The sequence below is a fragment of the Vigna umbellata genome, chromosome 6 (assembly GCF_029865625.1).
Source record: "Vigna umbellata cultivar VRB3 chromosome 6, Vumbellata_1.0, whole genome shotgun sequence".
Classification (NCBI taxonomy): domain Eukaryota; kingdom Viridiplantae; phylum Streptophyta; class Magnoliopsida; order Fabales; family Fabaceae; genus Vigna; species Vigna umbellata.
In genome coordinates, this window is record NC_142170.1 from 21,721,107 (window position 1) to 21,793,195 (window position 72,089).

General features: G+C 34.6%; 6 protein-coding genes and 1 long non-coding RNA gene across 15 annotated transcripts; 5 read left to right on the plus strand and 2 right to left on the minus strand.

The window, feature by feature from the left end:
- Positions 1–9,987: 9,987 nt before the first annotated feature.
- LOC124847097 (uncharacterized) lies at positions 9,988–11,416 on the plus strand. Of its 2 annotated transcripts, none has more exons than XM_088092591.1 (3): positions 9,988–10,195; positions 10,315–10,397; positions 10,800–11,416. In XM_088092591.1, exons 1-3 carry the CDS (start codon positions 10,061–10,063, stop codon positions 11,332–11,334), a joined length of 753 nt encoding a protein of 250 aa, XP_087948717.1. In that variant the 5' UTR covers positions 9,988–10,060; the 3' UTR covers positions 11,335–11,416. The 2 variants fall into 2 exon arrangements, with proteins under 2 accessions (XP_087948717.1, XP_047180446.1); XM_047324490.2 differs by having other exon boundaries at positions 9,989–10,195; positions 10,318–10,397.
- Positions 11,417–13,931: 2,515 nt separating this feature from the next.
- Positions 13,932–16,193, plus strand: LOC124847098 (large ribosomal subunit protein uL5). Its single transcript, XM_047324492.2, has 5 exons — positions 13,932–14,067; positions 14,208–14,315; positions 14,406–14,448; positions 15,015–15,210; positions 15,745–16,193. Exons 1-5 carry the CDS (start codon positions 14,065–14,067, stop codon positions 15,938–15,940), a joined length of 546 nt encoding a protein of 181 aa, XP_047180448.2. The 5' UTR covers positions 13,932–14,064; the 3' UTR covers positions 15,941–16,193.
- A 1,514-nt stretch (positions 16,194–17,707) lies between these two features.
- LOC148196974 (uncharacterized) lies at positions 17,708–19,587 on the plus strand. Its single transcript, XM_088092649.1, has one exon. The coding sequence runs from the start codon at positions 17,983–17,985 to the stop codon at positions 19,585–19,587; it is 1,605 nt and encodes a 534-aa protein (XP_087948775.1). The 5' UTR covers positions 17,708–17,982.
- Positions 19,588–21,108: 1,521 nt separating this feature from the next.
- On the plus strand, positions 21,109–22,988 carry LOC148196975 (uncharacterized). Its single transcript, XM_088092648.1, has one exon. It carries the CDS (start codon positions 21,384–21,386, stop codon positions 22,986–22,988), a length of 1,605 nt encoding a protein of 534 aa, XP_087948774.1. The 5' UTR covers positions 21,109–21,383.
- A 3,769-nt stretch (positions 22,989–26,757) lies between these two features.
- On the minus strand, positions 26,758–28,509 carry LOC124847102 (glutathione S-transferase U19-like). The gene is made up of 2 exons (XM_047324494.2): positions 28,088–28,509; positions 26,758–27,258 (listed from the first exon to the last, which is right to left on the minus strand). The coding sequence occupies exons 1-2, from the start codon at positions 28,400–28,402 to the stop codon at positions 26,923–26,925; spliced, it is 651 nt and encodes a 216-aa protein (XP_047180450.2). The 5' UTR covers positions 28,403–28,509; the 3' UTR covers positions 26,758–26,922.
- A 3,365-nt stretch (positions 28,510–31,874) lies between these two features.
- On the minus strand, positions 31,875–34,954 carry LOC148196976 (uncharacterized). 8 transcript variants are annotated; one of them, XR_015780086.1, is made up of 7 exons: positions 34,355–34,952; positions 34,072–34,180; positions 33,880–33,930; positions 33,704–33,791; positions 33,340–33,421; positions 32,930–33,048; positions 31,875–32,843 (listed from the first exon to the last, which is right to left on the minus strand). It is a non-coding gene; the product is annotated as an uncharacterized LOC148196976 (long non-coding RNA). The 8 variants fall into 8 exon arrangements; XR_015780084.1 differs by having other exon boundaries at positions 32,930–33,421; positions 34,355–34,954; XR_015780089.1 differs by having other exon boundaries at positions 31,875–33,079; positions 34,355–34,953.
- Positions 34,955–47,287: 12,333 nt separating this feature from the next.
- LOC148196977 (senescence-specific cysteine protease SAG39-like) lies at positions 47,288–48,492 on the plus strand. The gene is made up of 2 exons (XM_088092866.1): positions 47,288–47,714; positions 47,845–48,492. Exons 1-2 carry the CDS (start codon positions 47,288–47,290, stop codon positions 48,426–48,428), a joined length of 1,011 nt encoding a protein of 336 aa, XP_087948992.1. The 3' UTR covers positions 48,429–48,492.
- The last annotated feature ends 23,597 nt before the right edge of the window (positions 48,493–72,089 follow it).

Genomic DNA, 72,089 nt, shown 5'->3' on the forward strand with positions numbered 1-72,089 from the left:
AACCAACCAACTTCTTTGTCGATCATCAGAAGATGGATCCATCAACTCAATTGCACCATGAAGTTTGACATCCTTAACTATGAAAGGCATAGACCACTTGGATTTCAATTTCCAAGGGAAGAGCTTGAGGCGAGAGTTGAACAATAACACTTTTTGACCTGGATGAAAGACCTTCTTCACCAACTTCCTATCATGATAGAACTTAACTTTTTATTTGTAATTCTTAGAAGAGTCATAAGCATGCAAGTGCATCTCTTCAAGCTCCAGAAGTTGTCTTCTCCTCTTTCAGTGGTCTCAAAGGGATCAAAATTCAAGAACCTTAAAGTCCAATAAGCCTGATGCTCCATCTCTATTGGTAGATGACATGCTTTCCCATAGACTAACCAGAAAGGAGATAGCCCTATAGTTGTCTTTATTGCAGTCCTGTATGCCCAACGAGCATCATCTAACTTTTGAGACCAATCCTTCCTTGATGAAGCAACTGTCTTCTCAAGAATCTTTTTTATCTCCTTATTAGAAACTTCAGCTTGCCCATTTGTCTGTGGATGATAAGGTGAAGCCACCTTATGCCTCACTCCATAATGCTTGAGAACTTTTGCAAGTTGAGCATTACAAAAATGAGATCCTCCATCTCTAATAAGAACTCTAGGAACTCCAAACAGGGCAAAGATTTGCCTTTTCAGAAATTTAATAACCGTATTAGCATCATTTTTGGGACAAACAACTACTTCTACCCATTTACTCACATAATCCACCATCACCAAAATATACTCATTGTTAAAAGAAGGTGGAAAAGGACCAACAAAGTCTATACCCCAACAATCAAAGACTTCAATTTCCAGAACGGCCTGCAATGGCATTTCATGTCTTCTTGAGATGCTCCCAGTTCTCTAACACTTATCACATTTTCTAGCATGATTGTGAGCATCCTTAAACAAGGTAGGCCAATAAAATTCAGACTGAAGAACTTTTGCAATTGTTCTTTCTCCATTAAAGTGTCTCCCATAAGGTGAATTATGATAATGCCAAAGAATTTCTGCTGCTTCTTCATTAGTAACACAACGCCTCAAGAGGTTGTCAGCTCCAATCTTGAACAAGAAGGGATCATCCCAGATAAACTGTTTTGCATCATGCAAAAACTTCTTCTGTTGACATTTAAAATCTTCTGGGATTAGTCCTACAACTTTAAAATTAGTCATGTCAGCAAACCATGGCCTCTGCTGAATATGCAAAAATGTTTCATCTGAAAAGGATTCCTGGATCTCTTTTTCCTTGCTTGTGACTTTATCATTGATGAGCCTTGATAAATGATCAACAATTAAGTTCTCACCACCCTTCTTGTCACAGATTTCCACATCGAACTGTTGTAACAAAAGTAGCCATCTAATTAAGCACGATTTAGAATCAGGCTTGGTTAACAAATACTTGATGGCCGCATGATCCGTGTATATGATCACCTTAGACCCAATGAGATAGGGCCTAAACTTCTCTAAGGCGTACACTATGGCAAGGAATTCCTTGTTTGTGGTGGCATAGTTCAATTGGGCCCCATTCAAAACTTTGCTTGCACAGAAGATAATATGGAAAACATTCTCTCTTCTTTGGCAAGTACAACACCTATAACATAATCACTTGCATCACACATCAACTCAAAGTCCTTATTCCAATTTGGCGCTATAATTATCGAGGCAGAAATCATTTTATTCTTCAAGAAGTCAAAGGCCTTAAGACATTCATCATTCATCTCAAAAGGTGTGTCTTTGACAAGGAGATTGCTTAAAGGTTTGGCAATCTTGGAGAAATCTTTGATGAATCTTCTATAAAAACCAGCATGCCCCCAAAAGCTTCTGATTCCTTTCACATTTGTTGGTGGTGGAAGTTTTTCAATGATTTCCACTTTAGCTTTGTCAACCTCAATTCCCTTTGAAGAGACCTTGTGACCCAGAACAATACCTTTAGTTACCATGAAGTGGCATTTTTCCCAGTTGAGAATAAGGTTTGTCTGAATGCATATTTTGAGAACAATATCCAAGTTAGTATGGTTCTGAGACAACAATAGAGTCTGGGGTTTGTGCTTTTGAGATATTGTTGGAAGATGAACAACAGGTAGAGCTTGCAACTGCTTATAATATTGTGGATCTCCTTATGAGAGAAAGGGAAGTGAAAACGAGAACGAAGAGTTAAGACCTAGCGAGCTTCATGGTGAAAGAGTCAAAATCGGAGTTTCATGAGTGTTGAACTCAAGGAATGGCGCCAAGAAGGAGTTATTGATGAAGTTGAGGAGTTATTGATGAAGTTGAGGGTTATGAGGTAACAAACAAAACATACATATAACTAAAAGTGCACTGTATCTCTATATACAAAAGATAAATTTTATTTTCTTAATTACATACTTAAAAAATATTACAATTCAACTTTTTATTTCATTTGTACATATATTTTTTAGATAATTCACCATGATATACTTAGCATTTTGATAATATAATATAACGATAGTTTTGTGAAATAGATAATTATGATACAATTACATTAATAATTATATTTAAGGTACGTCTTTTTAAAATAATTAAGGGATATTATTTTATTTAATTATTAAAGAGAGAATGTATTTGAATACATACATGATAAATTAAATTATATACTACAAAATTAAATTAAATTATATACTACAATATATATATATATATATATATATATATATATATATAATATGGTAATGGAAGATTTTTATTTATACTTTTTTTATCTATAATTAACTCTTCCGATTTGTAGACTTAATTATATGTTTCATAAATGAGATCTTATTTTATTCTAAGAGAAAATGATATCAAAACCAATAATAATATTTCTTAATAGGTAAAATCTCAATTTTTTACATGGACAAGATTGTATTAATATGATCTTACTTTTATGTATAAATATACATCTAATAATTTTTATTTTAATATATATAAAGTTTTAATTTTAAGATAATATTGTTATTTCAAGTATAGTTCATAATAAGATATGTATACAATTTTTTTTATTCATTAGAGAAGTCCTTTTTTTAATTTTTTTATAATCATAGTAATGAATATAATCGTACTCTATTAATTTTGTTAAAATAGAATATACAACATTCATATAATTTTTTCTGGTATAATTATTTTGATGTCTAAACAACCACTAGTAAAAAAATGGGATAAGAAAGCGCAGTATATGCTTCGGTTTAAGCGAACCCGAAGCGTATAATAGTGCGGTGGCAGAGTTGTAATAATAGCTTAAATATATGCTTCGGTTGTCCTATAACCGGTGCCTAAAGCATGCTACTAACTCGGTTCTACATAAAACCGAGGCATAAAACTATGTCCAAACCTGCTCCGCTGACAACTGTTGGGTCTGACAAGAGCTACTAACTCGGTTTGCCCAGCAACCGATGCCTAATGCGCACTACTAACTCGGTTTTAGACGAACCGAGGCATACAACTCTTGCCACCTAACTCGGTTCTCACGTTGACTCTTCATTTTCACTTCTTCTCTCTGTCCGTGGTCTCGGTTCTCACATTTCATTTTCACTTCTTCTCTCTGTCTGGTCTCCCATTCTTCTTCTCTTCTTCCTACTCACTCCGCTCGTGCTCTCACTCCCCTCGTGCTCTCACTCCCCTCGTTCCTCCGCCGCTGTACGTCCTCCGCCGCTGCCTCCGCCGCTGCCTCCGCCGTTGCCTCCGCTGTTGCCTCCGCTGTTGCCTCCGCCGCTCTAGATCCACAGCTCCAGATCGCCATCGCCAAGTCGTTCCAGATCGGCGAGCCCTCCGTCGTTGCTGCGTCCGCCGCCGCTGCCTCCGCCTCTCTAGATCCACCGCTCCAGATCGCCGTCGTCAAGCCGCTCCAGATCGGCGAGCCCTCCGTCGTTGCTGCCTGCCTCCACCGCTCCAGATCGCTGTCGCCAAGCCGCTCCAGATCGTGTTGCCGAGAGGGAGGCTTCGTCTGGAACGAGGCTTGCCGTTGCAGCGGCGGTTGACGCCATGGCCGAGGCCGACCAGGAGACGAAAGCGTTCGTGGCGGATTGCGATTCTCTGATTTCGATTGTGTTTTTTGTTTGATTGATTCTCTGGGTTCTCTGATTTCGATTGTGGCTATGCCTTGGTGGAGTTAGAAGTTCAGGGTTCCATCAATTGTTTTCTCATTTGATATTCAACGTTGTTCTTCAAATGGTTTTGGGAAAGCGATATTTTAGTTTAGGAACCGTGGATGATGAGAAGGCAGGGAGATGTGTGAAGGCTGTGAAGGAGTTCATGCGTCTTTTCGGGGTGTTCACAGTGGGAGATGATGTTCCTTGGTTGAGATGGTTTGATTTTGGAGGCCATGAGAAGGCCATGAAACTGCCAAGAAAATGCATAGACAAAACAAGACTTTGGGTGGAAAGGTTGATGGATTTCAAGATGTATATATGTTCATACATGAATTTCGATTTTCTGCTGTAACTTTTGTATAACTGTTGATGATGACGAAAAAGAAAAAGTCACTTTACTGCCTCGGTTAGATTTAAACCGAGGCATAAGCACTCATCATACTACCTCGGGTGAAGTGAACCGAGGCATAAGCACACATTTTTTTGACTCGGTTCACAACCGAGGCATAAAGGTTATATTTTTTACCTCGTCTGGATATACCTCGGTTACATAACCGATGCGTATAAGCGAAATCAACCGGTGTCATTTCCCTTCATTGTACTAGTGAACATAAATCAATAAAAAAAAACTACATTTATTTCTACATAACTATTAAAATTTTACAAAATTAAAAATAAAATATGTAATTAATCTATATGATCCAATTGTTAAAAAAAGAATTAGATCTTCTAAAACTTTTAATATAGAAGGAAATATATTCTTGATTAAAATGATAAAACAATGACTAGTGACTTTATTTTACAGTTCAATTTATAAAATACTGTCACATTAAATTAACACCATTTATGTATGTACACGACACAGACAATGGACAAAAACATGTTACAATATAAAAAAAATTCTTTTTCATCACATACTTGAAAATAAGACATTCAACAATCTATGTAAGAAGATATGAAAGTAGGACATTCAAACATTTATGAATGTAAACCAAATTTTGTTGTTACATACAAGAAAGCATTACATCCAATTATTTGTGTCAAAATTAAAAACAATTGACATTACAAATTCCTAAAGTTAACATATATATGAACATCTATACAACATGATTATTATTGTTCCAAAACCCTAAAATAAATGAAATCGACAATGTTAATAATAAAATAAGTGTTTTCTATTCCAATTTTCACTCATGATCTAATATTTCTGATTTGCAGACGAGACAAACAGTTTTTTCATGTAATCATCTCTTTATGCAATCTCCATGAAATTTATGTTGGCATGGCAGAATTCCTATCTCCTCATTGTTTTTAAATTCCTCATGTGAAATAATTCATAGTAGTGCAAATCGGAGATATGAAAACGGGTTATACGTCTCGCTTTTTAGAAAACCGAGGCATATATAGAGGCGGTGTCATTTTTGAAATTTTTGACAAATTTATACGCCTCGGTTACAAAAGAACCGAAGCATAAAAGCAAAATTAACTCGGTTAAAAGTAAAACCGAAACCTAATGTTCCTGTAATTTTTTGAAATTGTCCAACTACCTTGGTCCTCTCACCAACCGAGGCATATTCAGAAATCAAAAGGGTAATTTACCCTAATTTCGACTTGGGTATATCTCCATTCTTTTCTCTCCTCTACGAAACCCAGAAGCAGCATCCTCTACGAAACCCAGAAGCAGCATCCTCTACGAAACCCAAAAGCAGCATAAAGCTTCTTCACCACGGCAGACGAGTGTGGCGAGTGCTGCGAGTACGGCGACTGCAGCGAGTACGGCGAGTGTGGCGAGGCATGGCGAGGTGGCGGTGAGGTCTCAACAAGGTGGTGGTGAGGTGGCGGTGAGGTCTCAACAAGGTGGTGGCGAGGTCGCAGCAAGGTGGCGGCGAGATCGCAGTGAGGTCGTGGCGTGGTCGTAGCGAGACCGTAGTGAGGCCGCGGCGAGGTGGCGACATGGTGGCGGCGAGGTCGCGGCGAGGGGATCCTGGACCGATGGCGTTTCTGCAGCGGTAGGGTTTCTGAAAGGGTTTAAATTCCATCTTCTTTCTTCTCTCTTTCTTCACCACGACAGACTCAATGTTGGTGGCAAGCGCGACGAGGTGGTGGCGAGGTCGTGGCGCGGTCGCGGCGAGGACGTCCTGCAGCGGTGGCGTTTCTGCGAGAAGGGGAGGCATCAACCTTCAGGCGGTGCGATTGTTTGCCAGGGTTCGAACCGAGGTCCAAGAGGGAGTGGTTTCTTCGAGACGGGTCGGGTGGTTGCATGCGGAAGAGCAATTTGTCCAGGTGTGGAAGCAGAGAGGGGTTTGTGGAGGTGGCACATGTGAAGGTTCTGGACACTTTGAAGGTGCGTGTAGTGGCGATGATCGGAATGAGAGAGTGCAGAGAAGATGCTTGAATTGGGTATGTAGAGAAGATGTAGAGAAGATGCAGAGAAGATGTGCGGCTTACATGAGTGCGAAGAGAGCTCGGAGAGTGGATGCTCTTGAATTGGGTATGTTAAAACCAGTTATCTGTTTAATTGGGTATGTTAATTTTGAATTGGGTATGTTAAAATCAGCTATCTGTTCTGGATTGCTCCTTATGATCTTGAATTGAATTGGGTATGTTAAAATTGCTCCTTCTGATGTTGAATTGGGTGTATGTAATTTTGAAATCAGTTATATGTTCTCTGTTCTGGATTGCTCCTGATCAATTACAAAAGAAGATGGAGCGGCTAGAAGAAGATGGAGCGGCTGATTGATGATGTTTTTGAACCAAGTGTACAAAAGAAGAAAATGAATAAAAAAAAGAACCTACGGCCTCGGTTAACTTTCAACCGAGTCAAAATGTGTCTTTTTATGCATCGGCCGAGAGCCGAGGCAAATAGGCTATCACTTTTTACCTCGCCTAGATATGCCTCGGTTCAGAAACCGCTGTCTATGGCCCAAAAGAATCGGTGTGTTTCCCCTTTCTGCACTAGTGTCATAAGTAATCCAATTATAGGCCAAAAAGAAAAATTAACATGCTTTTGAATATGAACATACCCAAATGAAGAATCACATCAAGTAAATTAAAAAGATGAATGAATATTACCAAAAAAAAATAAGACACGTTTAATAGATCACAAAGTATTGAATTATTCATCGTGCTAAAATTCGAACCTGGCATATTACGTTGTCGCAACCGGAATCGCGACGGGACGGCGATCCAAAAAAGAAAATGGGTTTTAGAAAAAGAGATTTGGAGTCGCCACCATAGTTTATTATGGAAAACTACAGAAAAACCATAAAATAATAAGACACGGTCCACGAAAACCATATTCTGGGTTCGGAAATCGGTTACGCGTAGGGAAGGTGTTAGCACCCTACAACGCCTGCCCTAAGGTTTTCAAAATGTTTCACTATCGCCTAAAATAAAATGCTAAATAAACAAAACATATTTTTTAGTTTTTTGGGCCCGAGAAGGATTGACCTTACTCCTACGTATTCTCATTCAAAATGAGAAATCAGGGTTACGTAATTCTTTTTGAAACTGTTGAGAAGTTTGTTGGAAATTGTTTGAAAATTTGTTTGAAATGATTTTGGATTTTTGGGAAGTGAACCTGACAAGGACTAGCCTTGCTCCTACGTATCTCCACTCTTGAGGGAGAATCAAGGATCACGTAGTTCTGGGTTCAAAAGATTCTTCGTTGCTTGAAAAAGAAGATGTTTTTAATTTCCTGAAGATTTTATGCTTTTTTTTAATATTTCGAGAAAAGAAGGTAAAGAGCACTAGGCCGACGTGGACGGTCACACGAGCACTCATACCATTATTTAAATTATGTAAATAGGAGAGAAAGGTATCGAACACTAGGACGATGCGGATGATCTCACGAGTGTTCGACCTTTAAAACATATTTTTGTAAAATATTTAAGAAAGAAGAAAAGGTTTTTACACAAGGAGGACGCGAGCGTCACACGTGTGCTTAACCCTCAAACATATTTTTTGTAATTTATTTTAAAAAAGAAGAAAAGGTTTTAGCACAAGGACGACGCGAGCGGTCACACGTGTGCGTTAACCTTTAAAACGTATTTTTTGTAAATTTTATATAAAGAAGAAGGGAAGGTTTAGCACAAGGACGACGCGAGCGGTCTCACGTGTGCTAACCTTTAAAGCGTATTTTTGTGAAATTCTTTTATTTAAGCTATAAATATTGTATTATTAAACATATATTTTAGGATAAGTAGATATCTAGAANATGACCAACCAAGCACACTTAAGCTACCATTAAAGCGAGATTAAAATAGAAAAATGAAATGGAATTAAATCTCATAAATGTAACAGCAGCAGCAAAACGAATCGAAAACGCATATGAATTGGGCAAAACAAAATTGCATGGAAAACAAAAATTGGAAACGTAAATGGAAGCAAGAAAAGAAATTAAATTTACACTTGGAAACGTAAATGATTCATTACAAAGAAAGGGAAAGAGAGAACCTAAACCCCCAAAGGGGGGAGGGCTAGAAAACGAACCAAAGCTCCAAAACCTAAAGGAGAAAAACGAAAATGAGGGGAGAGAACCTTTCCCAAATCTCATTTGGGATTTTTAAAAGGGAAAAAGACGAAAAAGCCCTTTATATGGGCTTCTTACAAAATGTTCACCAAAAATGGATATAAAGTCATAAAGTTTGACCCAATTACATTATAAATGAATTTAGAACGAAATTAAACTATAATGTTAATGTGACCAAGCTCTTCTTGTCCCAAAATATGATTCCAAAATTGTCTTGCAAATAATAATTGGAATAATTATGACCAAATAACTCAAATTAATTAAAATGAGAATTATTAGTCTAATTAAGCCCAAATAGTGAAAATGAGATAATAATGAAGAATTAAACACAATTCACTAATACAATATGGTGCGAAAAGCTAAATGAATAGTACAAAATAGTGATTCATCAGCTACAATAAGAGTAAAAGTGTCTTTTGGAATAGTGAATATGTTTTTTATAATGTCTCATAAATTTGGAGAGCGAAAGAATGTCTTCATTTTGACACTCAAAAAATCATAATTGTCTCATGTAGAAATAGGTAATAAGTTGATGATGTTTGATTAGTAGTAGTCATGGGTTGAGAAAATATTTTAGAAGTACTATAGAATGGAGTTATAGTTTTTTTTTAAGTAGTTGAAAAGTTTAGATACACTCAGTAAATGACCGAATGTAGCTCTAGTGCCACTGATAATATTTTAAGATTGTGAAAGGAATAGTTGATGGTTTAGAAGAAATGTGGAAATATTAAAATATGAAAATACGTAGTAGTTGGAAGTAGTATATATTTTGTAATTCCATGTATGTTGTTATCATACTTAAAATGATAATGCACATGGATATTTATAGACCCATCTTACTTACATGTTAGTTTAGAAAATTTTAGATAAAAACTATATAAATATTCTAAATTTATACCTATATAAAATGTTATGGATTTTTCCTCCTATAGACTTCTTTATTGTTCTAGGATTTTCATTACACTCTAATACTTCTATCTTAAACTTTTCTATATTCTTTTAAAATATATATTACACTTTAATACAATCCATAATCTTGATACATTCCTTATGTCTAATATCCAAAAATTCCAAAGCGATGTAACCTCTTATTTTATTCCTTTTATTAGAGGCGTTTGAGTCTTCGTGATACTTTCCAATAAGCGTGATATTGATTAATAAAGCATCTATCAACACATGAGAATACGATTCCCCATGATTTCTTTTCCTTTATCTTTGAGTAAGCAGGCTTTGAATCAGAATATAAAACCAAGGAACTCAAAAAGTAAGAGTAGAAGTGACAGCATCATCAGCAAGCATATATTCTTGCTTTCACCCATATGAATATATGAATTTCCCAAGTTGACACATGAAGCTATATTTGCTCCCGAAATAAAGAAAAGTACTTTGCATGGTCCATTGAAGCGGAAGGTGAAATCATGAGCCACCACAGGCCCAACTTCACACATCTGCAACGGCAAGGAGGTTTTAGATCCTATGATGGCCACACTTACAATCATCATGAATCCAATGAAGTGCCTGTGTTTTACAGATCTAACTCTACTCAAGCCACCGTAAGTTTATTCTGTTCTTATTTTAATCTCAAGGATTCTAGAACTTGATGACTGAAGAAGGAAAAAACAAATTAAATTTATGTTGATAGATTGTACCTAATCTCGGTTCATAATATTAGCAGGATGAAAGAACTTCCGATGTATTACCTCGACAACGGGTTTGGGCATGCATACATCCTGTAGGATTCCACCACATACCTTAGTAAGGCCGAATCACAAACTAATTTGCTTGTGTTTAGACTTCACAAATATGTTCAATGAATGATAAAGTGTTTTGATGATTGACATATATGGATGCATGTACCATAAATTTCACCGAAGTATTAGAGTTAATGTAAACCTTGAGAAAAGGTCTTGTCAGAAATATTTCCCACAAAATCAGGGTTCTACAATTTTTTCAACTGCTAAATGAATTAACAATCAATCACAAAAATGGAAAAGGAAGATCCCAAGAGCTTATTTTTAGGTAATGAGCACTATGATTTGAATTCCATAAAGCAACCTCCCCTCCACCCACGATATGCTATTTAGTTGAATGAACTTTGCAATTTTTCTGGTTCAAGGGGTGGTAGAAAAACTTAGTTAATATTTGAATAATTTGCAGTTTTCCATCAGCAGCACCTAGAAGACAACAAATTATTCAGAATGAGCATATGGGAAGGCTGAGAGATATTTTCCTTCAGCCACCTTCAAGATATACATTCCAAACAAGCACACAAGCTGCCCCAGCGGTAGAAATTTCCAAATCAACAGTTTTGAGCAAGCTTGAGAAAGTAGTGTATGCTAGGAAGCTGAACTTATATTACAGAAACAATGCTGAAGAAAAACATTTGAAAGAGAAGAAGGAAAAGGATGAAGATGGTAAGAGGTGTGCTATTTGCTTGGAAGATTTTAAGACTGGTGAAGAGGTGATGCTTACTCCATGCAAGCACATGTTTCATGAGGATTGCATAGTGCCGTGGCTAACAACTAAGGGCCAGTGCCCAGTTTGTAGGCGTGTGATTTGTGAGATGGGATGTGGGAACCCTTCATCCTTCAGCAACAATAACTGGACCACTTTGGAATCTAGCAACCTATTTAATGGAGAGCTTTTATCAGTTTTTAGGGACATGGAAGAAGCTTTTCAGTTCGGCATATGACTTAATGTACACTTATATAAGCTTATGCTACAGTTGGAAAATTGGCTTGCCGTTCCATAATATATGGATATGTTTTCTCTTCTTTGGCAGAACATATATACTATGAATTTTGATAGGTAGAACTTATGAGTTAGAGATGAGATACACGAAATCACGCAAATTTGTTTTTCACTACTTGATCCATGTATATAGTACTTTTGGTTGATTTGAACGAATTAACATTGAAAGAATTTATTGATTAAGTAATTACAACTCAATGAAACCACATGAATTGTTTCTAGGAAGTTCTAACATTAACGAGACATAAGTCAACATCATATAAGAGATTTGACACTATGTCTTGACCAAAATTTTAAGACTTAGATTTAAGGGTTTTCTTTATATGTTGCTCAACATTGTTATCTCTACAACGTAGGATTCAAAATAACACTTGAATTCTTAATAGTCTCTTCTTCAAGATTAGGTCTCTTCAACTTTGGTATTTTCCTTTTCGATCCTGAATTTTACATGTACCATCCGCTTGTTTGAAACACATACCAAAAGACTTTTTATAGAAGGAATCCACAACCTAAATTCTCCACCCATACACCAAGATGAACCATAAGCTTGATATAAATTGTTGGATTGAGCATTTATTATTTTAACAAATACTACAGTTGATAGTGAAAGCGCAACTCTTTTTACTTAAGAGCATACCAAAGCCAAGGTCAAGAGTTTAATTATCAAGGGAGGCAATTTTTGAGAGAGAAATTGTTGCTAGGGCATCAATTATCCTATTGCATAGACCACATGGGTCAATTCACAATTGAAGAGTTTGATTCTTAGAAGGACAAAAGGAGGGAGAGATTATTGCAAGGTGCATCGGTTGTCTCATGGTAAAAGTCACTTGAGCCAAGTCATAATTGAATTCACAATATATTGTTCATAATTCAATATTTCACAATCATACCAAACATATGGAAATTGGTGTTTTCTTTATGCAATAAAAGATTATAGCAAAACAATTGTACACTTATCATATTCCCACTATTTATGACGACTAACAATAAAATGCTTGTCGATAAATTTTATTGATAAATTTTCTCATCTATTAGTAATTAAGAGCGAATTTATGGTCGTCAATATTGTTGAATGTTTTTCATCAGTTAAATTTGTCAATAAATATCACGATTTTGTCTTTTCGCTCATCCTCCTCCTTTTCCTTTCTTCTTCTTCTTCTTCTTTTTCTTCTTCCTCCTCCTCCTCCATGTTGCTATTATTAGGTCCACCACCTTTGACTTCTCCCCCTCCTCCTTTATCATTGTCGTCGTTGGTGTTTTCAACATTGTCGTCATTACCACCTTTGTCGTTGTTATTGTCACCATCTCTTTCTTCTTCTTTTTTCTTTCTTCTCCTCTTCTCATTTTATTAACAGAAATATCTATTAGTGTAATAAAAATTACATAAAACCAATAGTTTTTACCAACAAAATATTTGTCAATAATTAAAATCCACTAATAATTTTTCTTGGTGTAAGTTCAATTTTATTGATGAATTGTTTTTCATAGATAAAGTTTTTTTACTAACATATTTTCTTTACCGATAAAATTTCGTTAATAATATAATATTTTCTTGTAAGGTTATTAACCCACATTTGTTTATTTATTTTTATGAAAAATCTTGATGAATAAAATTTTTTAGGTTTTTATTACGGTGAACTTTTACAACTTTAAGCTATTATTAACAATAACTTTTGTTGTAAACGTAAAAGTAATTTTGTAGAACAAAACAAGAGCAATAAAAAAGTTCAGATTGTTTCTCTCGTTCTTTTTCTTTAAGAATTATCGTTCTTAAACTTATTTTGTCATGTTTCTTTTAAGGTTTATTTATTAAAATTTAAGTTCAAGGTTTTTATTAAAATATTTTATTATTTGAAAAATCAAAATATATATTAGTTTATTATTGTTATTATTGATTTATTTTATAAATTTAATATATTTAAGACTAATAAAAATTAAATTTAAACTACATTTTTAATTAAGTGTATCTATTTAAATTGATTTTATAAAATAAATAACCCACGGATTAAGATTTCTAAGGTGTTTTTGAGTAGTGAGTAAATGCAAACTGATGTTACCTTCTATTCATTTCGTAGACATAAATGTATGATAACACAACGGAAGCAAGAGCTCACGCTGTGAAACAAACATAAAATATCCAATTTAGTTAAAATATCAACTTATTTATATATATATATATATATATATATATATATATATATATATATATATATATATATATATATATATATATATATATATATATATCAGTTATTTAAAGCAAGTAAAAGTTTAATTGATAAAATAAAATACATTAATGTATATTTTATATAAAAAATTATTTATACAACTAAAAAGTTATTAAGGTGCATAAATCAAAGTTTTTGTGTAGAAGACATTTTCTAAAAAAATTATGAAAAATTAGAAGATGCAAAGAATAAAAAATGAGTGTGAATAGCATGGGCGATTTGTAATTTGAATCGAAAAATTGGTTGGGCCTTTTAATTGAGTCCAAAATGGGTCCGTCTGACCCAAATTAACACTTTGCATATGGACTGAGTAACGTCGTCGTTTTCTGATTCTCCTTTTATATTCACACCTCACACAAGTCCTTCTGTTTGGACGGTTTTGTTATTATTAATTCTTCCCTTCCATCTGCCGCCGCAACGGTGCACCCTAGTAGCCTCCAACAATGGTAAACCCTTTTTAGGTTTTCATTTCTCTTCTTTCAAAATCAAATTCACTGTTTCTCAGATTTGAATGTTATTTATCTAAAATTCGAGTGTTATTTACCTTTTTTTTTTACCTTTTGAATTGGAATGAACGGAACTTCAGGCTTCAGAGAAGAAACTCTCGAACCCTATGAGGGAGATAAAGGTACAGAAGCTCGTCCTCAATATTTCTGTTGGCGAGAGTGGAGATCGCCTCACCAGAGCTGCAAAGGTTCACTTCTTTCCACATTGCTTCCACTTTTTTCTTAAGGAAAAAAAAATCGGTTTTTGATGTGGAATTTCTTTATTTTGGGTCTTGCAGGTGTTGGAACAACTGAGTGGACAAACCCCAGTGTTCTCCAAAGGTTAGTTCTCCATTAGTTTTTTAATGGGTCGTTTGGTAATACTGTTATTAGGCATAGATCTCAAATTTGTGTTCAGTGGAAGTCTCTGGTTTTGAGTTTATTTAATCATTTTTGGATTTTTATCGTTTTTCAAAGCATAGAATACTGGGGAAGTGGTTTTGAAGGATGCCCAAAAAAATTTCAATTTACGGAAGCCCATTCTTATGAAAACATTAAAATGTCAGATATTCTTCAGAAGTCTGTGAACCAACTCAAGATGAGGATTCTGATATCCATGAGTATATGGCTGGAAGAAGTTTGTTTGAGATCTCTCCTATTTGGAATGTAGAGAAGTTCTATTGAGATCCTTGTAGAGAAGTTCTGAAGCTCTTCTAGTTTTGTATCCAAACAGGCTCATTTAAATATTTATTTTTTTCAAACACAACAGACCAAACTTGTGAAGTTTTTTAAATTGTAATTTTGCCTTACTTCTAGTGTATAATATTAGTGGTTATTGTATGTAGGATATGTGTGTTTCTCTCAGTTTTGATTGCTGAGAAATTTTTTCCTCATGTTGGTTTTGACAGCAAGGTACACTGTTCGTTCCTTTGGGATTAGAAGAAACGAGAAGATTGCTTGTTATGTCACTGTTAGAGGTGACAAGGCAATGCAACTTTTGGAAAGTGGTTTGAAGGTGAAGGAGTATGAACTTCTCAGAAGGAACTTCAGCGATACTGGCTGCTTTGGCTTTGGCATTCAAGAGCATATTGATTTGGGAATCAAGTAAGTTGAAAAACGAGTATTGGATTTTCATGCTGTTTCAACTTGACAATGAAACAACGCTAACTTACTTTAAGGTGTGAGTTTTTAGGGCTGAAGGGATGGGAAGTTGATGATCTGGTTTTTGTGTTGTGATATGAATACTCAATTTTCGATATCATACATGACTTCAAACAAATGTTAACTTGCTTAAAAGATATGGGTGTTCTATAATTATGTTTTTGTTGATTAGGTCCTTGGGTTAAAGATATTGTGTTGCTTGATGTTTGAGGTAGCAGGACTCACATTAGCTTGGTTGTTTGTTAATTAGATTTTAGATGTTATCTGAAATTAATAAACTGGTTTTGCAGTTTGTGATCTGTCTTAAAATGACATTGTCATACTATTCATTTTCTGATTCCTTCACTTGCGATTTTGTCTACTAACTTTGGTTCATTTCCCCTTATATGTCAGATTGTGTTTTCAATTTCTTTGGTGATTGTGAATATTTCGATCTACACACTAATTATTGGTTCTTGACATTTGATTCTGATTCAGGTATGATCCTTCAACCGGTATTTATGGAATGGATTTCTTTGTTGTTTTGGAGCGTCCTGGCTACCGTGTTGGCCGTCGCCGAAGGTGCAAGTCCCGTGTTGGAATTCAGCACCGAGTCACAAAGGACGATGCTATGAAGTGGTTCCAGGTGAAATATGAGGGAGTGATCCTTAACAAGTCTCAGGCAATTGTTTAGTTTGGGTTCACTTTAGGAGTGTGTGTTATCAGTTTTGTCAACTATAGTTCTATCTTTCTATGATAGGATCTTAATTTTTTGCCAGGTTTTGAATCCATGTTTTCATTTAAGATTTTGCGATGAAGCACATGTATTAGCATTGTTAGATGACACTTTAATTGCGAAGTTGTGAAACCCTCGTTATGCAATTATGCTTTGTAACAATTTAGTTTCTGTATTTTGTATGCAAATGAAGCGATGTCTTTCTCCAGCATTTCCGGACAAGTGAAACCATTTAAATGAAATCACGACCTCAGCATTCAATAACTGATAGACGCTGGAAAAATTTTGTACTAAGTGACAGAACTATGTTGTTGCATTCCCAATACTTCATGTTTTCCAGAAATTGTTTTTGTTGAAAGTATTTTTATTCGAAATTATTTCGTATTTATGAACTTGCTGTTCTGAAGAATGATTTAAAACATGAATTACAAAGAAGATTGTAAGTAGTGAGTGATTCTGGGATAGGTAGTTTGAAAGGCTTTGTAACTGATATAAAAGGGACTATTTTTCTTTTTGAGAAAATGATAACTTATTTTGTTACCATACGTTTAGACTAGTTTAAAACCCAGTTGGTGTGTTCACATTTTCTTATATACTAATAAAATTAGTTGTCCAAAATAATTTTGTATGTTTGGTAGCCGGAGAACTCCATTTAATTTATATAATAAATTTGTCACACCCCAAATAATAGTTCAAACCACCGAAATAAAATAAAGTATATATTCAGACAACACCTAATAATGGTGATGATTGAAAAAACAGAGCAACAAACGCAAGAAGACATCAGAAAGGGTAAACTGATTAGAAAAAAGAAAACAAACATGAATATAACAAGGTACATATTTCATAACAAAGTCATTCATCTCAAATAGTCAAAGTAATATGAAATATATAACCAAAACTCTTACAAACTTAATTATTTGGATATATACACTAATCTCATATTCACTCAAGACATGCGCACAGGGATGGCAACGGGTCAGGCACGGGTAGTGCCTACTGTTAGCAAAAATCAAAGATGAAGTTTTGATGATGAACAGATTTGCACAAGTCAAGATCCATAAAGACAAATTGAAGATCTCTGTATTTTATAAAGCTTTTATAATAATCAAAGTTGATGTAATAGTGCTCAAATATCTATTAGGGTTGATTCTTGTAATTTATATTTGATTTATTTAGCTAATTGATTATTCCTGAGAATAATCAATTAACACTAGCCGTTGGGGGTTTCAGATTTGAAAAACTAGCCGTTGGGGGTTTCAGATTTGAAAAACTAGCCGTTGTACTCATTATTAATCGATTAATATTTATGTTAATCGATTAAATGCGTTAGATGGCCCGTTTTCGAAGAATGGAAGGGTATTAGGCTGAGTCTATAAAATGGCTCACTCTTTATCTCAAAAATAACTCTTCCCTTGTGCTCTAGTACTCTGAACTCTTTTGAGAACTCTGTGAAATTGCTGAAGCTAAGGAAACTCTTGTCTGCAAAGTCCTGAAGTGGTACTGCGGTGACAGAGGAATAGCTTGATCATCCTTGGTGTGTCTGAGGAAGTGTCTGGAAGAGAATCATCCTTCGTGAAGCATTCGAAGGAGGTGATCATCCTTTGTGAAGATTCAAAGGAGGTGTAAGTTCATCTCTTGTGGTTTCAAGAGAGGTGGTAATTTCTAAACTGTTACAAATTGTTTTTTCTGTGTGACTAATATTTGTAACTGTTTTGTGATAGTGAAAAAGGTTTATCTTGTTTGAGATAAGCGACTGGACGTAGGATCCTAGTGATCTGAACCAGGATAAAATCACCTGTGCAATTTTTCTCTTTCCCTTACTCTGTCATTTATATTTAATCATTCGCCCAGTAAGAAAAATTAAGAGAAAAATATTAAAAAGGCATAATAAAAGAATATAACCAATTCACCCCCCCTCTTGGTTTGTTACCACGCTAATAATTCCGCTGCAGCGATTCTAACAATTGGTATCAGAGCTTGCTTTGATAGTCATTCAAATGGCAGGATCACATCAAACCTTTGCAGAGGGTGCATCAATCAATAGACCCCCACTATTCACAGGTGAGAACTATGCATTCTGGAAGGTAAGAATGCAAATATTTATTGAATCTATTGATTGTGAAATTTGGGATGTTATTGCGTCTGGTTCTTCTGTTCCTACTAACAATATACAGGAACCAAAGCCCCGTGGTCAATGGACCATTGAAGAAAAGAAAAGATTTCAGAATGACGTTAAAGCTCGGAATATTATTGCATCAGCATTGACTGTTGATGAGTTCTACAGGGTTTCTGTCTGCAAAACTGCTCAAGAAATGTGGGATGTGCTCAGAGTGACACATGAAGGAACAGATGACGTAAAGAGGGCAAGAAAGAATTCCCTGATTCAAGAGTATGAAATGTTCCGGATGAAGCAAGGAGAAACAATTTCAGACGTTCAAAAACGCTTCACCAACATTGTCAATCATCTCATTGGACTAGGTAAGTCATTTGATACTGATGAATTAAACATTAAAATCTTGAAGTCTTTAGACAGGTCGTGGCAACCTAAGGTGACTGCAATCTCGGAGTCTCAAAACCTCAACACCATGACTATGGCGGCATTATTTGGAAAGTTGAGAGAGCATGAACTTGACCTCGGAAGACTAGATGAAGAAGAAGCAAAAGCAAAAACTAAGAAAAAGAGTCTAGCCTTGAAATCTGAGGTGGAAAGGAGCAAGAGCAAAATGGAAGATGAAGATTCAGAAGATGAAGAAAATTTGAGACTCATGATAAAAAGGCTCAACAGGTTCATGAAATCAAAAGACAAAGGAAGATTAAAATTCGAAAAGAAAGAAAATCAAGGATCTTCCTCACAGTATAAATGTTACGGTTGCGGAGAAAGGGGGCACTTAAAAGCGGACTGCCCAAATCAAAAGAAGAATGAAGAAATAAAGAAAAAGAAAGCCTACATCGCATGGGAAGATGACAACGAAACAATTTCCGATTTGAGCGAATCTGATGAAGAAGCAAACATTTGTCTAGTGGTGAACGACGACGCTGGAAGCCAAGTAAGTACATCTAGCGATTCTGATAATTATAGTCAAATTAGTGAAGATGAATTGCATGAAACTTATGCTGCTTTAATAGTAGAATCTGAAAAATTAGATAAAGCTCATAAGAAATTGAAAAAGGATTTCAAAAATTTAAAATTAAATTTTGAAAATATTTCTGAAGAAAATAAAAATTTGAAATTAGACTTTGAAAATATTTTTGAAGAAAATAAAGATTTGAAAAATAAAGTTTTATTTTTTGAAAAGGGTAAATTTACTAGTAGTGATGAATGTGCTTCTTGTGAAAATTTTAAGAAACTACTAGAACACACAACCTTAGGAGAATGTAGTAAAAATAACGAAAATAAGGTTGTTAAAAATAAGTATGTTCCTAAAATTAAAAATAAACATAATAATAGAACCCGTAGAACATGGGTAGAAAAAGGAACAACTTATAGGAACACAAACTTTGTATCATGCTTTTATTGTATGAAAAAAGGTCATACTTCAAATAAATGTAAAATTAAGCATTATGGTGTTCCAAGTGGTAGATATGCTTGGGTTGTAAAATGATTTTTTTTTAAATCTAACCCAAAGGACCCATACAAGTAGTTGGGTACCTATTGTTTAATATTTAGAATTTCTTTAATCAAAATTTAAGAAAATTTTATTCCAAGGCCGATGAAACTATTTTTTGATATCTTCTAATATACAAAGCATATATAGTTTTCAATCGGAAAATTTTTTATGTGTGCATGTTGTCTTTGATGAAATTGTAGACCTTGAGGCAAAACCTCTTGAGTCAGTTGAATTACATGCAGGCAATGATGAAGATTTGTAGAAGACAACAAATGAAGCGAAGAATGATGACAATCCTCAAGATGAAGATCTAAACAAAATGTGGAAACAACCTAGAGGATTATCATTACGAAGTTGGAGGCATATCAAAAGGGGTAAACATTAGAAGAGATCTAGGAATTTTAGAAATATCTTAGGATTGCATTTTTTTTAAAATTCCTATCTTATATAGTTCAATATATGATGTTTTATAAGTTCTTTATCCTAAAAATATTTGCTTTATATATCCTTTTGTGCATGCTTGAATGAATCTTTAAATTTAAAATATTTTTAGCTCATATGCATACTTGCTTTTATTAAGGGGGAGTATTATCTTAGGAGGAGAACATCAAACACAACTTTTTAATTATGATCAAAAAGGGGGAGAAAATGTTTAAAGCTTATTTGCCTATTTGTGCTATTTGTGCTTATTCACTAATGCATTTTTTCTTCCATAAGTTGTGTTTTATCCAGATTATTACTAAAAGCTTTAAATCAAAGGAGTTTTTGATCATCATCAAAAAGGGGGAGAATGTTAGCAAAAATCAAAGATGAAGTTTTGATGATGAACAGATTTGCACAAGTCAAGATCCATAAAGACAAATTGAAGATCTCTGTATTTTATAAAGCTTTTATAATAATCAAAGTTGATGTAATAGTGCTCAAATATCTATTAGGGTTGATTCTTGTAATTTATATTTGATTTATTTAGCTAATTGATTATTCCTGAGAATAATCAATTAACACTAGCCGTTGGGGTTTCAGATTTGAAAAACTAGCCGTTGGGGGTTTCAGATTTGAAAAACTAGCCGTTGTACTCATTATTAATCGATTAATATTTATGTTAATCGATTAAATGCGTTAGATGGCCCGTTTTCGAAGAATGGAAGGGTATTAGGCTGAGTCTATAAAATGGCTCACTCTTTATCTCAAAAATAACTCTTCCCTTGTGCTCTAGTACTCTGAACTCTTTTGAGAACTCTGTGAAATTGCTGAAGCTAAGGAAACTCTTGTCTGCAAAGTCCTGAAGTGGTACTGCGGTGACAGAGGAATAGCTTGATCATCCTTGGTGTGTCTGAGGAAGTGTCTGGAAGAGAATCATCCTTCGTGAAGCATTCGAAGGAGGTGATCATCCTTTGTGAAGATTCAAAGGAGGTGTAAGTTCATCTCTTGTGGTTTCAAGAGAGGTGGTAATTTCTAAACTGTTACAAATTGTTTTTTCTGTGTGACTAATATTTGTAACTGTTTTGTGATAGTGAAAAAGGTTTATCTTGTTTGAGATAAGCGACTGGACGTAGGATCCTAGTGATCTGAACCAGGATAAAATCACCTGTGCAATTTTTCTCTTTCCCTTACTCTGTCATTTATATTTAATCATTCGCCCAGTAAGAAAAATTAAGAGAAAAATATTAAAAAGGCATAATAAAAGAATATAACCAATTCACCCCCCCTCTTGGTTTGTTACCACGCTAATAATTCCGCTGCAGCGATTCTAACAATTGGTATCAGAGCTTGCTTTGATAGTCATTCAAATGGCAGGATCACATCAAACCTTTGCAGAGGGTGCATCAATCAATAGACCCCCACTATTCACAGGTGAGAACTATGCATTCTGGAAGGTAAGAATGCAAATATTTATTGAATCTATTGATTGTGAAATTTGGGATGTTATTGCGTCTGGTTCTTCTGTTCCTACTAACAATATACAGGAACCAAAGCCCCGTGGTCAATGGACCATTGAAGAAAAGAAAAGATTTCAGAATGACGTTAAAGCTCGGAATATTATTGCATCAGCATTGACTGTTGATGAGTTCTACAGGGTTTCTGTCTGCAAAACTGCTCAAGAAATGTGGGATGTGCTCAGAGTGACACATGAAGGAACAGATGACGTAAAGAGGGCAAGAAAGAATTCCCTGATTCAAGAGTATGAAATGTTCCGGATGAAGCAAGGAGAAACAATTTCAGACGTTCAAAAACGCTTCACCAACATTGTCAATCATCTCATTGGACTAGGTAAGTCATTTGATACTGATGAATTAAACATTAAAATCTTGAAGTCTTTAGACAGGTCGTGGCAACCTAAGGTGACTGCAATCTCGGAGTCTCAAAACCTCAACACCATGACTATGGCGGCATTATTTGGAAAGTTGAGAGAGCATGAACTTGACCTCGGAAGACTAGATGAAGAAGAAGCAAAAGCAAAAACTAAGAAAAAGAGTCTAGCCTTGAAATCTGAGGTGGAAAGGAGCAAGAGCAAAATGGAAGATGAAGATTCAGAAGATGAAGAAAATTTGAGACTCATGATAAAAAGGCTCAACAGGTTCATGAAATCAAAAGACAAAGGAAGATTAAAATTCGAAAAGAAAGAAAATCAAGGATCTTCCTCACAGTATAAATGTTACGGTTGCGGAGAAAGGGGGCACTTAAAAGCGGACTGCCCAAATCAAAAGAAGAATGAAGAAATAAAGAAAAAGAAAGCCTACATCGCATGGGAAGATGACAACGAAACAATTTCCGATTTGAGCGAATCTGATGAAGAAGCAAACATTTGTCTAGTGGTGAACGACGACGCTGGAAGCCAAGTAAGTACATCTAGCGATTCTGATAATTATAGTCAAATTAGTGAAGATGAATTGCATGAAACTTATGCTGCTTTAATAGTAGAATCTGAAAAATTAGATAAAGCTCATAAGAAATTGAAAAAGGATTTCAAAAATTTAAAATTAAATTTTGAAAATATTTCTGAAGAAAATAAAAATTTGAAATTAGACTTTGAAAATATTTTTGAAGAAAATAAAGATTTGAAAAATAAAGTTTTATTTTTTGAAAAGGGTAAATTTACTAGTAGTGATGAATGTGCTTCTTGTGAAAATTTTAAGAAACTACTAGAACACACAACCTTAGGAGAATGTAGTAAAAATAACGAAAATAAGGTTGTTAAAAATAAGTATGTTCCTAAAATTAAAAATAAACATAATAATAGAACCCGTAGAACATGGGTAGAAAAAGGAACAACTTATAGGAACACAAACTTTGTATCATGCTTTTATTGTATGAAAAAAGGTCATACTTCAAATAAATGTAAAATTAAGCATTATGGTGTTCCAAGTGGTAGATATGCTTGGGTTGTAAAATGATTTTTTTTTAAATCTAACCCAAAGGACCCATACAAGTAGTTGGGTACCTATTGTTTAATATTTAGAATTTCTTTAATCAAAATTTAAGAAAATTTTATTCCAAGGCCGATGAAACTATTTTTGATATCTTCTAATATACAAAGCATATATAGTTTTCAATCGGAAAATTTTTTATGTGTGCATGTTGTCTTTGATGAAATTGTAGACCTTGAGGCAAAACCTCTTGAGTCAGTTGAATTACATGCAGGCAATGATGAAGATTTGTAGAAGACAACAAATGAAGCGAAGAATGATGACAATCCTCAAGATGAAGATCTAAACAAAATGTGGAAACAACCTAGAGGATTATCATTACGAAGTTGGAGGCATATCAAAAGGGGTAAACATTAGAAGAGATCTAGGAATTTTAGAAATATCTTAGGATTGCATTTTTTTTAAAATTCCTATCTTATATAGTTCAATATATGATGTTTTATAAGTTCTTTATCCTAAAAATATTTGCTTTATATATCCTTTTGTGCATGCTTGAATGAATCTTTAAATTTAAAATATTTTTAGCTCATATGCATACTTGCTTTTATTAAGGGGGAGTATTATCTTAGGAGGAGAACATCAAACACAACTTTTTAATTATGATCAAAAAGGGGGAGAAAATGTTTAAAGCTTATTTGCCTATTTGTGCTATTTGTGCTTATTCACTAATGCATTTTTTCTTCCATAAGTTGTGTTTTATCCAGATTATTACTAAAAGCTTTAAATCAAAGGAGTTTTTGATCATCATCAAAAAGGGGGAGAATGTTAGCAAAAATCAAAGATGAAGTTTTGATGATGAACAGATTTGCACAAGTCAAGATCCATAAAGACAAATTGAAGATCTCTGTATTTTATAAAGCTTTTATAATAATCAAAGTTGATGTAATAGTGCTCAAATATCTATTAGGGTTGATTCTTGTAATTTATATTTGATTTATTTAGCTAATTGATTATTCCTGAGAATAATCAATTAACACTAGCCGTTGGGGGTTTCAGATTTGAAAAACTAGCCGTTGGGGGTTTCAGATTTGAAAAACTAGCCGTTGTACTCATTATTAATCGATTAATATTTATGTTAATCGATTAAATGCGTTAGATGGCCCGTTTTCGAAGAATGGAAGGGTATTAGGCTGAGTCTATAAAATGGCTCACTCTTTATCTCAAAAATAACTCTTCCCTTGTGCTCTAGTACTCTGAACTCTTTTGAGAACTCTGTGAAATTGCTGAAGCTAAGGAAACTCTTGTCTGCAAAGTCCTGAAGTGGTACTGCGGTGACAGAGGAATAGCTTGATCATCCTTGGTGTGTCTGAGGAAGTGTCTGGAAGAGAATCATCCTTCGTGAAGCATTCGAAGGAGGTGATCATCCTTTGTGAAGATTCAACGGAGGTGTAAGTTCATCTCTTGTGGTTTCAAGAGAGGTGGTAATTTCTAAACTGTTACAAATTGTTTTTCTGTGTGACTAATATTTGTAACTGTTTTGTGATAGTGAAAAAGGTTTATCTTGTTTGAGATAAGCGACTGGACGTAGGATCCTAGTGATCTGAACCAGGATAAAATCACCTGTGCAATTTTTCTCTTTCCCTTACTCTGTCATTTATATTTAATCATTCGCCCAGTAAGAAAAATTAAGAGAAAAATATTAAAAAGGCATAATAAAAGAATATAACCAATTCACCCCCCCTCTTGGTTTGTTACCACGCTAATAATTCCGCTGCAGCGATTCTAACACCTACCCGCAACCTGACCTGTCGGATAAAATCGTATATGTTACCCGATCCACTACCCGTCAGGTATCCGTTTAAAAAATACCCGCGGGTACCTGCAGATACCCGCAAAAATAAAAAAATTATTTAATACATTTTAAAAATAAAATTTAAATAAAAATACAAATATATATATATATATAATATAAATTAAATTAAATGTAAATTAAAATTTAATTTTTAATTAAATTTAAACTAATAAAATATTATTTTATTTTATTTTTAATTAACTTTAATTAAAAAATATATAAATTATTTATTTTTTAATTTTTTGCAGGTAATGGGTACCCGCGGGGCGGGTAGTATACTACCCGTACCCGATCCGTTTAGAAGCAGGTATTAAAATACCCGCTACCCGTTACCCACGGGTAGTAAATATCCGTGGATAGTTACTACCCGCCACGGATTTTACCCGCGGGTACCCGTGCCCGCGGGTAAAATTGCCATCCCTACATGCGCATGTGGTGATCTCCACTAGTCTATGGAGTCATTATCAATAAATTTTATCCTACTACACACAAGATTAATTTCTTTTGCGTTTTAGAATCCATACATTAATACAAACACGAAAAACAACAAAACTAGGATTTTTTTTTCATAAAATCCCTTAAATCATAACAACTCATATCATTACTACAATTATTATAAATAACTCATATAAGTAACTAAAACCAACAAAAGCTATCAAAATTAGAATTTCACAACAAACGAAAACACTACACTAACTAGTGCTTAGTGGTACAAACCATCACTCAGTGCTTTGTCATCACATGGCTCTCTCTTGAAATTTAAGATTGATGCTTAACGATACAAAGTCATTGTCAACACTCTATCACCACATGGCTATTTGACTAGGAATTTAAGACTTGCACGCAACAGTACAAAGTCATCGCTCAATGCTCTATTACCACACGACTCTCTGACTTGGGATTTAAGACTAAGGCTCAATGAGCGTATAACTCGTATTGTTATACAGGAGATGACATTGGAGCTAGTTGAAGTATCGAGAAGAGCTGAGAATCTTTAGGAATTTTGAAATTGTAATTGGAATATTTGAACTTTTTATTTAGTAATAAACTCAATCAATTGTTGATGTTATTTTTTCAGAAATAAAGTTTCTTGATCAGTTAATTTTTTTTTAAGTTTGTTTTTGCAATGGTATCAACAAATGTTGAGTTTTTAAATTACAAGTGACACCAAAATGGTATGTTACATTAGGTATAGTAAAATTTGATTCAGACTATACTTTAGTTTAATTGATTATGAATAGTATAAAAAAATTTCACTTTTAATTTTTAATTGAGATTGTACTTTGGTTATTAGTGAGAATGTCAATGAATTAATTGAGATTTCACATCGATTAATTTAAAAATCAAAGACAATAATTAATTGAACAATAATCTTTAAATCACGAGTAGTAAATTATATTTTGAAAAAGTAGTCAAATCAATCTATTTTCTTTATTATTGTTTTTTTATCTCTTTATATCTTATTGGCAATTTCATTTTTTTCTTTCATTTACTATTTTTTAATTTTTTTATCTATTTTATTTATATTTTTTTTCGTTTATTCTTTTTATATTTGACTAAATATTTTGTATAAAATTTATAGAACTAACTTATTAATAATTAATTTAATATTCTTTTGGCGAATTTAAGTTATCTTATTTATATTAATATTTTTTTTGTTTTTATCTTAATAATAATGAAGTTGATAATTTAATATTATTATTTTGATCACGCGAACATCAATATTATCAGACAATGTTGAGTAATTTAATTTATATGTTCACAATTATTTACTTCAAAAGTTATTGTAAATTTAAAGTTATTTTATTTTTGAAAAAATTTGAAGTTCATAATAATTTATTCATACTAATATTTTTTGTTAATATTTTAATAATACTGAAATTGAAATAGTTTAATAATATTAATTTGATTGTGTGAAGTGATATTATTAATAACAAGAAAAACTCCCTTAAATATCTAACCTCATATATAAAATGTCTTCAGTAAAACATATGCACTCTTACATAAAACAATAATTTGGCACATCAAAATGCCTTTTATTGCAAAGATATTACTTAATAGAAAGCTAAAAAATAAGCAACACTTTCAATGTGTGATCTAAGCTTGAAGCTACTCAATGCCGAAGATCTTTGTTGTGAACTCATTGATCACCTGCTCACCAGGAAGAGACTTAGCAACACTTTCTTTTTGAAGGCACCTCTTGGCCCAAGCAATCAACTTAGGACACTCAGCATCTATGTTAAGAGTGACAAAACTTGCAAAGGATTTTATCCAAGGGTAGAATGAGACAAGTGCTATGTCCACAAAACCAAGATTTTCTCCTCCAAAATAACTTTTATCTCCCACTTCTTCCTCCAACAATTTAAGGGCTTCTATCAACCCTTTCTTTGCAACTTCTCTTTCTTCTCCTTTTCCTTTCGAAATCTTGTCTAAGGTATTAACTATCTATTTCACAAGTCATAACTGGTATAAGGACACATTTATGTTAAATATAATCAAATTACACAAAACACATGGATTAAATATCATCAAATCTTCTTGCATATGTTTTCAAAGCAAAATAATATAGGTTAAAAAATAAATTTTAAATCTAATTCAATCTCATAACACTAACTTATAAAATAAAATTTGTATTTATTTATATATTTTTAATTGACCTTATCATTAGCTAATGTAAAACATTATATATTTTTTAAAAAAATCGATAACAAATGATACAATAAATCAAACAAACAATAAATCTCGTCAAAATAGATTATAACTTAGGAATCTATATTAAGTAATGGATTATAAATATATAATAATTCTATACAATAAATTTGTGAAATGAAATTTGTTCTAGTTTGTATACTTTAAAGTGTTTTTATAACTAATTAATGTGAAAGTTTTAACAATATATTTGTTTAGAGAATTTCTTTACTTATCACTCATTTAATACTAAAAAAACAAATTGTTAAAAAATGAATTTTAAAATATAACTAATAAAACTTAAATTAATTATATAATATAAATTTATTTCTTTATTTATAAGATTAATAAATGGCACGAATAGTAAAATATCAAATAAAAAATGTATTAAAAGGAATAAAAAATGGTATCATGATAATTTTTACAGATTTATAAGAATAAAATGATTTAAAAAATGTAAAGTCTTATATTTTTTTAAGTAAAAAATAAAGAAAAATAATATGAAACGAATATAAAAAGTTTAGATGCGTAGAATAATATTTTACTAAAGGAATTAAAAGTATGAAAGGAAAGAGAGGAAGGGTACCTGAGTGTCAACATAATCAGCCCAAAATCTTGCCTGTGCTCTCTGGTAAGGGTCAGAAGGCAGCAAGGGATTTGTGTGATTCCAAACATCGTCAATGTATTGAACAATAATGAGAGATTCACAGATGGGTTTGCCGTTGTGGATAAGAACCGGAATTTTCTTGTGAACCGGATTCATTCGTAGGAGTAAAGAACTCTTGTTCTTCAGATCCTCTTCTTTGCGCTCATACTTTATACCTTTTTCAGCAAGTGCAACCCTCACTCTCATCCCAAAAGGACTCGGCCAGAAATCTAGCAGAACGACGTCGTCTGCCATACTGCTTCAGCTTCAAGGAAAACAAAAAATGAAGAAGAAATATCTGGTGGCTTAACTCCAAATAAGATTATAACACGCTCTTTTTGAGATAATAATGTTCATTTCAAAAGCATCTCTTATTCTTTTGGAATTTATTTGTTTTTATTTTAAAATCTTGACTTTTACACAAACACGTTAATTTCAAAGTTCCACATGTTTAAATTATTGGACACCGCCGAAGCCATTCAAAATCGGACACGGGAACATATATATAATATATATATATATATATAAATATTTATATATAGTTGCGTGTACTATTAAAATTCATTCAGAGAGGTCGTCATGGATGAAGGAATAATTTTTCATTTATTTATCAATCTTATCTCATTTTTAAACTCTTATTTTTTATTTGTTTAAATTTATGCTCAACAAAGTAAAATAAAGTTATATTGTACTTATTTTGTTCTCAATTAATTTAACTCAAGTAAAACATAAATAGAATCTGACTAAAAAATATTAATTCAGTATAAAATTAAAATTTTTACATTTTTAATTTTTTTAAGTATGTTTCTTTAATTATTTTCATTTTAACATTAAAATAAAAAGTATCAATTAATGTAATTAAAATAAAAGTTAAATTAAGAAAATTTAATTACGTTTAGATGCATAATTTAATTAGTTAATGTATTTTTGTCAACTAGGTAAGATAATTGTAAATATTTTGGTTTTATACTTTATTTTAAACTTTTTATATTATTGTTTTAATTAAACATTACTTTTTAATAAATTGTATGTATTCATTATTTTATACATGAAGAAGAATTAACGAGATAGTATGTTTAATATTATTAAAGAAATATTTTAACATAAATTTTGAATTGGTGAAGAATAAAATTAATGATTATTATTTTATTGCATGTAATTTTAATATACTGTAGTTTATATTTTTAAAAATATAAGAATTTGATTTTTGTTATAAAGAAATAAAATTACTGCTTATCGATTAGTCACATTAAAACCAACTATTAGACGTGCAATTAATTTACTACTAACTTCCAGTAGTGTTCCCTTAACTAAATTTAAGCATAGAAATTTAACTATTTATAGCCAGGTAAGTATGCTAACCACACCCAGCTTATCTAAAAATAATTTAATTCACTATTTCATTTACATTTTACAAAGCATCTTAGAATCATAATTTATTAGTATTGTTCAGGTAAAAAAAGTGTACTAATTATAGTAATTTTTTACACCTGTTAAAATCTGTCAGGAGTAGAAAGTGATGCAGTGACAATTTTGTAAATATGAGAAAATTTTCTACATCAACTTTAATGAAAACATGTATAGAAAATGATGTGTTGGTAATATTATAATAAAATACAAATAACTGTATAAAAATGAAATAGGTATAAAATTTTTTATACCTATTAATCTTAGAATAGGTATAAATTATTGATTTATACGGGTTAAATATTATAAAAGGTATGAATAACTTTTTACATATTGAATTTTTTTTTTCTTTCCGACTTTCTCTTCTTCTCTTGTGCAATTTCTTTTTCGTTCTCCCTCCTTCTTTTACAAATTGACTGCACTTTCATTCAAATCCATGTTTCCTTATACTGTTCCTTTTAGACGAGGATTTATGTTCAATTAAACCTCAATATTTCTTACAAGTTATTTCTTTATCTTTTTTCTTCCTAGATAGGCTAAATGTTTAATGTATTTCATGGCAGGGTTCAACTCATACAGGTTCAGCTTTAACTCTTGTAGAAGTGTTGGTTGCAATGCATGGAATTGTTCGGAGAAGGATGGCCATGCACTTAAGAAGGCATGTCTTCTATTATCTACGCTTATGCTTCAATTACCCTTTCCAATCAAATGTTGTTGGTAAAAGAGTTTTTCTCGATTATTGATGATCTATGAACATATGATGTATTAATGCTTTTTGGAGATGTCACATCTTATGAGTTTTTGTAATAAGTAAAATAAATTTTTTTTGTGCCATATAATTAGGAAGTGAGCTTGATCTTTGCTATTAAAAAAATTAAGTTTATTATTTCTTAACATGATACAAATAGGAAATAATTGATACAAAATGAAGAACAAGCAACACCTCAAAATCTCAGTAAGGATAGTTGTTGTGTCTTGATGTAGCTAACTGTATGTTGTTTTTTCCTTATTACCCCCTCCCCCAATAAGAAATAAATAAACTATTTTGTTAAACTAACAAAATACCAAATAGCCACTGTTGTGCTGGCTTCAATTTGCATGGTAATGTTGTTTAGAAATAATATATTGTTATTTGTCTTGTGCGTGAAAAGCTTGTTTAGATGCAAATCACTATTATGGTCTTGTGCATGAAAAAGTTCAAGCCTAATTGGATTGTTGTGTAATGTTGCTTTCCATCTGGAATGTAGAAAAAGTTATCCAAATATTTTTTCCAAAGGCTATTACTAGTTACCAAGCCCAAGTCTGATTTGTATAATCTTTTTCATCAATGTTAGTTGAACTAATTCTGCTGTGTCAACTATTGAAAATCCTTAAAAACTTTTGAGGTGAATTCTGAATTATTCTTTTTCACCATCAGACAACATATGCTTGCTCGGCTTGCTTTGGGCAATGTATTGTGTTCACACAATAGGTTGTAGCAAAGGCATTGAACTAGATGGTAAGGAAGATTCAGTGTTTTGGCCAATTATACTGGATTTACTTCAAATCTTCATGGCTCTATTGTTTATATTTTCAAGTTGGACATTATGTAGATATTGCATGACACGTCTCCAATGTAGCAACATGTCATAAAAGATGTTTGAGAAGAATGATCTACATTTCTTTTAACCGTTTATAGATGATTAAATATTTCAATGTTGAGAAACTATTTTATGTGTAATTTCGTTATGTAATATTATTTAGAAACTTTGTTAAGTAAATATTACATTGAGGAACTATTTTGATGTGTTAATAATAAAAATAATATTGATTATTTTGCTTGTTATTGATTATTCAAACGATATTTTGAAAATGAATTTTATGGAGGTTTGGATAAGGATAATAGCACATACAAAATAAATATTTAAAAAAATGATATCTTTTATACCTGTTAAAGTTGGATTAGGTATAAAAAAAAAGCTTACTTTTATATCGGTTCCAGCATCAGCAAGTATAAACAATAAGACTTTTTACACCTATTCTAGCATCAACAGGTATAAAAGTGGCAAACTTTATAATTATTCTAGAATCGACATAAAAAAAAACTAAAATTTTCTATACCCCAACTATACACCTACTCGAGCAGGGTATAAGAAGTCTGTTTTTAACAAGTATAAAAAGCCTTTTGTGATAATGGTTGTCAAAACCGCCGGTAGTGGCGGGATTTTTGTCAAAACCGCTTGTAACAACGATGGTTTTGTCAAAACCGCTGATAACAAATAATATGAATTAAAACTAAATATTATATATAAAATAAACTACATTGTGCAATATATTAATATGTTCGTGGAACTAATTATTTCTATATTAAAAAGAAAGATGTTCAATACTAAATTAAAATACTAAAAATATGATTAAGATGTTCATTACATTACTAAAAAAGAAACAATGTCTTGAAGATGCGCTCCTCATGCAACATCCAATTCTTGAAGATGGGCTCCTTTAAAAAACTTGGGAAGGAAATATTAATGTACTGGGATAAGAAGCAGAGAAACAAGTAAGCTGTCTAGAATAATGTAAACACGGCCACCGCTTTGAAATTTGGTAGGCTAACGGAGTCTACATTTGATCATATGCTTCTTGCATACTTTAGTACAGCTGATTCAAGTTCATATTTTTCTAGAAGGAGATTGACGAATCACACCGTTGGATGGAGGGATTCCAATAAGCCCACACAAAATGGTCTGGCAAACAACTTAAATTAGATTTCAACAGGAAAATATTTGCTATATGTATGTCTACACAAAAAGCCTTCATTGGATAAACCCCTTTTTTAGTACTTCTCTTTACTTTCCTGTCAGATTTTTTCTGAATCTTCACTTGGCCTATATGATTAGATGCCATACTTACTTTGCCTATATGATTAGATGCCATACTTACTTTGCCTATATGATTAGATGCCATACTTACTTTGCCTATATGATTAGATGCCATACTTACTTTGCCTATATGATTAGATGCCCTACTTGGTTGTGCAGCCTTTTCCCCGCCATTCCTCTTATCAAACAAAAGACCAAAACGTCAAATCAATGCACTCACTAAACCAGCACTACCTGGAAAACACAAAAAAGGGGCCAAACACAACCCTTAAGTGCAAAATCATGAATAACAAACCAACTACAGCTGCACCCAAGACCGTTCTTAGTAGTTTCTTCTTTTGAGGTTTTTCTTTTGGTATTTCTTCACCTCCCTCTTTTGTTCCAACTACATTTTCTAAGTGTACTCCCTCATCTTCTGGATTTATTTCATCCTATAAGGCAAAGTTGTAATAGAGAGTCAATTTACAATGAAAATGGTTGATACAAGCATGCTTGAAAAGGGTCAAAACAAACTTACTTTAACATGCACCTCACAAGTATGTTCCGAACGGGAGACAGGATCAAATCCATGTTTTGGGCTTAGGTTTGCGGTGAGGGATTCAGTAAGTGATACAACCTCATCACAGTTAACAGGAACTACAACACATTTTGTAGGACAACACTCAATCTAATAAACATGTAGACAAGAGTCGTACGTATGAAAAAAAAACTAAAACAATATATTTTATTAAATAACTCAATTAAAAGAAAAGTTATTGAATAATCAATACATATATCAATAATATATTGAGTACGTCAAAATTATTTAAGCTGACAAAATTATCATTATTATGACTCTAGATCAAGCATAGATGATATAAGATATATAATATATTGAGACAATTACTAGAATAATTTCTTAATACTAATATTAAAACAAGCTCTTACTTCAATCTTTCTCAATTCAGCCTCCGTTGCAGCTTTCTTACTGTTCACCCATGCTGAAATTGATGAAATGTTTTTATAAGTCCTGGTCATCAAATTCATATAAATTAGTTAAAAGAACTCGTTAAATGACTTCAAATAACTACATGTAATGATAAGATAATACAAACATTTGGTGTTAACTAACAACCTAGTTTGGCAAAACAAATAATTAGAACTCCATATTCACAGATCTTTTTTAAACTTCACAACTATAGTACTGTTTTCCAATGGCAAGTGCAGTACCAAAAACAACCAAAGATCATACCAGTTACAGTTTCTATTTGAGCTGAAAAGGAAATTAACAATATCTTATGCAAGTTCTTACTTGTTCTCTGCTTTTGAGTTTTCACTTTCTTCCCATGCTTTGATCAGTGACAACCTCTTCTCCCTTGCAACTCTCGCAAGGACAACATCTGAATAAGAAACAAAAGGCGTAGGAATTAGGATGTAAATATGAAATGCATAACAAGAAATAAAGTATCATAATGCAAACAAACTCACCTCAATTCACAGATCCCTCAATTGGTTTCTCTATAGCAACTTCACTAGTCTCTGACAAAAACCAAATTAAAAACACAACATAATAATTATTATTGTTTGAGCCTTTACAACAATTATAATGATCATTAAATAGACGTATATGTGTGTGTATATATATGTTATGAGCTCATGTAAGAAAAAATAGATCTTTACTTGACGGAAAGAATCATATTATCATCCAGTTGGTAACCCATCAATTTAGTTTGGGCATATAACTCTTTCCAATAGACCTACGACAGGGAAATTCCAGCAGATGAATCGCCTATTAAGAAAAATCATGAGTGTGGTTTTCTATTATTTTCAAACAAAATGCAACGAATATAAGGAAGAGATAACAGAGAAGAAAGTCCTGAATTGGAAATGGTAAAATTAAATAAGGAGGTTTTGAAAGGTGGCGAAGAGGTAGAATTGGGGAATTAAAAGGAAAAATGCAAACCTTCAAGAGCTTGATAGCGTCTTTGGGGGATTGCCGATTTGGAGGTTGGCGAGACCCGCCATGGCTGGCACTTGCATCTCCAAGGCAGAGATATAATCACCGGCTTCTTCTAGGAGCTTCGGGAACGATACCTTACGGCAACCAGGGATTAATCGTTCGAGAGAGCACACTTTTTTCTGCAGCAGCAACGCCGTCCGTCGAATCTTCGGCGTCCTCTTCTTCATCAATCCAGCATGGGTCTTCCTGGCCTTCCTGTGGTGCCTCCGCTTCTACCGGCCAAAAAGATTTGCGAGAATCGCGTTACTCCAACGAGTTCGGCCTTTGGCCGTGGCGGCGAGGGAACGGTCGACGGTTGCGCATACATCGCTAGTAGCGGCAGGGCGTGGAAATCATTGATTCGCGTGCATAAGGATTGGTGGAATAACGATTAGGGGAATCTGCATAGTGGAGAGAAAGGAATGTGAACCTGCGTAACGGAGAAGTAAGGAATGTGAACCTGCGTGGAGAAAAGGATGGAAATTTGAAAAGAGAAGTGCGCAAATGAAAAAATTAGGGATTGAAAGATAAAAGAAGAGGCGCGAGAAATGAAAAAAATCATATGCTAAATATTTTGAATAAGAAAATGCGGTTTTGTGTATCAAATCGTCGAAAAAATTATTTGAAATATTTTAAATAAAATTTTACTGCGGTTTTTGAAACCACTGGAAACTAAGAGGGGTTTTTGAAAACGCCGATAAAAAACCCCTTCTATAATCTATTATTTTTGAAAACTAAGAGGGGTTATAACCACATCAACCTAGGTTATTTAAAAATAATTTAATTCTTTGATTTACATTTTACAACGCATCTTAGAGTCATAATTTATTAGCATTAATTGTTCGGGTAAAAAAAAAATACTTATAGAAAATGAATAATCTAATATTACAAAAATAAATTATGTATTATCGACCATAACTATTTGTCAGTAAAAATCAATTATTTAAAAAATGGGAAGATAATATTTCAGTTACAAAATACAAAGATAATATAAGATATAAATCTATTACAAGTCTAGAATAATTTAATTTCAGGTCGCTTAGTGACAGATGAGTGTCGTTAAATATGACATTTTGTGAGAAAAATGGTGTTGAGTGATATGAATATCACTGAGCATCATCTTTGGTGGAAGATGTAGTATTAAGCGCCACTTTTCATTCCAAGTATGAAACAATTTAATTCCAGGTCGTTGAGCAACAAATGTGTGTCATTGAGCGTGACATTTTGCAAGAAAAATGGTGCTGAGTGCCATCTTTTGTAAAATATTTAGGGTTTCAGTGCCATTTTTGAGCACCAGTATACATGTTTGAGTTTTTTTATTCCATGGTTGTTTGAAATGAAATTACGATGTATTTAAGGCATGTTTAAGTGTGTATTGTTTTTATCCATGCATAAAATTGTTCTAATGGTAAATATGGTGTGTCAGCATAATTACACGAATTTCGTGGGGAGATTCTATGGTGATGTTTATTTAGAGTATGTATTGATATATGGATTCAATATACGGGTTATCATGTCATTCTAATAACCATCTAATCTCAAGTAGAGAAGGGTGGAAGATATGGTAAGAGGTGTAGGAGGTTCTAGTCTAGAGGTTTTACCTAGGCCAAAGATGGTTGACGGACTAATCTTATATGTGGTAACTTACATGGATAAGTTTTTCCACTATCACAAATGCATAATTTTAATGGCATAATGTATGTGATGAGTGCATATTTATGCCCACATTTATGTTTTAAAATTCAAATTTTTGATGGGATAATTGTGCTTAAATGGTTGATTTTAAGTGAATTTGTGATGATTAGAATTGTTGGTTTTGGGAATTAAAAGAGATGTAAAAGGTGAAATATTGAAAGGCAATTCCATATTCATTGGGAGACGACTCAGAGTTACTTTAACCCTATCTACTTTCTTGAATACTATTTGACAATACTGAAGTTGTCTTGAAAAGTAGTATTAATTTTATAGCTTCAACGACAGCTTATCAAATTTGGCGTCGCTACCGGGGAATACGGTTAGTATTTTACATATTTCAATCTTATGAATGCAATGCAATGCTCAAGAATAAAAGCAATGTTTGGACAATGTTTAAAGAACAAATAAGAAACTTAAAAACAGTTATGATGAAATAGGCTAATTTCACTGCTTTTCCAAGATAGATTCATCATCGGTTATTCACAGATAATTGTTCAATTGATTATTATTTAAGTTTCAAATTAATTAAAGTACATTCTTAATTAATTTGAGGGCGATCATGCATTTAACGAAAGTAAATTCTCAATCAAATGCAAAAGCTTTCTAGATTATTCACAATGAATTCAACCAAAGTACATTCTCAATCAAATCCTATTGTGTTTAATCATGTCTAGTCTTAAATCTCCTAACCAAATTAAAAGTTAATCAATCAAAGTAAATTCTCAATTGATTATAGTTGAAATTAGTACTAATCAATCAAAGTACATTCTCAATTGATAGTAAAAACTATTTAATCATATGAAAGTTCCTAAATTAAATCAAAGTAGATTCTCAATTAAACCTAGAAACCCTAGAACTCATATAATCAATATGCATGTAGATTCAAACACATTATGATGCAAAAATCTTTGCTTTTAATTTGATAAAGAGATGAAAGACATAGAGAGAGAACAACTTAAATCAATAATCAAAATAAAAAATTGCATTAACTCAATCTAACCTCAGAATTCATAATGAAATTACAGCAAAATAGCCCTAGATGTTGTCGGGGAGTACGGTTAGTATTTTGAATATTTTGATTCTTATTGTTTATTTTTATTTTTTACCTTTATTTTTATCTTTATTTGTTTTCTTACGCACATACATTTAATTTAGTTTGAGTTATTTTGTAGTCTTTAGTCATTCTTATTTTAGAAAAAAAATCTTTGTTCTTGTTTTAATTAAGGATTTCTCTTGAGAAATACTTGAGGCTAGTTAGAATACACTCTGGCTAGGAAAGACTTAGTACTTAAGTTGTCCATTGTGACGCACCTCTCTTTCCTGGGAGTGGACCCAAACAAAGTCTCTCTTATATGTTATTTGAAATCTTTCTCTAAAGCAAGAACAAAAGAAAAAGAGAAGTCAAGAACAGAGAAACAACTTCAAGCAGATTGCGTAGTGCATGACCAGAGCCCGCGAGAATTTTATCAAATTAACCCGGAAGTTGAAAGGAACTTGCGTAAGCTGCGGAAAAGTTTGAAATTTGGGTGTTCTACTGAGGGAACACTTCTTACATTTGAAGCCATATCACCTTCATTATCTCCTGTCACAAACATACCATCCAATCCTTTACCTGATCCTAACCCAAACAATATGGCATAAAGAACCATTAAACAGTTAGCCACCTCCCACAATACAGCTATCCGAAGTAACATTGAATACCCTAATGAGGAATGGGAGTTGAGACCTGACCTGTTAAATGCTTTACCAAAGTTCAACGGGTTATCAAGGGAGAATCCACACGAGCACTTGAGACAACTTCACATGTTGTGTCAAAACTTTAGATCTCACAGAATCACAATAGAGAGCCTTAAAATGAGAGCTTTTCCTTTTACTCTTCAAGGAGCAGCTCAAGATTGGTGATACTATGTCTTTACACGGATCACAAACTGGGAAACTATTGAAAGACTCTTTCTTGAAAAGTATTTTCCTGCATCCAGATTATCTTCCATACGAAGAGAAATTCAAGATATAAGACAGAGGGATAAAGAGAATCTTAGTGAGTATTGGGAAAGATTCAAGAAACTATGTGCCTCATGCCCGCAACTCCAAATGGAAGATTTTATTCTAAGCTTTTATGAAGGTTTAAGTCCTACTGATAGGTCATGGGCAGATGCTACAAGCAGAGGATCTTTCTTAGACAAGTCACCAGAAGATGGTATAGATCTAATAGAACGGAAGGCAGTAGACAATCAATAGTATGACACAAGAGAAAATTTAGTGACTTTGTTGAAGGGAGTGCATGAAATTGAAAATGGTGTAGTTGATGGGAAGAAGATAGATGAAAGATTAAATAAGCTAGAAAGCAAACTCGATCAGATTGCAAGCTTGTTTAAAACCTCAACTCCACAAATTGCTAAGAAATGTGGAATATGCATTTCAATTGACCATTATACTAATGAATGTCCTAGCTTGGTGGAAACCACTATGGAAAACCCATCTCAAGCTTTTGCTGCAAACATGTTTGGAGGAAATAGACCATACCAGAATTATCATGATTCATCCTCCAATAGGTATCAGCAGAACATACAACCTTATGTTCAACCTCAACAAAGGCAGCAACCTCAACCTGAAATGTCACTACAAGATTTCATGAAAACAATACTTAAGCAAAATTCAGAAATCAAGAAATCAATTGTAGAGTTGACTTAGAGGGTCGAAAAATTAGAGGCTAAGGAGTCAAATAAACTACCTGCACAAACAGTGATCAACCCGCAAAATGTAAGTGCTATTACTTTGAGAACGGGTAAGCAAGTAGAAGGCCCTGAAGGAGCCCAAAAAGATGAAAATAAGGAGAAAGAAGGAGCGCAAATTGATGACAATGGAGGACCAAGTGAACCATCACTTGAGACTACCACTGATAAATCCAGGTTAGGATCCTCTAACTCTTCTTCTAAAAATTCTTCTTCATCTTATTCTCCACCTCCTCCATATCCAAATCGGTTAAAATCGAGAAACAAAAAAAATGGAGGAATTAGACCAAGAGATCTTAAATACTTTCAAAAAGGTGGAGATCAACATTCCCTTGCTAGATGTTGTTAAGAAAATCTCTAAATACGCCAAGTTTTTGAAAGAAATTTGCACAAATAGAAGGCGTTTTAGGGATAATGAGGTTATGAATTTGGAAAGAAATATGTCAAGCTTGATTAAGAAGCATATTGAAATACCGCGAAAATGCAAGGATCCAGGTATGTTTTTTGTTCCATGTGTTATTGGAAATTCAAAGTTTGACAATGCCATGCTAGATTTAGGGGCTTCCATAAATGTAATGCCTTTATCAGTGTTTACTTCTCTATTTTTGGGACCTCTTAAGACTACTGGTGTGGTCATTCAACTGGCCAACCATAGCACAGTTAACCCTGCAGGTGTGCTTGAGGATGTCCTTGTCCCAATAGATAAGTTAATTTTTCCTGCAGATTTCTATATCTTGGGCATGAAGGATGATGAAGGAATCAGTCAAACAATAATTATCTTGGGAAGACCTTTCATGATGACAGCATGAACCAAGATAGATGTGCATGCAGGATCATTGACAATGGAGATAGGAGACGAGAAGGTGCGGTTCAACGTGTTGGAAGCTGGGAAGCACCCGATTAAAGATCATTCTTTGTTTTGTATTGACTTATCAAGTGATGTTGTAAACAATTTTTCTTTTTCAAATATTTTGTGCCTAATTTTGGATGAAAAAGGAAACTGTAAAGCAGGTGATATTGAGGACACGGTATTAATAGATGATACCTCTGTGGTGTCCGAGTGTGATGTTGATTGAGGTGGCTGAGATTACCTTAGGCAGTAAAATTTTGCCATTTGTGGTACAACCACCCATTTTGGAGTTGAAACCTTTACCATCACATTTGAAATATGCTTATCTTGAGAGGGATGGGAAACTCCTTGTTATTATATCTGCATTGCTTACTGATGAGCAGGAAAAACAACTATTACAGGTTATTAGAGACCTCAAGAAAGCAATAAGGTGGACTTTAGATATTCCTGGTATTAGCCCTTCTTTTTGCATGCATAGAATACTTTTTAAGGGGGTGCTAAACTAGTGAGACAACCTCAAGGAAGACTGAATCCTCAACTGATGGGGGTTGTAAAGAAAGAGGGCACCAAGTTGCTACAAACAAGTGTTATATATTCAAATTCTGACAACACTCACTACAAAAATTATTAATATTACCGACAGATTTTTACCGACGAATATATATCCGTCGATATATTTTAATTTCCGACGGATTTACCGACGATTTTTTTTATTTTTTTACCGACGACCCAAAGCTTTCAGTAAATCCATCGGTAAGTGAAATGCACATTACCGACGAATTTGCCGAAGGCTTTTGGGCGTCGTTAATGTGTATCTCACTTACCGACGGATTTACCGAAGGCTTTGGACCGTCGATAAAAAGAGTGGGAATTTACTCGCTCTTTATCCACTTAACGACGTTACCGACGAATTTACCGAAGGCTTGTGGCCGTCGGTAAAAAGAACAGGAATTTTCCAGCCCGAATTTCGCCTCCAGTGCCAATATATGTGGCAAACATCACACTCTTTTCTCCTTCTCATTTCTCTCCATCTCAGTGTACAACTTCTTCCCACCGGTAGTGCCACCCTCCAATGTTTGGTCACCAGAACTTCTTGCCACCATTACTCATTTCTCCTTCTAAGTTTTGCTTACCGTCACGTAGTCTCATCACCGTTGCTCTTCACCATCGCAAGCTCGTCACTATTGCAACCCACCATTTTCCACTTTTCAGTCTTTTCGACAAGCTCAACTTTTCCGGCGAGCTCAACTTTTCCGGCGAGCCATTGCAAAGTTGATCTGTGCGATTAGGAACATCACCGGTCCTAATAACATCTTCTTTCTCTTACAAATATGAGAATTGCAGAGAAACTCTCTATGATTCTCTATGATTTTAACTATTGAAAATAAATTGGTTGTTTGATTGTTTGGAAATGAGTTTGTTATTGGCGTGATACTTGATGGACAAATTTGTAAGCACCAAAATATGATGTCACAAACTTGTTTCACAATCGGCAAGTATGACCGAATCGTTCAAGTAATAAAACTTGGTAAGACCAAGTATCGTTCTTCCCAAAGGACTCACGGCCTAGTTTAGTTATGTGGTTTCTTGATTAACTAAGACTTACAAACGAAATATTTGGGTTTAAAATGCAAGACAGAAAATAAACATGTATGCATGAATTTTGATCAATGGCAAAGACAAAAGATAAACACTTTCAATGGAATATATGAATGAATATGTTGTTGGGGGTCAATTTCATCTCATCCACTCTCATACATTTTAGGAATTCAACATTCAAATCATCATTGTTAATGCCACTCTCTAAAGTACCATTCTAGATGGCTTCTCCCTAATCAAATAGTTCATACAATTCCTAGCATTCCTAATGATTAGTTTATTTTGCGCAGGAGCTTAAGGCAACCAATATAATATTGTCAGTATAATATTGAGAGAAATTCCCCGGATCTAGATTTCCCCGTACGTGTCCGTATCAACAAAACCAATAATCATGCATTAGAATGAGTTAAACAATGCAAGCATTGAGCAAAGAGGAAAAACCCTAACTAATGATGAAAGAAAGCATATGTCTTAATTCAAAGATGTACTCAACAAATCCATATATGAGAGCTTCAAGAGATTACTTTGATTCCCCAACAAACATACAAGGTTTAGTTCACCATATTCATGGTGAACCTAGATGAATAACAATGAAAGTATGAAAGAATAAACCCAATAAAGGTGAAGAGGTAGCCTGAGCATCCAAGATCCTCCTTCAAAGGGGTGAAAGAGAGAGTGTTTGCCTCGTTTCTGCCAAAGATGCCTAACTATAGGACGTGCAAGCCCTTATATACTAATCTAGAGTTACAAAAGATTACAAAAGTCCAAGCCCAAAAAGTGCCGCTCAGCGGTATTTACCGCTCAGCGGTGATTGCGCGTCTTCTTTCTTCCCCTCAGCGGCCATTTTGCCCCTCAGCGGTTCCAACGTCACCTCTTGAGTGCCGCTCAGCGGTAGTTTGCCGCTGAGCGGTGCCTTCGACTTCTCCTTTTTGCACTCTTTCTCGTCTTTTCTAATGTCCTCTCTCACATTCTTCACTTCTTTCACCAAATTCACCTCAAAACCTGCACAAAAACACTTAAATCAAGCATAAACCTGTCCAGCTCTCTTATTTCTGAAAATATAAACAAAAGGCATGATTTCAAGCTAGTTTCTAAGTCTAAAGGTTGCTTTTAGTATCAACTTTAAGCATGAAAATAACAGTTTTTCAACTGTTATCAATACTTTTCTGGTGGCGGAGTTTGTTGATGCGGCTGTCGCGGCCCATCAAATTTGATTACATAAAAGAATGCAGTATAGTGCTAGGAAGTGACTCCTAGGTCGTCTCTCAAGGACCAAATGTGGTTCAAGGATTAGGTCAGACACGTAGGGGGGTTGATGAAGAGTTTGTGAATGCGAATGAACTTAAATAAGACACGAATGCAAACAGAAATGTAAAAACGGTCTCAATTACAGAATTAAAGCGGTTGGTCACTTAAGCTAACATCACAACTAAATTAACATAGCTAAACAGAATAGACAACATTAAAGTGAAACATGCTTGAACCAATTTAAAATGCAACATTGAGCTAAACAATTAAATGCACACCGAGAATGAAGACACCAATTTAAAATGCTGAATGCATCGCTCCAAATTAAATCACCTTATACACCTCTCTATAAGAAAACATTCATCTTCCCTTTGTGAAAATAAATACCTGCGTCGCTCTCCGAGCCGAAATGAATAAGTGCATTTCTAAAAAAAAAACAAAAACGAATTCTTCTCCTTTCGGTGCACGTGAGACCACATCTATTCCTCATTCACCATGCACAATCAGCTACTCCCACCTAATCAAATTGCTGCTTTTCCTTCCAGCCGTCACACCACTTCTTCCACCTAATCTCCCTCTCAAATAAATAAAAGACTTGCATTTATACTGCTGCCAAACGTCCCATCATCTAGACTTTATTCTCCAAGCATTACCTATGCTTCCAAAGAAAGGAAATGAAATGGCTTCTCGCTGTCCGTGCTTTCTCTAATTGAATTAATATGCGCTTCTTGTTTCTAAAAACCAAAATGAAAAATGTGCTTCCTTTATTCAACTCAGCCAGCCGTGACAAGGGGAATAAATTCCCATGATGTGACCGTGTGCTCTCTTTTCAACTTCGTGCTTCACTTCTTCCAGCGCAACACGCGTACACCATTCCACTTCTTCCAATCAACACTTGCCTCCATTTCATTCTCCATGTGAAAGGAAATCAGCTCACTCTCCGTGACAGCCCTCCATCCAATCTCAAATCACCGTATGAAAGTGCTCCTATTCTACCACTAGAACCCGTGCCTCTCTTCTCAATCTTCGTGTGATTAAATATACTTCTTCCATCCCATCATCACAATCCCGTCAGCATGTTAGAATTAAAAAAAAACGAAAAGAAAATGAAAGTGTTGTAAGCAAATGGAAGCGGTAATGAGAATTCAGCAAAGATGATAAAAATCATTCCATTCCTTCAATTCAAAAACAACGTTCCAGCCAAAGAAAAGTTCAAAACAAAAGCCTAAAAACTAAAGACCGAGAGAGTGAGTGGCAAAATGGTAGGTGGCGGCTAACCTAAAGGCCGTGTGTCTCCCTTTTAATGAGGGTGGGGTCCACACAAAATAAAAAACCCTACCTAAAAGGCACATGTCCTACACATGGTTTTTTTTTACAAAATTGCCCCTAAAAGGGTTCAAAACACCTAATTCTAATTAAGGGCTTCTAGAAAACGAAATTACAACTTTAATTAGAATCTAAATGACTAAATGTTGAGCCTTTGAGTGTGTCACGCCATATCCCAATGCTCCAGATGATGTTTCCACAACTTCCCTGCAACCAGAAATGTAGTTAATCAGCTCAGAAAACCCAAATTAGCACAATTACGAATTTCCGACCAAATTAAGCAGAATTCGGAAAACGGGGAAATAACAGACAATTAAACACAATTCCCTGGTTTATTTAAGTGCAATAAACTAAGTATAATTCAAGAAATAACGACTCATCATTCGTGAAAACGAAAAAAAAATGACATGGAGGTAAGAAGGAAGACGAAGAAGATGAACCAGATCGCGGTAATTACCGACGGATTTCCCGAAGGCCACAAGCCTTCGATAATTACCGTCGGATTTACCGAAGGCTTTACCGACGACTCAAAAGGCTGTCGGTAAAGGTTACCGACAACGATTTTACCGAAAACATTTTGACCATCGGTAAACGGCAATTACTGACATATTTTATACATTACCGATGAGTTACGACCGTCGGTAATATCAATTATTCTTGTAGTGACTTGGGTGGGCCCTATACATGTGGTTCCTAAAAAATATAAAATCACAATGGTCAAGAACAAGAAGGACAAGAGTACTCCTATTCAGGACAGAAGTGGGACACATAATTTAGTAGTTGACCATCTTAGTAGGAGTAAAAAGGGAAAAGATAACATTCCGATCCTGAATGACTTTTCCAATGAAGTCCTACTAGCATTCCTTCCATCATGAAGGAGGTAAGTTCCCTCATACTTTTTCTTTGCATTTTATATATAAGGCATACATTGAGGACACTGCATAGTTTAAGTGTGTGGGGGTGTGGGGAAACAATTAATTTTGTTCCCTATTTTGTTTGTTTTTAATAAATATTTGCATTGGATTTGAGAGTTTGAATCAGTAACTGGAATGATCACGAATTCAAGAAAAAAAAAATGAGTCATGTTGATATGAGTGGATTGCTTCTATGATTTGCTGATTGAGTTGACTTAAGAATTTCTTAAGTAAATCTTTTGTGAAAGAAATTTGAACCATGTGAATTTTGAGCCTAATGATAAGGATGGACCACCATGTGCCATACCTATTTGTCTTGTGTGATTAGCCCATGTTTTGTTGATACTCTAATAGTTAGCTTGATTCTGTGTTGTGCAACTGAGGTGAATATGCATGATTTGATATGATTGAGGCATTTCTTGTTTTAGCTACTTGGCCAAATAAACTTGTCCTAACATTAATCCATTGGAATCCCCTTTGAGCCTTAAGCCTATTTTTCTTGTTTCCAGTCATTGTCAAATGAGAAAAGAAGAAAAGTAATAAAAGAAGAAGGAGTAATGGATTCTGTTTGAAGTAAAGTGATGAATAAGTGTGTGAGTGAGTACCTCATCCACAAAATAATAAAAAAGAAAGGCAAAAAGGAAGATGAAAAGTTGGAGTTTTAAAAAGAAAAAAATAGAGAAAAGTAAATCTTCCTTAAAAGAGCAAGAAATAGATTTGTTTTTGAAGTATCATTACTCTTTCTATATCAATTTCAAAAGCTCAGAAATTCCAAGAAAATTTCCTACCTTTGCCTTGACCTCAATACAACCTTTAAAAAGCCCTCATGATCAATAATTGCATGTTTTCTGAAGTATGTGAAGGATAGAGTCTTGCTAAATACCAAGGGTGCCTACTTACATGGGTATTTTGAGTGTAAACACAAGCCAAAAACACTTGAGAGAATTGGAGAGAAATATATACATGTTGACTTGAGTGTTATCTTTCATATTTGATTTTCTTGGGAATTTAAAATTGGTCAACTTATGTGTAAAGAATAGAGTGATTTCATTTGCATGTCCATGACAAAGTAATGTCTAGATCATTGATCTATGTCTGGTTCTGTTCATTCTTTTCATCCAAATGCAAATATGGAATAAAATGACTCAGAACAAAGTCTTGGAATTAATTAATTTTGCCCAGGAGTGCAAAAGGATAAGTGTGGGGGTGTGATGAGTGCATATTTATGCCCACATTTATGTTTTAAAATTCAAATTTTTGATGGGATAATTGTGCTTAAATAGTTGATTTTAAGTGAATTTGTGATGATTGGAATTGTTGGTTTTGGAAATTAAAAGAGACGTAAAAGGTGAAATATTGAAAGACAATTCTGTATTCATGGGAGACGACTCAAGGTTACTTTAACCCTATCTACTTTCTTGAATACTACTTGGCAATATTGAAGTTGCTTTGAAAAGTAGTATTAATTTGATAGCTTCAACGACAACATATCAGTATGTATATATTATATATGAATTATCTATTCTTTCATAGTAAACGTGTGATATTTCTTTTAGTAGTTGTATACTATTAAATTTAGATGTCACAATATTATTGAATTATAAATTTATAATTTATTTAAAAATCTTTATTTGAAATAGTTTTAATGGATTTAATGGATTATAATGTAATATAAATATATTATTATAATATATATAACCTTATAATAATATAAGGAAATTATAATTACTAACGAAGCTATAGAATTTAATAGATCTAATAATTAATATGTTAAAAGTTTAATAAAATAATAGATTTTTAGAAATATTGTTGGTCAGATTACACTTTTATACAAGTGATATCTTAAAGAGGATTTACATAAACAAATATATAAAGTAACATTTTAACAAAAATCAAATTTAAAGCATTCTAAAGTCTGATGTCACTTAATTTCTAATACCATAGTAATATCATATTTTATATAACTATTGAAGACAATATTAATGTTATTTCAAAATTTTACTTATATTTATTTCTATTACTTCAATTAATATTTTATAATTAAAAAGGGTTAGTCACTGCTAACAATCAAGAATTATAAGCCATCTCCATCACAGTAACATGTTTGAGCACACAGAACCCAATAAAACTAAAGCATAGAATCTTTTGTAATTTCAAACAATGACCCCTTTCGTGTACAATGTTGGTTGGTCGTTATTTTGTTTTCTAACATAATAGAGACGAAACATTGGTCATCAGCTTAATAAATTTTGACCATGGAAGTAATAATAAGATGGAACAAAAACTACGTACTATTGTCAAATAATAATATTGCTAGTAAGAAAAATAAAAACAGCATAAACTATGAGTATAAATAACTAAAATTGAACGTAAGTTGCCGGAACAGGAATCTTGAATCAGAAAGCAACCTTATTAATAATTGCATAACATAATTAAAGTCCATGATCTCTATATAAGCCACTATAGTCCGTCGTTCAATGCATTCCAACTCAACTTTCTTCCAAAACTCACAAATCATTTGTTGGTGATAGAAATGGCTTCCAGCAGCCAAAAACAATACGTTTTAGCTCTGTTCCTTCTCTTTGCAGTTGGAATTTCCCAAGTGATGTCCCGCAAGCTGCATGAGACATCCTTGAGAGAAAGACATGAACAATGGATGCAAGATTATAAAAAAGTGTATAAGGACGCGGCAGAGAAGGAAAAACGTTTCCAGATATTCAAGGACAATGTGGAGTTCATTGAATCATTCAATGCTGCTGCCAACAAACCCTACAAGCTTGGAGTTAATCACTTTGCTGACCTCACAGTTGAGGAGTTCAAGACTTTCCGTAATGGATTGAAGAGGCCACACGAGTTTAGCACCACACCATTTAAGTATGAAAACGTGACTGCTATTCCTGCAGCCATAGACTGGAGGACAAAAGGAGCTGTTACTCCAATCAAAAACCAAGGTCAATGTGGTAAGATATATAAAGAACATCTTTTTAATCAGTGCTTTATCATGTTCAATGATGATCATCGTCTCATTTAAAGTTCATTGTGTCACTCTTTGGACTAATGTGTAGAATAATTTTGTTTGAAAAATTGTAGGGAGCTGTTGGGCATTTTCAACTGTGGCTGCAACTGAGGGTATACACCAGATAGCGACAGGAAAACTGGTGTCGCTCTCAGAGCAAGAGCTAGTGGACTGTGACACAAAAGGTGTGGACCAAGGGTGTGAAGGGGGTTACATGGAAGATGGGTTTGAATTCATTATAAAAAATGGTGGAATCACGAGTGAGGCAAACTACCCCTATAAGGCAGCTGATGGGTCTTGCAAGAAAGAAAGCACACCGGTGGCTGAAATAAAAGGGTATGAGAAGGTTCCTCCCAAGAGTGAGAAGGCACTGCAGAAAGCTGTGGCTAACCAACCGGTGTCAGTTTCTATCGATGCAGATGGTTCAGGTTTCATGTTTTACTCGAGTGGAATATACTCAGGAGAATGTGGAACTGAACTTGACCATGGTGTCACTGCAGTGGGTTATGGCATTGCTAATGGAACTGAGTATTGGTTGGTGAAGAATTCATGGGGCACAGAGTGGGGTGAGGAAGGGTATGTGAGGATGCAGAGAGGTATATCTGCCAGCCATGGTTTATGTGGAATTGCCTTGGATTCCTCTTATCCAACTCTCTGAATACTTCAATTATCTATGTAAATTGTCTTTCAAGAACCTTGCTTTTCTGTTCGTGCGTACGCAAGGGCCAATTTTTTCTTTTGTTTCTTTTAACTTGTGTTAAGAAAATTAATATAATTATTATTCTATTTCAATGAATAATTTATTTATATAATTATATTTATGTGTTACAATAATTATGTATAGTTATAAATATAATATTTAAATAAAGAATTTGATAACATAAAAAAATAATTAAATACAATTTTTTCTTTTATAGCAAATTAATTAAAAATAAATAATATTATTTTAATATTGATTTATTTTATGTTAAAATAATGGATTATAGAAAGTATAATAAATAATACCAATAATAAAATAGTAATAGATTATACTACTACTACTAATAATAATAATAACAATAATAATAAAATATCAATAATAAGATTAAAAATTAAAATTTAGATATGAATTTTTATTTTAAAATATAAAATTAACATAATAATTTATTATTGATTGTAGTAAAATAATATTGTTATACAATTAAAACTTATAATTAAACTTTTGAATTAAATATTGTATTAAAATAAAATGTGTATTCATAGATAAAGTAAAATATAAATATATTGTGCAATATAATCCCTAAACAATAAAATACAAAGTGTTAAAATTTGTAAATAAAAACACATGTAAACAACTTAAAACACATAGGAATACTGAAAATGTATTGACAGGAATGAATCAGTGAAAAATGAGTTAAACCTAAAATATTCTAAATAAAAGTAACATGTATAGAATGCAACATATTCTGAAATGAATCTCTATTAAAAATATTAAAGTAACATGAATTTAAACTATAAAATTTTTACATAATAATTTATTAGTAATGTACAGTAAAAAAATATTATTATATGATTAAAATTTATTTGAGTTATATATTATATTAAAATAATACATATATACACGAATAATTATTACAATAATTATGTATAGTTATAAATATAATATTTAAATAAAGATTAAGGCATTTGAACTAAATTTCTTCTTTATACATATTTATGATGGTAGGAATACTGTACAACTTAAGTTTACTAAATAATATAATAAATTGTAACTAAGTATAAAACTTAATTATTTTAAATATGCTATTTATCTTCAAAATTTAAATTTAACTTCCGTCTTAACACGCATATAGTATATTCTTTCAATCTTTTTATCTCTTTCAATATATCACTTTTAATATCTTATAGTTATAATTATCATTTTTAATATCTTATAGTTATAAATTTATACCCATATACTTTTGAAACAAGTTATCAATAATTACATATAAGACATAATAAAAATATATTATTTATTATTAATCTAAAATATAACTCGTATCTTTAATAATTTTTTTTAAGAACTTTTAACTTTTTGTTTCTACCATTATTGTCTAATATTATATACCTGTTTCGGCATAGGGTTGAAGTCTCATACTCAAAGCACTCTAAATTGTCTTGAAGGTCGAACGAGTTACCTAGTGGTCTTCTAGTTGGCACGTAGGCCGAACGGGCTTCCTGGTGGTCCTCCTTCCTTCAAGTTACATTGTTCGTTTTCCCTCCTCCTTGTCGAAGTCGTGTGGGCGGGCCCCTGTCAAAGGCACTCCGACGCTCAAGTTAGTAATGTAACCGAGCGGTTAGCAAAGCAAGTAATGCATATGTATATTGTGCATCGTGATCGTAAAGTCATACCTGAGACCTTTATTTATACTAGTCGTGATGGACCTTTACCTTTCTTTAGCCTAATGACGGTCCAATCATACCTTAATCTGCTTTAGGGGCTTAATGAGTCACTATCGTTTAAAATCAAACCATGTGGTCAGCCTCGACTGTCGGCCTAAGTGGTCGGCCACTCGATTTGGTGGTCAACCTGAATGATCAGCTGGGTGGTTGGCCTAGGTGGTCGACTGGACGGTCGGCCTGGATCATCGGCCTGGTGGTCGGCCTAGTGATTGACCTTGGGTGGTTGGCCTAGGTGGTGCCCAAGAGACCGTACGGTACACAAGCACCCCAAGCCCGAGCATGATGTTGATTACGCGAAGGGGTTCTGCACATGCCACTCTGGTTGGTTTTTGTCTCTATGCCTCTTCGGTGTGGCCGGCCGAGATTCCTTTGAGACCAAACAATTGAGGTTGAACACTTGGGGCCGATTTTGGCTAAATACCTAAGGCTATGGAAGGTCAAGAAGTTGATGCCGAATGATCGAATACTTTTGAGGCCACGAATGATCGACCAGTTAAGGTCGAATGAACGAAAAATTGAGGCCGAGTGACCGAATAGTTGAGGCCGAATGACCAAATAGTTGTGAGACCGAATGGCCGAGTTGAACACTTGACGCCAAATTTGACTAAGTACTTGTGAGGCCAGCAAAGGCCGAGCAGTTGAGGTCGAATGGCCGAATAGTTGAGGCCGAATGACCAAATAGCCTAAGAGATCGAATAGCCGAGTTGAACACTTGATGCCAAATTTGGCTAAGTACTTGTGAGGCCAGTGAAGGCCAAGCAGTTGAGGCCAAATGACCGAATAGTTGAGGCCGAATGACCTTATAGTTGAGGCTGAATGGCCGAATACCTTTGAGGTTGAATGGTTGAATACCTTTGGTGAAGATCCATGGTCGTCGACCTTCGATGTGGCTAACTGTGATTCATTTGGTGAAGATCCACAGACACCCTAAGTGGTAGTGGTTCATTAAGAACTCGTTCACCGCTCGACCAAGTCGATAGTGGTTCCTTTCGGAACGCTCCGTTCATCAACTTGGGCATTGTTTGTACCAGACGGCAGTGGTTCCTTTCGGAACTCTTAGTTCACCATCCGGCTAAGTTGATAGTGATTCCTTTCGGAGCGCTCTGTTCATCAACTTGGGTTTATGTTCACTATTTGTTCGTTCGATTTCGTTTTTCTTCGTTCACAATTTCGCTGTGAGGTCGAAAGGCAGAATGGTTGACTTCCTGTGAGACCGAATGGTTGAATACCTATGAGGCTAAGTTTGAGAAAGTACGTGAGAGGTCAAGGTACGCCCGAATGACTGAGGCCATGGGAGGCCGGTAAGTTGAGGCCAGGGTATGGTCGAACGACTAAGGCCATGGGAGGCCGGGAAGTTGACTCTAAGGTGTGGTCGGACGACTAAGGCCAATAATTGGGGCCAAATGGTTGAACATTTGTAAGGCCAAGTTTGAGAAATTACCTAAGAGGTCTGGGTATGATCGGACGACTAAGGCCATGGGAGGTTGGGAAGTTGAGGCCAGGGTATGGCCGAACGACTGATTATCAATACTTGGCCGAGGCTGAATGGCCTCAGCCAGATGGTTGAGGCTGGATGGCCGAGGCCGGATTGTTGAGGCTGGATAACCAAGGCCGAACGAATGAGTATGAACACTCGATGTCCTTTAAAGAACCACTCACTAGTTCCTTATGGGTACAATGAGGATACTCGTTTGGCCCCACGATGAGCACTATAATGTTTCGGGTTTAGGGTTGAAGTCCCATACTCAAAGCACTCCAGATTGTCTCGAAGGGCGGACGAGCTACCTAGTGGTCTTCAAGTTGGCACCTAGGCCGGACGAGCTCCCTGGTGGTCCTCCTTCCTCCAAGTTACGTTGTTCTTTCTCCTTCCTCCTTGGCTAAGCCGTGTGGGCGGGCACCTGTCAAAGACACTCCGACGCTTAAGTTAGTAATGTAACTAAGCAGTTGGCAAAGCAAGTAATACATGTATATTGTGCATCGTGATCGTAAAGTCATACTTGAGACCTTTATTTATACTAATCTTGATGGACCTTCACCTTTCGTTGGCCTAATGACGACCCAATCACACCTTAATCTGCTTTAGGGGCTTAATGAGTCATTCTCGTTTATAATCAAACCATGTGGTCGGCCCAAGTGGTCGACCTGGTGAGTGGTCGGCCACTCGATTTGGTGGTCGATCTGGATGGTTGACCAGGATGATCGACCGAATAATTGGCCTAGGTGGTCAGCCTGGTGATCAACTGAACGGTGAACCTATATCATTGGTCTAATGGTTGGCCCAGTGATTGATTGGCCATGAGTAATTGGATTAGGTGGTGCCTAGGAAACTATACTCTACAATACTTGTTTTATCTTTTTGATTGTCTACGTTTTATGTTATTTCTTTGTACAATTTAAAATAATATGTTATATTGAGTTTTTTTGTGGATATTGTTATTAGAATTAAAGATTGGAAAAAATTAAAATATATCTAAATGAACAAATTCAAATTAAAATATGTTTAAATATTTTTTAATTAACTTTTTAATAATTAATTAAAAAAATTATTGACTATTAAAAATAAGGAATTAGAAACATAAAATACGTAAACTTTCAACGTCCATAAAGTTTTGGGAATCATGAAAAATTGTTATTTGATTGATCATGATTAATTCTTGTTAAGTTTCTTATATGTTTTAAAGTTTTCATCTCTAGAATGTTATTTATTTAATTTAATTCATGTTTTATTTAAAAACTTAAATATTTAAAATTTTTATTTATTGGTTTGATTGTCATAATATTTAATATCAACTATTCAGTCACACGTAAAATATAATAAATAGTTTTAGTGATTTAATAGTCTAACATAAAACAATAAGAAATTCGTAAAATAATAATGAAAACAAAATAAAAGAAAGTGTAATAATATAATCACTTGATTTTATACTTTTTAATTTTTTTATTAACAGAACAAAAAAGTGAGAGAATAACTTATTCTTATCCGTATATTTTTTATTTAAACATAAAACTTGATAAAATATGCTACTAATATGTTATCATTTTAAAATTTAAAATATCTGTTATAGTATGTTTTTACTAATTAATACAATTTTATAATTTTTTTCAATTTTAATTACATTAAGATTGTAATAGTCTGAAGATTTTATAAAGTCATTGGGCCCTAATTTGACAAGCCAGACCCATTGACCCAAGGACACTTGAACCTTGGGATGACTCTTTCCTTGCAAGTCAGATTTCATTTTACATATTCCTCTCTCTCTAGAACAGAAACCTTGCCCTAACTCAAGTGCTCTAACTCCTCTCTAGGTTTCCAGCCATTTCCACCGATTGAATCCTAATTTGGTGGTGTTTTCTTGTTCCTGGAGTCAAGAGCTACGAAACCATCCGATTGGTTTTGCGTTCCAGCGGGTTCTGTACAGTTTCGCACGGTGTAGGGGTACTGTTAGAGCATCTGTGAACTATGTTGAGCAACCCACCAGGTGAGGGGAGCTAATTATTTTTCTATGAATTTATTGTTTGAATCTGATTTGTAAATGTATGCATGTTGAATTTTGGACTGTCGTGCAATTTTGTACGGTATTTTGGATTTTTAGTATATAGGATGGTTTGAATTGAACTCGTGTACTCTTGTGAAACCGTGTTATAACTTTTATTGTATTGGGTGTTATAATTGAAACTGTGGAATGGTGCATGTTGTGATATGATTATTTTAATCTGTTTCGAATGAGTTGGTTGGCTGAAATTGTTTTGGTTTAAGGGTTTTGAGTAAGATTCTGTAATGACATTGATATGGGTAGTAAGTAGGTATACAGACATTGTTTTAGATTACCGTGAGAGGAAATAATATATATATATATATAAAAGAAAGTTGGCAATTGAGGTTTAGAGCACCACAGATTAGTTTAGGTAACTTAAATAAATTAATTAAAATTGGTTGAGAGCCTTTCTTTGTTGGTAGGATAGAGGGGACTTAAAAACCTGAGTTGGTACATCCCTGATCATAGAGCAGCCCTGGCCTGGTCCAGTCAGTTGTGACTAGTCATATGTGCTAGCGCCGAAGGTGAGTCTGATGCGTTCAGACATCTGAACCCTCTCCGGTGACCAATTGGGTAGCGATGTGAAGTGAAAAACAAGTTTTTTGTGGTAATGAAAAATTTAGTAAACAGTTTCATAATTAAGGAAACATTGTAAGTTATTTAGAGATAATACGTATGATATTATATTATATTATTAATGTATAGATTATATATTACGTTACTATAAATATTTATATTTATAATATTAAACTAAGATATATATATATATATATATATATATATATATATATATATATATATATATATATATATATATATATATATATGTATTATATTTTTATGAATCTATCAAAAGAATAAGATACTTTTTATATTTATTATTTCATTCAGTATATTAAATTTGCAGTGATAAAATTGTTTTAGTTTTCAGAGATTATGCTATTATTACTTTTACATATAATTCATAATTTTTATCTTACTGTTTGGTATATATTACTGTTTGGCAATAACATGACAATATCGTCTATTAGAGATGATTGAAATTGGTTGTGGAGCATGTTCTGTTATATATGATTTGATATTTAAGGCTTAAATATGTGGTTTGATTATAATTCAAAGGTGGTGAATTGGGAAAGACTGAAACAGGATTTCATGGTTGCTTATGGTAGTTTCAAATATAGAATCTCTTGGTGAGATTCTTAGTATTTTAAAATGAAAAGTAGGGGCTCAGCCTTGGGAGTCATTCTGACGCTCCAATGGTCAATCATACTCACTTAGAGAGGTTGAACCATGTGGTGAGGAGTAGGAGGTCCTTAGTCTTGGGGGCTCCCAGTATGCCTCAAGGCGCGGAACGGACTAACCTCGTGAGTGTGGCAGGGTGGGGAACCCAAGTTTCATAAGTCACCACGGGTGCAAGACTCGCCATAGCCCGACTATCATTTTAAAGTCCGGACGAGTCAAGTCTAGAAATTAACATGCTTAGGTTGTATTTCTGAAATTAATTGGTGTGAGTTATTTCTTGTATGTATATGCTTAAATTGAGTTGCATGATTTTATATAATTAGCTCACCCTTGCTTGTTTGTGGTTGTGTTTGTTGCATGCTTTTTCTTTTGCAATGATCATCCACTTGGATGTGAGCATAGGAGAATGAGGCCTCAGTGGAGAATGTCCTGGAGGGGAATGAGGAAGCAACTTCTTAGTCTCTCTAGGAATTCCATAGCTTTCCATGTATCTGAACAATTCCAGTTCTTGTATTTTGAAGTACTTTAGTATTCCACGTTTTAAAATTTCTTCTACATTCCGGATTACTGTAATCCTTAAATTTTAATTTCTTATAACCTTATTTGCTATTTTATTATTCTAACTGTTTTCTATTATCATCTATGTTGACGTCTTAATTTTATACCTGCATGAAGTATAATATTGGGATGTCACAGAGATGTTCCTCTCCATTCTCATTTTTATTTTTTCTTGTTATTTCACTTTTTAAAGGTTCTTTTTCCTTTATCTTTTACAAGATTTATTCTTCATATCACATTTCTTTCAAAATCTAATCGTAGTTTGTTGCACCAGAAAAGGTAGATAACATATTTACTTGATTAGATTTTATAAAAAAGGCTTAATTCTTTGTTTTGTTCTCACTACAAGAAAATAGTTAGTTATTTTTCATTACATATAGATTAAAATTCGTATCTAATAAACCTATTATATACGGATATTACATATGGATATTGGGAAATTTGTTACATACAAATTTTTCATACATAATGTTGGCGCCTTTGAGCGCGAAGTTTCCTAAGGATGGATTCGTATCTAGTATCCGTGTGTAAGCTGATAAAACCTTACCTGTTGATATTATATACGAATTTTGAAAAAAATAACAATTAAAAATTAAATTGAAAGCTGCCTAAAAGCTAAAACGTTGTCTCGAAAATTTTTCTCCTCTCACTCTCGAAAAAAACTCATTTTTCCCTCTTGGTGTACCTCACGGGTTGCCTTTCTCCCTCTCTCTCTTGGACTCTACCAGATTTTCTCCCTCTTCTTGAACCTTCAGTCCACTTCTTCACTCCACTTCTTCTTGAACCTCTCATCTCGAACATCTCTTCTCTAGAGCTGTCAGTCCACCTCTCCGCTCGCGAGCCTTCGATTTTGTCAAACCCGCACTCCACCTCTCTTCTCTAGAACCCTGTTCGAGGGTTTTTCCATATCGTGGCCAACGCCAAACAATCTCGATCATCAATTGATTCTTCTTTCCAGCCCTAAATCTGGTAAGTGATTCTTCTCTTTCATCATTTTCGTAGATGCCTAGAAATCTTTAAAATCGAAAAAGGGTCAAACACGCAAACCCTAATAAGTGTTAATTTCATTTTAATTGGCCCATTTTTGGTTCGTCTGGCAAGACGTAGTTGGATTTTGACGGGGCATCGATTGAGGCGGGTGTTGCGGTTTAAGTTGAGACAAATACAACCTGGTGTTGCGAAGGTCGTTGTAGTGAAGGAACCAGAAAAAGGTGTTTTTAATTTCCTTTTTTGCTTGGTTTGGTATGCAATGTACTTTAGTGTGTGTGTATGTGTGTGTGTGTGTGTATATATATATATATATATATATATATATTGTTGATAAGGGGAGCACATGTGATAGTTAAACTTAATCCCTATTATGTTGGTTTTTTTATGATGACAACACACTGATAATAATAACACATGAATGTTGTCAAGGCACAACAAAAAGGAGTTTCTATGTGTTATATCAATGCATATGTTGAACATACTAATCTGACTGTATATTATCATATTTATGATGACATTATATTTGTGTATGCACAATGTATGATTCTGTGTTATGAATACCACATGTACAAAAAATATATCTAAATGACAAAATTGATACAGTGTTGTAGTAATCAACTAAGGTCATCAGACAACTTATGGTTTTGAACTGTGACAAAACAACTAGTTTGAATCGATTACATTAGTTATTGAATCGGTTAAAACTCGTGTATTTGCATATATCATTTTCAAATGTGTTGTGATGAGTCTTTGGAATTTTTATTTTTCAAAATTCTGTTAAGTGTTGAAGCTTAATCGATTACATGCTTTGTGTATTCAATTAAGTCTGTTATGTTTGTAGCGCTAGTCATAACTGCTATAAAGGTCATATTTTTAAATGTGTTTGACAAGCATTTAATGAGAATCGATTACATTAATTATGTATTCAATTAAGAGCTAAGTTTGTTGTAATTTTGTTACATCTGTTTAATGTAACCGATCACATAAGTTTAGTAATCGATTGCTTTGCATCAGAACTGATATAAACTATTTATTGACGCATTGTTTGAACATCTGTAACGATTGATCATACTTACACTTTCATATTTGATTGATTTCATTTGAGAGTTTTACATATTGCTCAAAAGCTTCAAGAATCAAGAACGAGAAGAATCATATAATCTTGAAGCATTCTTGAGAAGCAATTTACTAGACTACATTGACTGATCGTTTTAGCACATCTGAAGGTGCATCTTGATTGATTAGGAGAGAATACTTGCAATCTTGAATTTGTTGTTTCCCTGTACGTGAGTGTCAGGACGAAGAGTGGTATGCTCTTGACTTTGACAGGGGATATCTCAAAGGGTTTGCTGCAATAGGGATAGGTTGTTCTATGTTGGCAGGTGTTGTTGTTTCTATATTTGATTAAGAGTTTGTGAGGTGTTTACATTTGAGAGTTGCTTTGTAAAGCCTTAGCTGTAATACTCTTACCATTATAGTGAATTACTCTCCGATCTAAGGTTGATTGAGAGGGTGATTGGATGTAGGCATTGAGGTCGAACCAGTATAAAAACTATGTTTGTTTTTCTCTCCTCTATCTCTACATTTTCATTATGATTGCATATACACGTACTGTTTCATTGCACACAGTTGATTGCTGCATAAGAAAGATTTCAAGAACCTTATAGTTTGCGAAAAAGATTTAAAAAGTGCAAGTTTTTATAAAACATCAATTCACCCCCTCTTGGTATAGAGAAACAAAATACATCAATTCTAAGAGTAATGTATGAGAGTTTTATCTCCATAGTTGACAAATTTGCATGTGTTTCACTTGTCACAATTGTGAAAGACTATATGAGATCCTAATAATGTTTTTGAGTTGGACAAAGTTCAGGTAAGAGAAAATCTATCTTTAGATACTAAATTTGTACGAGTATTGGATTATCATACCAAACAACTACGAAGAGCATTTGTACAATAAATGTATTATGGGATTAAAAGACTTAGGACTCTTGTGGGAGTTGGTGGAAAACATGCAAAAGTTATATCTATATATCTTTCTTAGTAAGCATAATTTTCAAGGATGAAAATTTTGCACCCAATGGGTAAGATGTAAAATCTAATTTTTTTTAAAGTGATAAAATAAATTAAATAGAAGAATGTTTATATTTAAGTCGATCGTTCAGCCAGTTGGCCTCAACCACTAGGCATACCGCCTCAGTTCTCGGTCAATCGACCCCGAAATCTCGGTCGTTCGGCCGCAGCTCCGGCTATTCAACGTCATGCCCCTTGATGGTACTTCGCCAAATCCTGCATTCGTTTGGTATTAGCCATCAACCGTTCGACTGCGCACGCTTGGCCAGTACATTGGTCTAAGGTACTTCACAAAATGTGGCATCAATCGTTCGGCATCCACCCTTCGGGCTTCGGACGTTCGATCTCAACAAGGCCTCCTAAGGCCTAAGCCGTTCTGCCTCGGCGTGGACACCTTAAGGCCTCAACCGTTTAGCAGAGGCGATTCGGCTTCGCGGCCTCGCTTCTGTAACCATTCGGTGACGAGGCCCCACGCATTCAGCCTATAAGGGCCTTACTCGTCCGGCCTCCTTGGCTCCCGATGGCCTCAAACATTCGACATCGGCTCAATCCTAGCTTCTCGGCCGGACGAGTTCTATCATTTGGCCCTCCACCATTCAGGTTTCGACCGTTTGGCCTTAAGCTATCAGCCAAATAGGTGCTCAATTATTCGGCCGTTTGGTCTTCAAGGTAAGTCTTAGACCTCAACCATTCGGCCATAAGGCCTGAGCTACTTAGCCAAATATGGTATCCAGCATTCGGCCCTTCATCGCCGAGCTTTCGGCCCTTCGACCTCGACCTCTCGACCAGTCAGCCTCAAGCTATCGGCAAATCGGCCTTACGATGGCCTCAGGTACTCTCAAATCTAGCCTTACAGTTACTCTTCCGACCGTTCGGCCTCTAACGCCCGGCCTCGTCAACACAACAAATCGGTCTCGACCGTTCTATCGATTGGCCTCATTCGCACGACCATTCAGTCTTCACCATTGGATCGCTCGGCCTAGTACGTTCAGTCTTTAGGCCCAAGCTTGTGATTGGTCATCCGGATTCAGCCGCTCGGCCATACCTTGGCCTTAAGTAATTCCATAATCTAGCCTTGCAGGCACCTAGCCAAATTTGGCATCAAATTTTCAGGCTTCGCAGATATTCAACCAACAATTCAGCCTCCAAAGGCTTCAACTTTTCAGCCAATTCTAGCCTCAAGGACTCGACCTCCAGAGGCATTTGTCGTTCGGCCATACTAATTAGGTGCGTCCTTAAACTCGGCCACCAGGTACATGGGGAAAATTGGCATCGACGTCAGATTGTTTGGTTGTACGGTCTTTAGTACAATCGTCAACCCGACAAAACTGTCTCAACAGCTCGGCCTCGTACCGCAATTGTTCGATCTACACCATTTGTCTACTTCACTTGGTTGTGAGGTCTCAACTATTAAGGTTGGCCTCTCGTATTCATCCGTTCGGCCGTGCCCTTTGATGGTCTCGGCCATTTGGTATTAGCTTTTGACCGTTTGACCTTTAGGTGCCTCCACGGCCAAAGATCGGCCTCCACAGGCCCGCACTTCTCTACCACCTGTGGCATCCTCCGCTCAGTCGTCCACAAGTCGGCCTCGAGCTCTTAAGCCAAAATTTGGATTTACTATCTAGTCGTTCGGCCTTCAAGGTAAGTTTTCTACCTCAATCGTTTGGCCTTTAGCCAAGTTTGGCATCCATCATTCGGCCTCCACAGACCTAACGCTTTCGGCCTCCAAGGGTCTCACCTGTCCGGTTTTCTCGGCTTCCGAAGGTCTCAAACGTTCGGCCTCGGCTCACCCTCAACTTCTCGGCCTAATGAGATCTACCGTTTGGCCCTCGACCATCTTGGCAGCCAACATTCAGCCCTTAGGCATCAAGTTCTTGGCCAGTCGGCCTCGACTTCTAGGCCATCTCGGCCTCCACTGTTCGGACTTCACAGGTTTCCAGTTCTCGGCTACCTATAGCTTCCTCCGTTCGGCCTTACGATGGACTCAGGTAGTTAGCCTACCAGTCAGCCTCAACCATACTAAGAGGAGTCTCCGCCGGGATGTACCAAAGCCCAAGCTGATGAACGGAGAGTTCTTTCCGAAGAACCACTGTCAACTTGGCCCGGGCGGTGAACGGGGAGTTTTTTTCGAAGAACCACTGTCGTCCGGCGTGACCACAAGCCCAAGCTGATGAACAGAGAGTTCTTTCAGAAGAACCACTGTCAGCTTGGCCCGGGCGGTGAACGAGGAGTTCTTTCCGAAGAACGACTACCGTCCTACGTGACCACAAGCCCAAGCTGATGAACGGAGAGTTCTTTCCGAAGAACCACTGTCAGCTTGGCCCGGGCGGTGAACGGGGAGTTCTTTCCGTAGAACCACTGCCGTCCGGCGTGACCACAAGCCCAGGCTGATGAAATGAGAGGTCTTTACAAAGAACCACTGTCAGCTTGGCCCGAGCGGTGAACGGGGAGTTCTTTCCGAAGAACCACTGTCGTCCGGCATGGCCACAAGCCCAAGTTGATGAACGCAGTTTCACTCCTGTCAGCTTGGTCATGTTACTGACTTAAGCGTCGGAGTGCCTTTGACAGGTACTCGACCGCCCGGCTTGGAGAACGAGGAGAGAACGAATACTACAACCAGGACTTGAAGACGAGAGAGTCGTTCAACCCTTCCCAGCGCGTCTAGTCCTCAGCAAAGAGGTAATCGTCTGGTTTTTGCCAGCTTCTAGTGCCCCTACAGACGGAGTCGCTCGATCTGCTTCAGTTCGTGAGATTCAGCAACGTCCGCCCGGTCTTCGGCAAACTCATGTGTTTTAGCAGGGTCATCCAAATTCGACCGAAACATATATAAAAATCTATATTATACTAATATATATATATATATATATATATATATATATATATATATATATATATATATATATATATATATATATATATATATATATATTATATTAATATAATATATAAACTTGTTCGTTCACTGTAAAAAGTTTAAACTAAAATCACTAATTTTACTAATTAAATTTTCATTCTACTCTTAAATACTTTTATTTCCCAATTTCATACCATAAATAAATATTTAATATTATAAATATAGAAATAAAAATAAAAGATATTTTTATTTTATCAAGTTCTTATCTTCTCTCCAACTTCAAAAACTTTCGTCCCCGAAAATTGTAATCATAAAGAAGCAAAACTTCATAAACTTTTTCAAAATTTACATAAATTTTTATAATTCAATAAGAACAACAGTTTTCGAAATGATCAAAGGAACATCACAACAAATTTAATGTATTCCAAAAAAAATTACAATCTATTCAACACTATAAATAGCAAGAAGACTCAACAAATATTCTCATCATGCAATCAAACTACAAAGGCTCACAACAAAAAATTCTAAAATAATTTAGACATAGATTACCAAACCATATACAAATAGAAACATTAGACTTCTTCACAAGAGACTCAACATCCATCCACATATTCATACACATACGAATGCAATCCACAGTCATACATATACACATGCATTAAAGTCTCACAACAAAAGCTAGACGAACTCACTCCTCAAAAGGCCCAAAAGTTTTTCGAAAATCTGGCTCTAATACCAAATGTAACATCCTGATTTCTTGAGATATTACGGGGTAAATTTTTTTTTAAGAAAACCTTTCTATAACACATTCAATTCAAATGCGAAATCAAATCATATCTATAAACATCATTTGTAAATCTTAAAATATCACTTTTACATAAAAGAATAACAAATCAGAAAACTTCTAAATAATAGAAAATAAATAATAAATTCCCAAAAATAACATCCCAACTCTCGTCAGCTACTCAAATCCGATTTTTATCTGCAAACATTCTATTCTCGTACAAGTAGGATCATCGTAGGTGAAAACAAGAACCACAACATGTAAGGGTGAGCTAACAAAATCAGGTCTTATAAACATACTTAACGATTAAACATCAACTTAGAATAAGATTTTCAAACAATACACATCATCATACACCTACCTACATCTTCACATGATCTCACATCAAATCATTTACACCCGCACTATCAGAATTCAAAATCACCAGCATATAACCATAGAATCATTTCGTGAGAGCAACCAATTCACACACAAACTCACTCGGTCATTCACTAACTCTTCCCCAATTTGTTTGAAATCATTCACTATATATTGAATCACCACTGAGTCACTCACCTACAACATAAGGTTGAGTGTCACCTCCCACCACTCTCTTTAAAGAGCTTCACCGGCCGATACACTTTACCACACCATTACACTACGACATTTTCCACCACTTTATGAAAGGCTTCACCGACAAGTACACTACTTCCCACCACTCTCTTAGAGCTTCACCGGAAAAGTATACACTTTCCACCACCCTCTTGGAGCTTCACCGGACAAGTATATACCCCACCACTCTACTCTCAGAAAGATTCACCGGACACGTTTATAAATTAAAGGATAATAATTTTCTATTTCAAACTTATCACAACACTTAAACGTAGTCTTTTTTTCTTTTCTATACACGTAAAATATTTAATCATGCATACACTACATCATTTTCCTTAACCAAAACATTTACCGCTGCACCATGAATATATCCAACATCAGTTTTCAAAATTTATTCATAAATTTAACCTTATAATACCCTTATACTGTATTAAAATAATAACATTTCCCTAGTAAAATTCTTCAGCACCAAAAGAAATCAAAATTTCCTAAACGAATGAATAGATCACATATTGGTAATACTACTCTTATGATTAAATTAGGCACCATTAAACAATGATATCACAACCAAACATAACAAAACAAAGTCACTTCCCCTTACCAGATTAAAAAAAGTTGCTAAGTCTTCATTCCTTCCCGGCGACGTGGTATATGACAAACAACTCTTCCTCTCTTGATCGTTTTTTTTATCACTCACCAAAAGAGTTAGGGTTTTCTTTCAATACTCTCACGGTTGTAATGAGTATCTCCCCTTCCGTTTCTCTTTTTCCTTTTGTTTTTCCTAAAACTTATTTAAATATCTCTATCAAAAAAACCCTTTTTATTATTTTCTATTATCACTTAATTTATTTATTTAATTATTTGCCTAAAACATAAGGCCAAGCCCTTACTTCTGTATGCAACGTACCAGAATAAACCAATGAATTCTCCCTCTGTTTAGTGAAAAAGAAAATATATGAATTACGTTTCTCTCTCCTCTCTTATACTTAAGAAAACCAAAAATAATAATAATACTACTAAGCAAATCTTAACAACCAAACCTTACCGATTTCCGTCCACATTTAAAGCCTTTACTCTCACTTCCCAAATATATAAACTTGTTCTTTCACTGTAAAAAGTTTAAACTAAAATAACTAATTTTACTAATTAAATTTTCATATTACTCTTAAATACTTTTATTTTCCAATTTCATGCCATAAATAACTATTTAAAAATAAAAGATATTTTAATTTTATCTGGGTCTTACAATGATCATGATAGATACACCACCAACATGATTACTCTAATTATGAACAACATCATGAGCATCACCGTACCACAAACACCATAGTGAAAAGAATCGGTCACACTACAATACTCTACCTCACCAACTGTAGTCATTCCTACAGCCCAATCTGTAGATTCCCCATATAGATATGGTTGAGTAGTCCCGCAATCCAGCTGAGAAACATGTAATCCTGCCACACAAGGACAAGGAAGACACCTTCACCTCCACACAAGAAAGGTTCAATACCCCAACAACCCTTCCAATGCACACAAGGCAAAAGGAATCACCTATTCGCAAAAAGCACTTAGATTTATTAGGTACAACAAGTAGACTTCTCTTCCACTCTCATGCTCATCAATCACATACTCAAGTACACCCGAACACTCACTCATTCTCTAACCATAACCACAAGTCAAACTGGACCCTAAACATAACCACTAATCTCATTCTCAGACCATCATCTCATTCCACAACTCCTCAGGCTTTGTCCACGTTCATTCTTCATCAAAACGCTCTTTTTCCAACAAAAATATACTAGGATAATCGATTATCACAAGTTGTAATCGATTGTTCCCTAAACGATTCATATTACACAAAAAACACACTATGATAATCGATTATCACTTCTAATAATCGATTATCTTAGATAAAATTCCCAAATACATCACACATGAAAGGATAATCGATTATCATCCCAAATAATCAATTATTCTCCTAACTATACTTCACATTGACGTGTAGATAATCGACTATAACTAATGATAATCGATTATTGTCACAACGAAACACATCATGGACATAATTCAAGCATTCCAAACATACATACATGAACCCTAGATCATTTGAAAACATACTTAACACATCATACATGCATTCAAGCATCACATTACCATGTAAACATACTTAAACACATATAATACATCACTTGATATATCCAATCCAATCATTGACATGTTATAATAAAACCCAATTATATTGCATATGATTATTATCACACTCTTACAACATATATATGCATGAAAACTCCCAAACATCACAATTTTGTTCTCCATTAACATCAAAATTTTTGTTGGGATAACCCAACAAAACATACATAATATATTCATAGGAAAAATCCAACACAAATATTATATAAACCTTATGCTCATGCATACACAAACCCTTACCTAACAATAGCAACATACAACCATAATCATAATCATATAAACATATATCAAACAAGGATTATTAATCAAAATAATTAAGAACACATATAACATACAACAATAAACAAACAAAGGTGAGCTTCCCCATACCTTGGCTAATCCTAAGGCTTTTTCTATACCCAAAGATCTTCTCCAACATAGTTACACTTTCTCGTCTATCCTTTCCTCTCACTTTCAAAGTTTCTGTCTTATTTTCCTAATGGTCAGAGTTTCTATAGGAGGTGTCTAATATAGTTACAACTATGTGCAAAATATACATAAGGTACTCTATTTATAATAAAAGCCCATAAAGAGTAACAACATGTTAAAATAAAAGATATACACAAGATAAAATAAATTTATCTTTAACTTAATTAATCCTGATAAGTCCAAAAATAATATATTCTATCTTAGTATTTTTTATTATAATTAAGGCTTAAATGCTTATTTTGTCCCCAGGTTAAGAGGTGAATTTTTGTTTAGTACCCGGTTTTAAAAATAAAGACAATGGGTCCTTATGTTATGAAAAGTATATGAATAAGGTCCACAAAGAAAGAACAAGTTCAACAAATTATCAAAGAAAAAGTTGAACAAGAGAGAGAACAAGCTGGACAGTAGAAGAGAAAAGAGAAAAAGTACGGTCACATTAGCATGGATTTAATGTCGTTGCTGTCAACTTAACGAACATGACCTTATTCTTACACATTTCATAACATAGGGACTCAATGTCTTCATTTTTAAAACCGGGTACTAAACAGAAAATCACCTTTTAACATGAGGACGAAGTAAGCATTTAAGCCTATAATTAATTATGACAATTCTATTAATAATATATATTATTGTTATCTAGCCATAATATCTAATTGTATATAATAATATCTCAATATAGCTTTTAGTTAACTATATAATAATATTTAAGAATATCTAACAATATCTAATAATATCCTTTTCTAATAATAATATCTCTTTTAATCTCAAGATTATATCCCTTATTTTCTTTCCATTACTTTTTAAAATAACAACAACTAAATCTTCAAAAAGATTTATATAATATCTTTTTATTAAATTCCCACATTATTTAATTTGTTTATGTAACATCCCAAATTATATAGAACTATATAATATAGTAGTCCACATTTTAATATAATAGAACAGATAGAAAAAAAAGACTTGCAAATAAAGTCTCGAGGTTACAATAATCCCAAAACGGCTATAATTTAAAACTTTTAACACAGAAGAGTATTTCAAAATACACAAAACGCCTATGGATCCTAACTAGGCTAAGCAACGGAGTCATCTCCCTCCAAGGCATGTTCCAGAAGCACATCATCTACCTCTGCTCACATCCAAATGGATGATCATTGCAACAGAAAACACAACACAAACAAAAGACAACACAAGCAGAAGGGTGAGCTAGATATACAAAAATCATGTTATAACAATCACACACAACATCCAAGTTTAATTCACATATCCTGGGTCACTTAACACAACTTGTTACACTTTAAACTTGACTCGTTCGGACTTAGAATGATTGTCGAGCAATGGCGGGTCATGCACTTGTGGTGGCCTCTACTGCTTTGCAAAGCCATTGTCAAAGGGTTTCACCCTACCACACTCACGAGGTTAGTCCGTTATCACTTACCTATGGCCATACTACAAGCACCCAAGACTAGGATCTCCTGCTACTACTCACGACATGGTTCAATGCTCTCTACTTGAGAATGATTTACCATTGTAGTTTCAGGATAACCCCCAAGACTGAGCTACCATGCAAATCATTCTAAAACATACTAAGGGAACCACCATGGATCCCCTCCTTGAGGATCATAGAATTACGTCCAATACATAGGGCACCACCATGTAACCTCCCTTTGAGATCCATGGAATTACGTTCATCAACCATACTTGTTACTTTCAACCACCAAACATGTCTCATACATTCATATACTTTCAATATAATTACATTACCACCATTATACTATGCATCCCAATCATTCCACACACTTAATTCAACCAAAGCAAGAGTAAAAGAGAAATCTGGACTCAAAGGATTCGCTCAGCATACACCACTCGCAAGGCGTGACAGGATCTTCTCGCATAGCGCATCCTCACTCGCAAGGCGAATTAACTTGTGAGGTGGCAGACCTCATGTCTCTCGCATAGCGCACCCCATTCATTCGCTATGCAAATTAACTCACTGAGGCTACAGGCCTCAGGTCTTCTCACATAGCGCACCCAGGTCGCTATGCAAGGGCTTAAATAGAGAGCACACCCCCAAACTTCTTCGCTTTGCGCCCCTCTCGCCTTTCGAATTAAAATGGCAGTGACTCCACGCCACGACCAGTCGCACAGTGACAAGATTCGCTATGTGAATCACCAAACAAAGCACCAGACACAACACTCTTCAGTCATTCGCACAGCGCACCAGCTCGCACAGCGAATGACCCAGACAGTGAGCACTCTCTACAAGGACTCTACATCATCTGCAGAACGCAAATTCTGCACAATCATGCACTCACACCAGCCCTTACCATTTCCAGGTTTTTTCTCCAATTTCTAACACCCCTAATTATTGTTTTACACCTAATTAGACTTGTCTAAATGATTATAAACGTTCGTACTACAATTCTAAAGTGATTTAGACTCAATTTATACTCTAGAACATAAAAATCAACAACTTAGGGACCCAAATCCAATTCTAATACTTGTAACTCGTTTTAGACCAGTTTGAGATTTCTAACAAGTCAAAATATACCTCTCTAAGCTACCCAAACAGCCCAATTGCACTCAAGACCTCCAATGCCCAAAATCACTACCTCACTTCATCTCAAAATGACCTAAAACCCTACTAGAACACTAAGTTTCTACCTAATCAATGTTAAAATAGATTCCTCACCTCAAACACTTCAACATGATTAATTACAACAATTAGATATATCCAAAACAATTTACAACCATCGCACTCCAATTCCAGATTCATACAGTCCAACACATGCAACTAAATCTTCCCAAACCAAAACACAATACCAACAGCATAACAGTAAAAAAACTCAGTATATACACATACATACAACTAATTATAAAGAAGTATTCTAGCTCCTCTTACCTTGGAGTTTAGCAACCCAGCTCAGAACACCGCTTCCATAGTACCCTACTCGGTGAAGAACATAAACAGTGCCCTACAACCACCGAAATGGTGATGGAAACAGCTCTTAGAGCAAAAAATTTAGCAAAGAACAGAAAAGGGAAAACAAAAGACGCATGCAACCAGCAAAGGTTGCATGTTCCAATTCAAGAACAAAGAAGAATTAGATAGAGCCGCTTACCTGACTAAGACTCGAAACTGATCGGTTGGTTTTTAAGGTTTCTACGCTGTGGATGCTTGGGCACCACTTGATCAGAAATCAAATGATTCAAAGAAGAGATTTGGTAGAGAGAAGGCAGAGAAGAGGAATTAGGGCTCTGAAGAGTGACAAAGCTTTTCTCAGATAATGAAAATGGTCTTGAGTCCAAGCTTTATATTACCATTATTTTATTACTAATGCCTCAATCCCATTATTTGCTGCCACTTGTCCACTCTAGAAGTTGACTTTTTCCCAGTCTTTACATTCTCTCCAACAAGAAAAATTTTTGACCTTGAAAATAATACTTACCAGAGAACAGGTGAGGATAAGACTATATCATCTCTCCCTTTAGCTCCCAAGTGGAGTCACCTGTTTGACCATCCCAGACAACTTTTAATAGACTGATGGTTTCTGCTTCTATGCTAAAATGCTCTAGTGTTCAATAGTGTAGATTGATTTAGCCATTATTCTCAAAACAAATTTGAACCCCAAGACCTTAGCTTTTTAAGAATTCTCACCTTCGACTAACCAACCGTGTTGTGTCAGCCACACTGTCAACCCCTCACCTACCTTCGTCATTTCTCATAAAACTATTCTAAAACATCTACTAGTCTTGACTTCAAATCGACCCTTAACTGATACTCTTTTACCACCATTTTGCTTCTTCTAAGAACCATCATACCACTGACTTTATCGCTACCACTTCTGATTAATCCAACAACTGTCATACTCTTGATCATCTTCAACCAAACCTATTCTGAGGACTTCACATTACTTTTGCTGGTTTACACTCTTGAGTAGTATAGTTTCCAACTATATTATCTCATTACTAAATTAAAATTCTGCTCCGTTGCAACAACAAAACAAAGTGAACACTCCACCTTCACCCATTCAATTTGTCAGTCTGAACCATATGCAATTCTTGATCCACTAGCCTGCACTCATACTTAGATTTGTAACCTCTTCGACTTGAGATCACTAATTTGATTAGTATCAAGCCAACTTCTGATGCATCTCAAACTAGGATTGTCCAAAATGCGCTTTCTCAACCATTTTTCGAAACCCACTAGTTATAGTATTTCAATTATGTTAATGGAATCTCTTTACAACTTCTCTTCAAATCCCCATCTTCATAGTCTTTAACGAACTCTTACTCAATCCTTATCGAAACAAGAACTTGAATCTCCTCTTTATTCAAACCATCTGTTAACATTTTCTTACCTCAAGAGTAACTCCATAACTCGAAACCATAACTCAACTCATCTCCTTGATCCCCTGACCCACTTACTTTATTCATCGTCCGTTAATACTTTCCCACTTTAAGGTTGACGTTGCAACTTGAAACCGTAGGCTAACTTTATCTTCTCTAACTCTTACCTATTTCCTGCCGGCATGAACTCACTTCTGACTTTTGAAGATCACTACACATTCTCAAATAATGACATCACCACCCAAACCACCAACACTTGATTACGAGAGCTCTCCACGCATACCTATTACTGATAAGAACATGCCCACCATTATCTGTTGCGCAACTCTGATCCTCATACTTCTTTACTCACCAATTTATTGAAAAGAACTCTTCCTTTATGACTGCTGTAACCAGAAAATTCTCACCATTGAAGAACCTTCTTCAAAACTTCTATGACCTCGCAAAAACCCTAAGAAATTTTCTCTTCCACGATAACCTTGTCATTCCATTTCCCCAACATTATTTCTACTCCTCGAAAACGTACACGTTTGAACCTACTCCTGATTGCTGAAACTTATACTAGACTGATCCAACCTGCCCTCTACTTCTCTTCTGAGTTTCTTCAACCTTGTAGTTCTTCCCATGTTTGAACTGAGTCCAAACTATCACCATTCTATCAAATCCATCACCTACCTCTTGTACACCTTTCACTTAACAGGAACTATCCCATTAGAAACCATTAACATCGGATAATAGCGAATTCCACCACTCTAATGTGGAAATTCTAGTACCTGCTTCAGAACACCAACCAAAAACTCATACACCATAAAGATTTGTCTTCTTTTCTCTACTTATCTTCGTTAAACTCTTTCTGACTTTACAATCCCTTGTATGCACATTTTTAACTTGATCCACTTCTGATACATAACCGTTTGTTCTCCTTAAACTCAACACTTCTTTTTAAAACCATAACCCCGAGAACGATTTGGAAATCAATCAAACTCCTCCTTATGATCACACCTCAACTTATGAAAGAACAACATCATCTCTTCTTCACTTGCATTTATTAGACCTCTCGTATTCCCCATAACACTTGCTCCCATCTATCCCTCAACTACACGTGATGCACCATCCTCATTTTCCTTCCTTGCCAAGTAACCACTTCATATCAGTTTCAAACCTGATCCCTCTGATCGACTCTACAATCACTACATTGCTTAGAATTCTTCTTGTACCCAACATTGCCAGATTAACTTAAAACCTTCTTCTTAAAGAATTTCCTTCCTTAACTTAGAATCATCAAAATACAAACCCTGCCTTTAATCCTCTAAACTTCAAAGTACCTTAACTCGCATGTCAAATCTCGGATCTTAACTGAACTTACAAACACATTGCCTTATATAACCCAACATCCAACATTCACTTCTCTCTTGATCAAACTCAGCCCACCACAGACCTTACCTGATGAAAACTGACTTCAACTTAATCTATAACTTCATATCCTTGAACTTTTTAATCAATTCAACTCTCTAGTTATCTTGAAAATTACTTCAAAAACTTATATTATAAACACCCCCTTTTTATCTATTTTGAGACCTTTCTTTCCCTTTCTTCACTCATCGTGCTGTTAACCTTTCTTCCATGAGAACTACTAATCTTTAAACATCATTCTAAACTTGACTCTGAATCATCCACTTGCTGAGAAACTTGACTATCTCCTTCCAATTATTTACTTAACTTAAGACCCTTACAATACTTCATTCTTCTTCAAAGACCTCATGCTCTCTCTAAACTTGGCAATTTTGCCTTCAACTATTTCCTCCGTAACTATGCTCTATGTCTTAAACGATTGATTCTCAAACTCTTCTTCTTCTCTTCTTGATACTTATTCCCCTTGGTCCCACTTTAGAATTCCTATTCCTTTCTTAACTTAAACTTCAACCCATCCACCACTTTTCTTATTCAGATCTCAACCGCTGATACACCGACCCATAATACCAATTTCACTCAAATTTACTCCGTTGCTCACCAATACTTTCCTTTCTTTTGTCTTTTGACGTTACTGATGTACTGAACCAAATTGATTTCTTAAAACTTGCTACACCTATGCTTACTCAATGCTCCTCTTATTCTAACCTTTGAACTCAACTCTTCTTGTGAAACGTACGATAGCTGATCTTCCGACTCTGTTCTTGAGAACTTTTTCTTCACCCAAAAACATTATTTCTAAATTCCAATATCTACACTCGTCTTGTGAAACCAAGATTCTGGTCTTCTAAC

Bases quoted from the DNA above. Each gene is read 5' to 3' on its own strand.
- LOC124847097 (XM_088092591.1), top strand. From the start codon at position 10,061: ATGAGCCACCACAGGCCCAACTTCACACATCTGCAACGGCAAGGAGGT. The intron at 10,196-10,314 runs GTAAGTTTATTC...TCATAATATTAG, and splicing joins CTAACTCTACTCAAGCCACC to CAGGATGAAAGAACTTCCGA. The intron at 10,398-10,799 runs GTAAGGCCGAAT...AATAATTTGCAG, and splicing joins GGATTCCACCACATACCTTA to TTTTCCATCAGCAGCACCTA.
- LOC124847098 (XM_047324492.2), top strand. The intron at 14,316-14,405 runs GTTCACTTCTTT...TGGGTCTTGCAG, and splicing joins GCCTCACCAGAGCTGCAAAG to GTGTTGGAACAACTGAGTGG. The intron at 15,211-15,744 runs GTAAGTTGAAAA...ATTCTGATTCAG, and splicing joins CATATTGATTTGGGAATCAA to GTATGATCCTTCAACCGGTA.
- LOC148196974 (XM_088092649.1), top strand. From the start codon at position 17,983: ATGGCAGGATCACATCAAACCTTTGCAGAGGGTGCATCAATCAATAGA.
- LOC148196975 (XM_088092648.1), top strand. From the start codon at position 21,384: ATGGCAGGATCACATCAAACCTTTGCAGAGGGTGCATCAATCAATAGA.
- LOC124847102 (XM_047324494.2), bottom strand. From the start codon at position 28,402: ATGGCAGACGACGTCGTTCTGCTAGATTTCTGGCCGAGTCCTTTTGGG. The intron at 27,259-28,087 runs GTACCCTTCCTC...CTTGTGAAATAG, and splicing joins CTGATTATGTTGACACTCAG to ATAGTTAATACCTTAGACAA.
- LOC148196977 (XM_088092866.1), top strand. From the start codon at position 47,288: ATGGCTTCCAGCAGCCAAAAACAATACGTTTTAGCTCTGTTCCTTCTC. The intron at 47,715-47,844 runs GTAAGATATATA...GAAAAATTGTAG, and splicing joins CAAAAACCAAGGTCAATGTG to GGAGCTGTTGGGCATTTTCA.